The 72,089-nt window shown below is 31.5% G+C and overlaps 1 pseudogene; it reads right to left on the minus strand.

Moving 5' to 3' along the window:
• Window positions 1-21,634: 21,634 nt before the first annotated feature.
• On the minus strand, window positions 21,635-23,784 carry LOC149546694 (clathrin heavy chain 2-like; annotated as a pseudogene).
• Between the last annotated feature and the right edge of the window lie 48,305 nt (window positions 23,785-72,089).

Raw genomic sequence — 72,089 nt, forward strand, 5'->3', positions numbered from 1 at the left:
TGTTTTTGGCCTGTTTTATGTGATTTTTACTTCAAACATGTAGCTGATGACTTTTTTTTTACCCAAATTTGATGAAATGAAAAGGATTTCTTAAGGATGTTCTTATCTTTCCATAAATGTAAGGTTTGTCAAATTATGAGTTTAGTAAGTAATTATTACTTATTTTCTAATGGATTTATTTATAAAGTGTTGACTGACACACTACTCGAGAAACAACTACTTTCAAATGTTACAACATTTTTTAAATCTAAAAGATGCATCACATTCTATGTTTCTTCCAGTATAAGGAAAAAAATGAAAAAATAAATTTTGCAGAGTTTTGAATTACTTAAGGTGGTCAAACACGAGACTTTTTTAATTCCAAAAATACTAAAGTCAAAAATTAATTAATTATGATTTATTTAGAATAAAAATACCCAAAAATATGTGTCACATCTAGGCATGAGTCTATTGCTTATATCTAGAATATTATAAAAAATATTATTATTTGATTTTGATTAAGGTAGTCAGACATACGTCTAGTTCTTATTTTTGTTTTGAAAATTTTGTAATATTGCATTAAAATGAAAAAATTTGACTAATCAAATTTTCTTTTTTTGAGATAAGTCCTAGTAGTTTAGAAACTCGATTCAAATTCCTAGATATTATTTTCTCTCAACTTTTTTGATATAAAGTTAATAACAAGTAGAAAATTGCACATCAAGTTGACATAACCCTAATTTTATGATCTTTTATTGCCACTTAAGAGCATAGTTTGGTTGAACATGATCCTACACATACCTTTACATTCCTTTACATTAGCATTACGAGTAGAATTATGATTAGGTTTAGGATTTAGTGTTAAATGTTGAGTTAGTCAATATAAATAGGGTTAGGGTTTAATATTAGGATTACGGTTTTTGTTATGGTTATAATTATGGTTAGGCTTAGAGTTAGGATTGTGGTTAGGATTAGAGATATATCATTAGAATCATGATCAATGTTAGGGTTAATATAATGTTTAGGGATCTTTAGGATTATGTTTAGGGCTAGTGTATATAGATTAAATATTTTAGTTAGGATTCATAATAGGGTTTTTAAGGGTTAAGAAGTGAGGATCATTGTAAAAATTTATAGTTAGTCTTCACATCAAGGTTAGGTCTAGGGATAACTTTTTAGTTAATGATATAAATTTAGGTTTAGGGTCATACTAAAGCTAGAGAAATAGTTATAATTATGTTTATGGTATATCCTAAATGACTAATTAAGATTAAACATGTAGGATTATGGTTACACTTTAGATTTTATAGTTATGGTTAGAATGAAGGTCAATTCTACAGTTTATGTAATGTTTAAAGAGTTACGATTAGAATTAAATGCACATGAGGGTTACCATTATGTTACATGGCATTTAGGGTTAGGATTGTGGTTATATTTATTTTTTATATTAGGTTGAGGACCAAGGTGATGTTTTTATTAGGGTTCATATCATGACCTAGGGTTGGAACTAATGTTAGGGTGAGTTCATTAAAATCATTATTAGGGGTAAGGTGAAGATTTAAACACACAAAGACACACACACATGTATATATCTATGAACTTAAATTTTAATATACTACAAGTTCACATGTGTATATTAAAATGTTAAATGTATGTGTATATCCATAACATGTATATATGTGTGTGTGTGTGTGTGTGTGTGTGTGTGTGTGTGTGTGTGTGTGTGTGTGTGTATGTATGTGTGTGTGTGTGTGTGTGTGTGTGTGTGTGTGTGTGTGTGTGTGTGTGTGTATGTATGTATGTATGTATGTATGTATGTATGTATGTATGTATATGTGTGTGTGTGTGTGTGTGTGTATCTATATGTGTGTGTGTGTGTGTGTGTGTGTGTGTGTGTGTGTGTGTGTGTGTGTGTGTGTGTGTGTGTGTGTGTGTGCATATGCATATGCATATATATATATATCTGTGTGTGTGTGTGTGTGTGTGTGTGTGTGTGTGTGTGTGTGTGTGTGTGTACATATGTGTTGGAAATATAGGGTAGGCTTGGTCAGTAAGAGGGGAGGGGTGAATAAGGAACCAATAAAACTTAATCTTATTTCACCAATTAATTATTCATATATATTTTGATCTAATTGCATTCATGAAAGACTAAAATTAGTAAAACATTCATAACAGTTTGACATAATATGTGGTGACATAGAAACCTTCCAAATAGAAAGTAAAACTGTAGTGTGCATGATATCCACAAGCTATAGTATTGTAGTATAAAATTAGCCAACTAAGGCTTACAATTTATCACTTCTAATGATCTTCACTATTAGGATCAATAACCACTACTAGGTCAACCTCGTTAAAGGATTTACAACACATACAATGAAGTCAACACTTGGTAAAGAGATTTACTAAAGTCTATTAAGTTTACCTTGTTGAAGGATTTAACAAATACACCTGTTAGGATGAACTAGTGGCTAATCTCTACTCTATAACTTTTAGTTTCTAGTTGAGATTCATTTGAAGTGTAATAACCACCTTGCTATGATAGATAAATCTTTGTTATTCTTTATACTACTTGTAGCCTTTTCACCTCACACTTCTACTCTCTATATTCACATGATATTTCTTTCTTACTCCATCTTGGGTGTGATATAATACATTAGATATATACCAATCAAAATAACAATTCATCAAAGTTGGCTACAACATAGATTTCCTATAAGATTGTGCAAAGTGATGCAAGAGTATCCAATGGTGTAAGGGCAATCTTGTATCACCCAAAAAATATGATTAGTGTTAGCTTTTGTATAATGTGTTTTCATTTCTAGATACTTAATTGGGTCAAATAGAGATTTCATCTTTCATAGTCCCACTATTGGTTTTTTGGGTTAGTATTTTTGAGCACATTGGGATATGTGCCAGTGTAGAAAATAGGTTATTTTGTAATTGAGCCATAATTATGATGAGTCAAAGGGTTCAATTTCATTGCATTATTATACTTTTAATTTAAGGCACTCTAGTAAATATAATTAGGTCAAAAGGCTTTACAATTTGAAAGTTATTGCAGTGTTAAGTTGCCTGGAGACCCCTTAAGAGCACTTCAAAGTCATATTTGAGGCACAAAATGGCCTTGTATGAGCCCAAAATATGGGGGGCTAGATAAACTCCTCTATCATACTATAGAGTGCTTGTAGAGCTTCCCAAATATGTAAATAGTTCATCAATCAGAGCCTTAGATCAAAAGTTATGCCTCCTAGAAGTTGGACTACCATTTCTAGATTCTTCTAATTTTGCACTAACTTTTGATGTGTTTTGTAGAACCTTCTATTTTTGAGGTGGATTCAAAATAAAATATAATAAAATTTATTCCTAACCATAAAACTAATTCAGGTTACTTAAGGCCATTTATTGCATTGCAAATGTAGTTCTTAGCAGAATTTGGGAGAAGGTACTATGAGAAAGGTATTTCTCCAAAACCTTATAACATTAAAAGCCAATAGGGCATGTCATGGAGTCTATTTTTATTTCACTAAATTTAATAGCATATCATGTCTAATAATAATATTCCCCTTTTCTTGTTATGTTCATTTTCTCTTGGCTTGTGTCCTCATCAAGTGGTATTAGAGTAGGTTTTCTCGAGTGTGTAGACAAAACATCAACTGTGAGGTAGTTTACACCATGACTATGTGGTTGTGCCTTTTGATATAGTGATAAGATGCCTCTGCAAATGGAGCATGATGGAAGGGATAGTATTGTTCCTCTTGAGGTTAGAGCCATCTAGAGATAAGTTCAGGCATTGCAAGAGGAGATTCGCAGATGGATGAATATCAGCCTAGGCGATGAAAGTGAGGACGAAAATGAAGGAGAAAATATTGTGTAGGAAGGGGAAGAAGATGGAGAACTCATAAACTAGGTGGAGGAGAATATTTTTAGGGACATTTCCAAGTTGATAAAAAGACCTAAAATTGATGTCAGCATGTTTTCAAGAAATCTAAACCTAGATAGGTTGATCAACTAGATTAATGAGCTAGAGGAATATTATGAGTATGAGGATATCGAGAAACCTAATAGGGTTAAATTTGCGAAGGAAAAAATGAAAGTTCATGCAAAAATTTTGTGGCAAGAGGTTCAATTCAAAATATATAGAAGAGGAAAGGAGAAAATCACAGCATGGAATTGCATGGTGGATAAACTAAAGAAGCAGTTCATTCACGTTGATTACAAGATTGATTTGTTCAAGAAGATGTAATGGTTAAAGCAAGTGGGGAAATCTATCCAGGAATACAAAAAGGAGTTTTAATGAGTCCTTATTAGGGTATGACATGTTGAAGAAAACAAGGAGAAGGTTTTCCATTACCTTAATGGGTTAAGACTAGCATTCAAGAGTAGTTAAGTCTAGTTAGAATGACTAACATTGAACAACCATACCAATTTTCCTTGTGAGTTGAGGAGAAGTTAAATAGAAAGTTTGATGGAAGGAAACGAGGGTGTAGTCAAGGAGGAAGGGGTAGTGGTAGGTCATTTTGAGGGCAAAATGATAACCAAAGGAAAAATGAAGATATGGATACTAGCCAAAACTAGAGGAATGAGGGTTTCAACCACCCCCAAGGTCAAAACTTTAGAGATCAGAGAGGAAGAGGTAGAGGAGATGCACAAGGTTGAGGAAAAGGAGACATTTTTGGTACCTATTTTCATTACAAGAATGAATTTCATCATGCCTATGGATTCCCTTAATGCTAGGGAAGGGAAAATAAGAGAGATAATGGTCAAGCAAAGGTTTCTGATGTGGATGATGATGCATGCTAATTGCATTCAAAGTATGCAAAAAGAGGAAAGGTTCTGGTTAATGAAAGGGTCTTGCTGAGTGGTAAGACTAAACCTAGACAAAGGATGATTTCTTTCATACTAGATGAAAGTGCGATGGAAAATGTTGTGATGTGATTGTTGATGGTGGGAGCACTGACAACTTGGTGTCAGAAGAAGTGGTCTCAAAGATAAAGCTCAAGAGTGTGAAACATCCCCATCCCTATCAGATTGCTTGGGCGCAAGATGATCATAAGGTCCTAGTTAGTGAGCAATGTTTGGTAAAGTTAAAGATTGGGTATTACCATGATGAGGCTTTCTATGACATCATCCCAATGGATGTCTAAGATTTATTGTTGGGAAGGTCATGGTACTGTGATAGACATCCTATACATGATGGTCATGCAAATACATAATCTCTAACAAAGGATGGAGATTCCCACAAATTGAAACCCTTCATAAAGGAAGCTAAAAATGTATGTAGCAGTGCTAGGGTGTGTAATGTTGATGGAAGAAATTTTTTGGATAGCATAAAACATCAAAATATGTGTTATACTTTAATTTCTAGGAAGGATAAGGGAAGTAGTAGTGAGGTTCCACATGAAGTTTTAGGTCTATTTAGTAAGTATGGAGATGTCATCTTTGATAATGTTCTAGAAGGGTTGTTGTCCATAAGGGCAAATCAGTCATCAAATAGATTTAGTCCCTAGAGCTAGTTTGACAAACAACGCTACTCATAGGATGACTCCTACTAAGACTAAGCAGCTAAATAGATAAGTTTAGGAGCTACTAAAGAAATGTTTAATTTGAGAGAGCTTGATTCCATGCGTAGTACCTACAGTGCTAACACCAAAGAAAGATGGAAAGTGAAGAATGTGTATAGACTCTTAGGCTATTAATAAAATAACCATCAAGTATCAGTTTCCTTTGGAAAGGATGGATGATCTTTTGGACTTCTTCAGCAGAGCTTAGTACTTTAGAAAGATAGATCTCAAGAGTGGTTATCACAAGATATGGATAGAAGAGATAGAGGAGTGGAAGACTACATTCAAGACTAAGGAGGGTCAATATGAGTGGTTAATCATGCCCTTTGGATTGACTAATGCACCAAGAACCTTTTCATGTAGCTTATGAATGAGGTATTAAAGAATTTTTTGAGAAAATTTGTTATTGTCTATCTGGATGATATTTTGATCTTCATTAAGTCTCTAGATGAACATTTATTCCACATTCATCATGTCCTTGAAAGGTTGAGGGAAGATAAATTGTTGATTAATTTGAAGAAGTGTAGCCTTGTCAAAAGGGATTTAGTCTATCTAGGGTCTTTTGTATCAATTGAAGGTCTCAAAATGGACCTAGAGAAGGTAAAGTTCATCTTGGAATGGCCTACTCCAAGGTCTTCCAATGAAGTGAGGTCATTCCATGGTTTGGCTAGTTTTTAGAGGAATTTCAGCAGTATATGTGCACTTCTAACTAAAATGATGAACGAGGATAGAAAATATTTCAAGTGGACTACAAGAGCTGCAAGGAATTTTGAATTGTAGAAGAACAAGGTAATAGAGAAACCTATGTTGCAACTTTTGGATTTCAACAAAAGTTTCCAAGTGGATTGTGATGCTAGTGGTAGTGTTATTGGGGTTGTGTTAAGCCAATAAGGTAAACCTATTTTATATTTTAGTGAAAAATTGAATGATGCAAAGAAGTATTTTGTTTATGATCAAGAGTTCTATGCAACAGTTTAGTCCTTAAGGAAATGGAGGCATTATTTGGTTCCAAAAGCATTTGTCTTGTATACTGATCATCAAGAATTGTAGTACCTAAATAGCTAAGGTAAATTGAATCAGACACATTTGAAATGGGTAGAGTTCATGCAAAACTATACATTTTTATTGAAACATAGAAGCAAAAAGTCTAATAGGGTTGCAGATGCATTAAGTAGGAGACAATTTTTGGTGAAAAAAATGCAAGTTGAAGTGGTTGGGTTTGACAAACTCAAGAATCTATACCCTAAGGATCCTGACTTTGTAGAGGCTCAGAAGCCTTGTAAAGAATTTGTTACTCTAGAAAGAACTAGGTGTCTAAATTACATGACTTGGGATGGTATGTTGTTCAAGGGAAATCAATTGTGTATTCCAAGGAACCCTGTGAGGGATAACTTGATCAAGGAGAAACATAGTAGAGGGATGACAGGACTCTTTGGTTGAGATAAGACCATTGCAATTATTAGTGAACATTGTTTTTTGCCTCAATTGTCATAGGATGTGAAGAAGTTTGTGCACAATTGTCATGTATGTCAAACAACCGAAGGATTTACTCAAAATATAGGACTCTATTAGCCATTGCATGCTCCAACAAAGCCTTGGGAAGATATAATTATGGATTTCATTCTTGGATTTCTGAGGAACAAAGGGGTAATGACTCAGTATTTGTGGTGGTTGATAAGTTCTCCAAGATGACATATTTTCATTCCATGCCAAAACACTCATGATGCAATGTATATTGCAGATTTTTTTAGAGAGGTGCTGAGGCTACATGGTCTCCCAAAAAGCATTGTTTCCAACAAAGATACTAAATTTTTTAGGTATTTGTGGAGGACTTTGTGGGAAAAGTTAAAGATAGAATTGAAGTTTAGTTATGCACACCATCTGCAAATTGATAGACAAATAGAAGTAGTGAATAGAAGTCTAGGAAATTTACTAAGGTGCTTAGTAGGAGATAAGCTCAAGGGATAGAATTTGATTCTACCACAAATAGAAGTTTCTTATAATAATTCTATGAATATGATCACCAGCAGATCACCATTCCAAATTGTATATGGGAGTAGTCCAAGGATTGCATTAGAGATGAGGAAGAGGAGCAAGTAGAGCAGACAAATGCTGAGGTAGAAGACTTTGTTGAAGATGTCAAGAACCTACACTAGGAGGTACATGCACATATTGCCACGATGAACTTAGAGTCTAAGGCTAGAGTACATCAAAAGAGAAGACATAAGGAGTTCCAAGTTGGGAATTTTGTTATCACATACTTGAGGAAGGAATGGTTTCTAGTGGGTACCTACAACAAGCTAAAGATAAAGAAATTTGGTCACTAATAAATTCTGAAGAAACATGATTCAAGAAATGCATATGAGGTGGAGTTGCCAGATGAGATTCAAATTTATCTTATCTTTAATATTGCAGATTTGAAATAGAATATCATGATGATGGTGCAAAGGAGGAGTTGATGTTGGAGCCATGTCCAATTCCTACTTCTGATAAGGAAGAGATTGAGAAAATTTTGGATAGTTGTGTGGGTTGGAGTACCATAAATAGGAAATACATAGAATACGTGGTGAAGTGGAAAGGATGACCAATGGAGGATTCAACTTGGATATCCATAGTGGAGGTTTCTCATTTGGGTTTTCCTCAACTAACTACAAAGTGACAGGGACACTTTTCAATTTACCCTAGGTGTTCGATGAAGGAGCATCCAATGGTGTAAGGGAAATCCTATATCACTCAAAAATATGCTTAGTGTTAGTTTCAATTTAATGTGTTTTTATTTGTCAATGCCCATTTAGGTCAAATAAAGATTCAAACTCTCATAGTTCTACTATAGGTCTTTTGGGTTACTATTTTTTAGTACCTTCGGATATGTGCCAATGCAAAAGATAGGTTAATTTTTAATTGAGAAATAATTATAATAGTTAAATGGTGTAAGTCAGAGGGATTATTATACTTGTAATTTAAGGCACTCCACAAAAAAGAATTAGGTCAAAAGGCTTTATTGTTTGGAAGTTATTATAGTTTTAAGTTGCCTGCAGACCACTTAAGAGCACTTTAAAGTTAGATTTGAGGCACCACATGACCTCTTATGGGCCCAAGAAATGGGTATGAGATAAGCTACTCTACAAGGATTTATAATTCTTGGAGAGCTTTCCAAAAATGTAAATGGTTCGTCAATCAGAATCTCAGATCAAAAGTTATGCCTTCCAAAAGTTGGATTGTTCTAATTTTGCACCAACTTCTAACAATTTTTATAAAACTTTCTATTTTTGTATTGGATGCAAAATGGCATATAATAAAATATATTTATAACACTAAACCTAATTTGGATTACTTAAGGTCATTTCTAGCATTGTAAACATAGTTTTTGGTGGGATTTGGGAGAAGGTACTGTGAGAAGGGTTTTTCTCCAAAATCTAATAACATTCTAAGCCCATAGGGCAGTCATGGAGTCTATTTTTGTTTTATTGAATGTAATAGAATATCACTTCTAATAATAATATTACCCTTTTCTTGTTGTGTTCATTTTTTCTTGGGTTGTGCCTTGATCAAGTGGTATCAGAGTAGGTTTTCCTGTGTGTAAATAGAGTGCACACTATGAGGTAGTTTTCACTTTGATTGTGTGGTTGTGGGTTTTGATATAGTGAGAAGATGCCTCCATGAATGGTGCATGGTGGAAGGGTTGGAGTTGTTTCTCCTGAGGTTAAAGCCCTCTAGAGCCAAATTTAGACAGTGCAAGAGGAGATCCATAGAGGGATGAATATTTCCATAGGTGATGAAAGTGATGAGGGAAAAAAATAAGAAGGAAACATTGTACAGGAATGGGAAGAAAATGGAGAATTCCTAAACCAAGTAGAGGAGAAGCTTTTTAGTGCCATTTTCAAGTTGTAAAAAAGACCTAAAATTGACATCAACATGTTTTTCAGGAAATATAAACTTGGATGAGTTGATCAACTAGATCAATGAGCTAGAGGAATATTTTGAGTATAAGGATATAGGGGACCCTAATAGGGTTAAGATTACAAAGGAAAAAATGAAAGGCCATGCCAAAATTTGGGTGCAAATGGTTCAGTTGGAAAGAAATAGAAGAGGAAAGGAGAAAATTATAAGATAGGATTGCATGGTGGACAAACTCAATAAGTAGTTCATTCTTGCTGATTATGAGCTTGATTTTTTCAAGAAGATGCAAGGGTTAAAGCAAGTGGGAAAATATGTCTAGGAATACATAGAGGAGTTTTATAAATTCCTTACTAGGGCAAGACATATGAAAGAAAACAAGGAGAAGGTTGCCCATTAACTTAATGGGTTAAGACCTAACATTCATGAGGAGTTAAGTCTGGTCAGAATGACTAGTATTGAAGATGCATAAAAATTCTCCTTGCAAGCTAAGAAGAAGTTAAACATAAAGTTTGATGGAAGACAAAGAGGGTACAATCAAGTAGGATAGGGTGGTGGCAGGTCATTTGGAGGTGAAAATGAGAACCAAAAGAAAAATGAAGATGTGGGAACTAGCCAAAACTAGAGGAATGAGGGTTTCAACCACTCCTATGATCAAAACATTGGAGATCAGAGAGGAAGAGGTAGAGGATGTGGAAAAGGTTCAAGAAGAGGAGGCTTCTATGGTAGTTATTTTCATTTCAATGAAGAAGGTCATCATGCTTATGAATGCTCTCATCGCCAAGGAATGGAAAATAGGAGAGCTAATGGTCAAGTAAGGTTTTCTCATGTGGATCATGATGCATAGTCATTGCATTTAGAGGATATATAAAGAGGAGAGGTTTTGGTTAATGAAAGGGTCTTGTTGAGCGATGAGACTAAACCTAGACAAAGGATGAGTTTTTTTTGTACTAGGTATAAGTGTGAGGGTAAATGTTGTGATGTTATTATTGATGGTGGGAGAACTAACAACTTGGTGTCCAAAAAAATGCTCTCAAAGCTAAAGCCCAAGAGGGAGAAACATCCCCATCCCTATATGATTGCTTGCGTGTGGGATGATCATAAGGCAATGGTTAGTGAGCAACGTTTGGTAAAGTTCAAGATTGGGAGTTACCATGACAAGGCTCTCTACGACATCATCCCAATGGATGTTTTCCATTTATTATTGGGAAGGTCATGGCAGTTTGAGAGGCATGCTATACGTGATGGTCATGTAAATACATAAATTTTGAAAAATGAAGCATTTCTCCAAAAATTGAAGCCCTTGATAAAGGAGTGTTAAAAGGTATGCAGTAGTGCTAGGGTATGTCTTTTCAATCAAAGAAAATTTCTGGATAGCATGAAACATCAACATATGCTTTTATTGTTTAAATAATAGAAATGATAAAGAAAGTAGTAGTGATGTTTCACGTGAAGTTTTAGGTCTATTAAGTGAGTATGGAGATTTCATCTCTCATAACGTTCCAGAAGGGTTAGTGCCAATAAGGAAAATTAGTCATCAAATAGATTTAGTCCCTAGAGCTATTTTTCCAAATAAGGATGCTCATAGGATGACCCCTACTGAGGTTGAGGATCTAAACAGACAAGTTCAGGAGATGTTGAAGAAAATTTTAATTCAAGAGATTCTATGTCCATGTGTAGTACCTGCAGTGCTAGCACCAAAGAAGCATGTAGAGTGGAGAATATGTACAAATTCTTGGGCTATAAATATAATAACTATTAAGTACCAATTTCCTTAGCCAAGGATGGATGATCTTATGGACTACTTGACTGGAGCTTAGTACTTCACAAAGATAGATCTCAAGAGTGGTTATCACTAGATATGAATATGAGAGGGAGATGAGTAGACTATTACATTCAAGACCATTGATGGTCTATATGAGTGGGCTGATGAATGTGCCAAGCACCTTCATGTAGTTTATGGATGAGGTATTAATGAAATTTTTGAGAAAATTTATTATAGTCTATCTGGATGATATTTTGATTTTCAATAAGTCTTTGGATGAAAATTTATTGCACATTTGTAGTATTCTTGAAAGGTTGAAGGAAGATAAATTATTGAGTAATTTGAAGAACTGTAGCTTTGTCAAAAGGGAGTTAGTCTATCAGATGAACATCTCAAAATGGACCTAGGGAAGGTGAAGATCATCTTGGAGTGGCCTACTCCAAGGTAAACCATTGTGGTGAGGTCATTCCATTGTGTGGCTAGATTTTAGAGGAAGTTTATTAGGAATTTAAGTAGTACATGTTCACCAACAACTAAAACAATGATGGGGATAGAAAAGAGTTGAAGTGGACTACAAAAGTTACAAGGAGTTTTGAATTGTTAAAGAAGAATGTGATAGAGTAAGTTGTGTTTCCACTTCTAGATTTCAACAAAGTGTTCCAAGTGGATTGTGATGCTAGTGGTAATCCTATTGGGCTTGTGTTGATCCAAGAATGTAAACTTATTGCCTATTTTAGTGAAATTTTTGAATGATGCAAAGTATGTTTTTTATGATCAGGGGTTCTATGCAATAGTTTAGACCTTAAAGAAATGGAGGAATTATTTGTTGAAAAACAAATTCATCTTTTATATTGATCATCAAGCATTGTAGTTCCTAAATAGTGAATGAAAATTGAATCATGGACATTTGAAATGGGTAGAGTTCATGCAAAGCTATACATTTGTATTGAAACATACAAGTGAAAGGTCTAATAGGGCTGCAAATACATTAAGTAGGAGACAATTATTGCTGACAGATATGCAGGTTGAAGTGGTTGGATTTGATGAACTCAAGAATCTATACCCTAAGGATCCTAACTTTGCAGAGGTTTGGAAGGATTTTAAAGAACTTGTTGCTCTAGACGGAACCATGCAACTAGATTACATGATTCAAGATGGTATGTTGTTCAAGGGTAGTCAATTGTGTATTCCAAGGAGTTCTTCAAGGAGAACTTGATCAAGGAGAAACACATTAGAGGGATGGTAGGACACATTGGTCAAGATAAGACCATTTCCATTAGTAGTGAACATTATTTTTGGCCTCAATTGTCACTAGATGTGAACAATTTGGTTAAGAGTTGTTGAGTATGTCAAATAGCCAAAGGATTTAGTCAAAATATTGGATTCTATTAGCCATTTCCTATTCCAATGAAGCCTTGGGAGGACATATGTATGAATTTTTTTCTTGGATTACTAAGAACACAAAGGGGTAATAACTCAGTATTTGTGGTCATTGATAGGTTCTTCAAGATGGCATATTTCATTCCATGCGATAATAGTCATGATGAAGTGTATATCATAGATGTTTTTTTTAGAGAGGTGGTGAGGCTACATGGTCTCCCAAAAATTATTGTTTTGATAGTGATGCTAAATATTTTGGGTATTTTTGGAGGACTTTGTGGAAAAAGTTGAAGAATACATTGAAGTTTAGTTTTGCACATCATCTATAGACTAATGGACAAACATAAGTAGTGAATACGAGTCTAGGAAATTAGCTAAGGTTCTTAGTAGGAGATAAGACCAAGGGATGGGATTTGATTCTACCACAAGTAGAATTTTCTTTTAATAATTATATGAATAGGATCACAGGTAGATTACCGCTCCAAATTGTGTATGAGAGTAGTCCAAGGACTGCACCAAGTCTGATGAAGATGGAGTAAGGAGGGAGGACAAGTGTTGAGGTAGAAGACTTTTTTGAACATGTTAAGAACCTACATGAGGAGGTACATGCACATATTGCTAATATAAACCTGCAGTATAAGGCTAGAGAAAATCAAAAGAGGAGACATAAGGAGTTCCAAGTTGGGGATCTAGTCATGGTATACTTGAGGAAGGAATGATTTCTAGTGGGTAACTACAACGAGTTAAAGATGAAAAAATTCCATCCCTTCAAAGCTTTGAACAAGAATGATTCAAGAAATGCATATGAGGGGGAGTTGCTAGATGGGATTCCCATTTCTCCTATTTTCAATATTGTAGACTTAAGAGAATATCATGATGATGGTGCAGAGGAGGAGTTGATGTTGGAGCCATGTGCAATTCTTTCTTCTAAGAAGGAAGAGATTGAAGAAATTTTGGGTAGTCCCATGGGTCAAAGTACTAGAAACAGGCATTATGAAAAATACCTAGTGATGTGGAAAGGATGACTAGTTGAGGATTCAACTTGGATGTCCATAGTGGAGGTTTCCCATTTGGGTTTTCCTCTACCAGCTATAAAGTCACAGGGTCACTTTTCAATTTACCATGTGTGTCTGATGTAGGAGCATCTAATGGTGTAATGGGAATCCTATACCACCAAAAAATATGCTTAGTGTTAGTTTCTATTTAATGTTTTTTTATTTGTGGATACCCATTTGGGTCAAATAGAGATTCCAACTCACATAGTTCCACTATTGGTTTTTTGGGTTAGTGTTTTTGAGCACCTTAGGATATGTGCCAATGCAAAAAATAGGTTATTTTGTAATTGAGCCAAAATTATGATGAGTTGGAGGGTGTAAGTTGGAGTGATTATTATACCTATAATTTAAAGCACTCCACAAAAAGGAATCAAGTCAAAAGGCTTTATGATTTGAAAGTTATTGCAATTTTAAGTTTCTTGGAAACCCCCTAAGAGTGCTTCAAAGTTAGATTTGAGGCACTAAATGGCCTTGTACAAGCTTGAAAAATGGGGGACAAGAAAATATTGTCTAGAGGGCTATAGAGCATTTGGAGATATTTTCAAAAATATAAACAGATCGTCAATTAGATTCCTAGATCAAAATTTGTGCCTCTCAGAAGTTGGACTACAATTTTTGGATTCTTCTAATTTTGCACCAATTTCTAATGTGTTTTCTAGAACTTTCTATTATGGTAGTGCATGCCAATGGCATATACTAAAATATTTTCCTAACCCTAAACCTAATTCAAGTTACTTAAAGTCATTTTTGGCATTGTAAATGTAGTTTTTGTGGAATTTGGGAGAAGGTACTATGTGAAGGGTTTTTCTCCAAAATATAATAACATTGTAAGCCCATAGGTCATGTCATGGAGTCTATTTTTATTTTACTAAATGTAATAGCATATCATTTCTAATAATAGTATTCCCCTTTTCTTGTTGTTTTCATTTTTTCTAGGGTTGTGCCTTTGTCACAAAGTCGGCTCAACTGTTGGTACTTGGGTTCTAAAGAAAAACTCGTTGAGGTTTTGATACCCAGCAACCATTGTTAACACTTTGCATCATTTGGCTCTCAATAGACATAGAATCTTAGTTCATTCCAATCACTTCAATATAGTTTGAACTTGGTTAGTATTGGTGACTTAGTGAACACTGCAAAACATGGCATATAAACTGAATCACTTGGTTGACACTACATGGCTCATTCAACACTAACACTATGATCTTAGTATAAATTTAATCACTTGTTGACCCTCCTTGGCTTTGTCAACGCTAGATTTACATCACTAACACTGTGAGCTCAATAGACACTGGAGACCATGGTTGACACTATATAACTCAGATAATACTGAGAATCTCCATTTGCACTACCACTTACCAACTTGGTAGATATTCATCAGCATGAATTGAAATTTGATTTTTGAATTTGGTAGCAACTATAGAACTTGGCAACAATTTTATTGCTTGGTAGTAACTATAACACTCAGTTAATATTGTAAACTAAAAGATAAGATCAATGATGTCTTAACTAATTGACTAAGTGTGACTCACTAATAAACAAACATTGACCATAATTTCAATAATATCCTCCTTTGGCATTAGTGACAAAAACACTTATCAATTCAAAACTAACTTCTCAAAATTTCAAGTTCATATTCTTTTGTCTCCATCTAGTGTCTTCAACTTGGTAGCATATTCTATATTGAGATTTTTCAAAATTGCTTTTGTAAAAAATGGTTTCTCGTTATCTGTACATGTATTTGTATAATACTATGCTTCTCCCCATACATATATCTCATATTATACTTCTCCCCAATACTCTACATATACATGTACATTCATGTCATATATTTTCCCTCCTTTATATATATATATATATATAATTCTTCTTCATCTATCTTAGATAATTTTTTTGTGAGTCCTTGGGTGAAGATAGATGTATCACATAATTTTCTAAATAATGAAATTACATTACTTGTAGAGGTTTCCAATGAACTAAGAGTAGTAGACAATTCTACTTGATTTATTGAAATATTTTATGCAACTTGATCCAATACTTTTTTTCTCAAACTTCCTTTGTGCTCTTTATAGAAACATTTCTTGTCCATTTAGATCTTCATTGAATTTCTAGACAATTTCTACTAATTGAACCAAAATAGGTTGTGTACTATCAACCATAGTGCTTAGTGCATCTGCAAGTATGTTCTTTATAACTTCATGCACTTGATTTTCACTACTTTTCTCTTATCTAAGCTTTTGTTGCTTAGCTCTCTTTTGTAATAGTTCACTCATTATGTTCATTTGATTAGGATTTAGAATAGAGATATCCCAATTTAGGATAACTATATCTCTAGGTTGGTTTCCTCAATACTCTAAATCTCAATGAGGTTCTCCTTTTTAGCTTCTTGTTCTTGCCCCTCATCATCTAGAATTACATTTTCTTTTTCTATATCTTCTTCATCATTATTTTTTTTATCTTCCTTGTCATTTTCATCATATATGTCACTAACATGAACAACAAAATCAACCAGTTGATTAAGTTTGTAAACAATCTTCCATGTAGTTGTAGCTATCTTCACCACATGTTCAATGTCATTTAATACTAATATCATGGATGTTTTGAAATTTAGAGTGAGATTTTCCTCATTTTTCTTCATGGATTCTTTCACCTCTTTCTTACTAAGACTCAACATAAACTAACTTAGAGTCTATTCAAATATATCTTTTGTAGTTTTATTAGCATTTTCCTATCATTGATTGCTTGCATAAGCTCATTGGGAATTTTCCATACAAGTTGATTAGGGGAGTAATTCTATATACCTAATTTTGACATCATCATGTCTTCAACTTGCTTCTTCTCATCTGCTCTCCTAGTTTCATATCTAAGAGATTTGAAATTTTTCGTTCCAACTCCTCCTTCAATTTCCTTTAATTTTTCTTGAAATATAGGTGGATGCTCCTTGAAAATAACTTCCTTGGCATCTTCCTCACCTAATTTCAATTTACTTCTTGATCTTGATGCTCTTCTTGTGAATACTGTAGTATATGACTTGGTGGGTTGGGTAATTATAACCTTACCCTTCTTCCTTATAGACTATTCTTCTTCAATCTTTATTTCTTCTACTTTATCCTCTACTTCATCTTCTTCCACATCATCTCCTTTCTCTTTAGTCAACAAGAGAGTAGAAATTTCTTGCCTCACTTTTTCTATCCTTTTCTTTCCTTTATTAGCTACTTGAGCAAGCTTAATACCATGTTTTATTCTTTCTTTATCTTCTTCATAAGTACAAAAATATGTGGTCTTTGGATCCATAGGTTAATTCAATAGTGCCTCAATGATATCCTTGGTGTCATCAATGTTAACCTCATAGCTTAGAGGCTTAACCCACACCAATCTAGGTTTGACTTCTTGAATGTACTATTTTTCACAGTCTACCATAAAAAGAACATCATTCTTTTAATATTTTACAAGTTTCTTTAGAATTCTATATATATTAAATGAATCAAAATATTTATCAATGATACTAACAAATTTCTCACCCATCTCTGCTATATATTCATTAATCTTCAAACAAAAAAACCTTTAGAAGGGAATAATTTTTGCACATAGAAGAATACAAAAGTTAAGAGTGAACCAAACTTACATGAATTGTTCTCTAAAGTCCTAATGCTCTCCATGTTCTTGTTTAATTGATTTAGCATTAACTCAACAAGGTCAAAGGATAGGTTGTTCTTCACTACCTTAAGAGCCAGATCAATAGCCTTACACAACATCTTGTTGATATGATTGGAGTCATAAATCTTATGGGAAATCACATGAATTCCAAATTTTAGATCCATGTCAGTCATATTGTTGATCTTCATTCCTCTACCATCCCATTCAGAAAGAGTCTTGTTTTCCAGTTCTACCTAACACAAGGTTTTGGTAGTCTTTTCTTTGTTCAACATTGGGAGCCTTTTGATTCAATGGATCATTTTCTTTGTTATTTGAATAGGCTGCTCCAACTAGAATTTCCTATTTTGTACATGGTTGAGGATAAACCTTATCCATTTTATCTAAAATTCTTGGGGCATATGGGGAATATGTGTTAAACCCTTGGTCTCCAAATGTTGATGCTTGAGTTTCAACACACCATTCACATATAACCTTTCCATAGTCTAATCCATCTCTAGGGTTCTAATTTCTTGTATCAAACAACAAAAATGTAAATAAATATTGTTAATGATTAATCCCTTGGGTAGAATCTTTGATTGAACTCTAGTAGGGTCAAGGGATTCTATAGTTACCAAACTCAACTTGATGTTTGGTGCTTTCCATTCAATTCCATGAACCAACATCTTAGATCTTTTGCTAGTTTTGTTGTTGGAAGACACCATGCTCAGTAGGGCTTAAGAAAACATAAAAATATTCAACAAAAAACACAAAAATCACTTGGAAGCAAAGAAATTTCCCTTTTGAAATAGCTCTAAAAAATTTATGATGAAAAATGAATTTGATTTCCTTTCATTTAACAAATTTTTACTTTTCAATTGCCATAAATGCTTGGTACATTCACTCATTTTGTGATAGACTGTCTTCCACTAAGTTCAACCTTAATGCTCAGTAATTTCATTCATATCTCAATTTCCACACAATGTTTCAATGTATTCTGACCTTGCTCGATAGGGTTTTGCAACCTGACCTAGCTCAATAAGGTCTTGAGTTTCCACAATCACTTAGTGATCCCTTTGCATCTTGAATGTTGATATGGATATTTTGTTCTAGTGGGTTGGAACTAATGTAAGATGTCTACTTTAGAGTCTCAGTTCCTATCATTCCTATGGGAGATCAAGTTGAAATGCTTGACTCACCCAATTCTTGAGTGATATGTGCTTCATGACTTGGACTTGCATTCTCAAAAGATTTGGGAATCGATTGCTGCCTCATCTACTTTATGCTATTGTCAACTTTGGCTTTCTTTTCATCTTTAATTATTCCATTGTTCATATAGTTCTTGCAAAGATTTCCATGTTATGTACAAATAAAATAACTTCTAGTGGTGTCTCTTGTCCTCATGTGATGTTTCACACAATTTTCTCCAATGTGCCAAAATTATCCATATTAGTGGCATCTACAAAATGTGTTGTTGTCTTAACTGAATATAGCTTCAAAATATGTTCTATTAGATTCAATATCTTGGTTTTGCATTCAAAAGATTTTTCTCCATGCTTCTTGTACTTGTGACATTTACCTTCAAATTTAGGTTTGTTTTTCCATTCATTTTCTCTATGACCGTGCTTATTGCAATTGTAACACTTTCCATTGAATTTTTTTTTACCATTAATCCAACATTTTTTTTGATATATGACCTAACTTACCACAATTATTACAAGTAGGCCTTTGATTCTTTTGAGCTCCTTTGTTGGATGATTCACCTTCTTCAATGTATCCTATTTCATATTTTCCTTTCTATATGAATTGACTTTGCTCATTCAACTGATTCATGTCTTCTTGATATTTCATCATCCTCTCATTAGTTTCATTCTTAGTGTTTATATCATTTTGAAATCTTCCATTCTTTGATCTTAGACTCGTGATTTATTCATTTATATTAGTAATCTGATCAACAAAGTTTGTTTGCTAAAGGGATAGATGTTGAATTTCATTGTTCTTTTCTTTTATCTCTTATGTTGCTTTATCAATTTATTCCATGACTTCACATAATCTTACTGATTGAATTTGATGTTTCCTTTTTAGCTTTCTAACTTCTTCTTGAAGATTGGAATTCTTTTCTAATAGATCTTTGATTGCTTCATCAACTTAATCTGAATTTCTTTCTAGATAGATAACTTCAATTCTTTCTTCAATGTAGAGATTATCATTCATTTGTACTACAATATATTTTCTTCTTTTTAATGATTGAGAGAGTTTCTCCTTTGATTTCTATAGTTGTCCAATATCCAATTCCAAATCTAGCTTTCCATTGTCAATAGCCTTATCTAGCCTCTATACCTCCATTTCCTTTGATCCGATTTCAAGTTGTTAAGCATTTTCTCTATGAATCATAACTACACTCATACCAATTGTTGGAAATATAGGATAGGCTAGGTTACTAAGAGGGAAGGAATGAATTAGGAACCAATAAAACTTAATCTTATTTCACCAATTAATCTTTCATATATATTATGATCTAATTGAACGCATGAAAGAATGAAAATAATAAAAAATCATAGCAGTTTGACACAAGATATGGTGATCCATAAACCTTCCAAATAGAAAGTAAAAATGGCATGGGGGTGATATGAACAAGCTTTAGTACTACAGTAAAAACACTAGTACAAAAAGAACAATATATTACTAAATAAACTACTAAAAATTGTAGATATGTGACTAATTTTGATCACGTGACCAATGGTAGTTTATTGCTAGACATTTATCTCCCAACCAAATTTATGACTAAACTATTTTAATCATTGATTAGGTCATTGATTTAGTCATTTATTGTTGTTACTTGGTAGTTTATATGGTAGTTTATTTGGTAATTTTGGTAGTTTATTTGGTAGTTGATAATTTTTTTAGTAGTATATATGGTAGTATATTTGGTAGTATATATGTCGTCTATTTTGTGATATATTTGTTAGTTTCTTTAATCATTAATTTAATCATATTAGGGCACGATAGAATTGAACCACCATCATCCTACTTATAAAGCAGGTGCTCTTCCATTGAGCTAGTACTATTTAAAAATTAATGCAAAAAATTGACAAAATTGTCTTCCCAACATTGGATCGACCATGATCATGGTCATTGTAACATGATATACTCTTCTCAAACAACACAAATTTTAGTTATTATGAAAAACAATAATCTAAATCTTTATCAATAATAGTTCAACAATTTTAAATTCTTCTATTCAAGCATTTTAAAATTATATTTCATGTTAATTGCACTTCTCTAAATTATTGTAGTGATAGACTCTTATAAAATATAATTTGGAGCACTTTGGCCACACACACAAGTATTGTTTCTTGTGCTAGCTTCTCAAAAAAAAAGACACAATTGATGTCAAAAAAATAGACCTTTGCATTAAATAAAAACATCAAACCCCATTAAAAAATTGCATCTATTAAAAACTATGAAACACAATTAGTTGAAATACTCACTTTTTAACATATGGAGGTGCCAAAGGATTAAAGATTTCCTCTTCCTTATGCTCAGGTGGGTGCTAAAAGTGTTAATTATACATGAGGTTGACATTTATTGAACCTTAGTCTACAAACAACATAAAAATAGGAATTTGATAAAAATAAAGCACATGAAAAGAAAGCTTTTATCAATGATCTATAATTAAGTTATTCCTAGTAATAGGGAAAGTGGTGTCAATTCATAAATGTAATAAAGCATTAAATAATATGTTTATGATAAATTGCTTTAAAAGACCTATAAAAAAAGGAAATAATTGACTAGTAAAGTCTGGTAGGAAATGACTATGTTTCACCTATTGATAACCGCAATTTTAGGACAAGCCTCACAACCATACATTGATGGATCCTGAGATGTTTGATCATAACCATAAACTTCATATCCTTGACCATAATGTAATGCCACCTTTTCAGAGATAGATTTGAATGATAATAGAGCTTAAATACAAAGTTAAACAAAAAGTTAAATTAAATATAATCATAATCATAATAATATTCATGTTAATCAAATAAATAATAATACACTATGAAATATTATTATTCAAATTATTATAATAAAGAAAGAAAATATTGTTAATAATATTACATAATATAATTTATTATTACACATATGATTAAGAAGTAACATATAACATAATATTATGAATCATCTATTTTAAGATGATGAATAGAATTAAAATAAATTATTAAATTATGAGTATACTCTTATCCCAAATCAATATTTAATATTACAGATATAATAAAAAATATAACATATCATTATAAATAAATTAATAACAAACATCAAATATGATAAAGCTATATGTACTTAGCAAATATGATTGAGCAATTACATACCTATTCCACAAAATAAACCAATAATTCCTATGCAACCTCATAATCACCCTACTGAGAACTAGTTTCCATTCCATCCTTGTGAAGATTATCCTTTTTAGACAATGCAAAAAACTGCCTCCATCTTCTTGCTTTCTTGTAAATGAAAGCAGCAATATGACAAAATTCAAGAAGTTCATGTTTCTCAACCTAATTGAAAGTGAAGCTCATTAGAATAATATTCAAATGCTAAGTTACATCCTGTTTTGAACTTAAATGAATGAACTAAAAGAGATGTCCCTCTCACCCTCTGAGCAAGTCCTATCTGATCAAAGTTGTCATGCATATCTATAGATTCTCGAAGCCTATCATAATCTTCCTCTTTTACATAAATCCCATTTAAAGCCTCATAACTCTGTACCACAACCATGTACAACTTCACAAGATGAAGATGTCCAACCTGCATAACAAATACAACAGAACAAAAGAAATTCATGTGAAATTACTTCAAATGAAATAGTTGCTAAGGGAGACATCTAGCAAAACTTAATATTTAACTAAAAGGTATCTTAGTAATCCTGAGAAACAAGAATAGTTAAAAAGAGTGGAGAGGCATACCTTATGCATGATGTTAACCACTAATGTGTGGTCTACCCTAAGGGCAAGTACATTTAAGAGGTTATTAATAAGATTCAGGTGTTCTTGCAAATATGAGTGGACAGCCTTGAAGTACAATTAAAGATTGGCCATGTTAACTACAATATCTTTGAATTGCATATGATCTCATGCTTCTGGAGAATGGTTCATGGTAGTAGTAGCAACATTTTCATATTCATCATCTTGAATAACTAAATATGTAAGTTCCTTTAGTGATGTTATTCATCACAACCATAGATAAGCTCAGGTATATTGAGCCATGTTGAAAATAATTTGATATGTTCCATAAGTTTGTCTGGGTGATATTTGGCAAAAAGGATGCCCGTCTCCATAAAGATGCCCATATGTGCATGCTCCAACCCTAGGCCACTTTCCATCAGAGATATGAGTACATCAAAGCAACCCATGTTTTGATAGTAATCACTAGCATCTTCCAAGTCATCCACCTGAATTAAAATAAATGTTGAAACACCAACAACATCAATCTTTCAACTTCATAGTTACAAATAAACACTGCTAATTAACTTTCCCAAATTATGATGAAAAGAAAAAGATGATTTACAATAAAACTATCAATATCCAAAATATTCTCTCTTTATGTCACCATACTTATTTACAACGAATAAACCACATAGAAAAAAGCTTCTGATAACAAACCAATTACCTGTATAATGATATTCAAACCACATATTTGAGCCAATCTAAACTCCTCAACATCAACACAGGCAAAACATACTTCCTTCCATGTCTTTGAATTGTTTGCATTTTGAGAAGCATCAACTGGTCCTTGGAATTGACCAAGTTTGACAAGAGTGTTGTTAAGTTTTGCCTAGATGGAAATGAAAGTGAAAATTATCTTAGCAGCCTCATATAGAGCTTCATCAAATAGACGATCTCCCACATTTTAAAGATTAGTGACATTTGATGTCAAGATAAATTCTTTGATTTCACCAAGTCGATCAATCTTAGCATATGCATAGATAAGCTCACTATCAACTTTTGGTTCTTTAATCGTTTTCCTTACCTTACAACAAATATTTAACTAGGTCATGATACACACTAGCTAGCTCTACTACCTTTATCACATCAAGGAACTCTATAGCATCATTAGTGTGAATGAATGATTGAATAGCATCATTGACCATTCCCTCCCTAAGTTATGCCTTCACAACTTGACTCCAGATTGCATCCTCCTCAACACGTGATGCAAACTCCACAGCCTGCTCAATGCTTTGAATGTTGTCTAAGATAACATTAACAGCTTGTACATTTAAATTAAAATTCTTAAAGATGGCAATGGCCTCCTCATAAAATTCTGCTCCAACAATAATTTCCCCGACTGCAGGACCATCAAAGTTGTCCAGCCTACTAATGTAATCCATTACACAAGACTTATAAGATTTAATGGCTATCAGAATGAGAAGATTTTACAGAATAGGATTTCCACTGAAAGTAGAATTTTGTAGAACAATCTTCTCTAGAAGTTCAATCAACTCATGTGGTGGATTAGCAGTCATGAATAATGATTCTTCATGTTGAAGGATCAATTCCTTTCCATTGACTATGTTTCTCACTTCTGTATTTCACTTCTTGGCAGACATGAGATCTTGCGTTGCAAAGGAGCTAAATCACCTTTTTCTCTTGCACATCACATTAGAAGAAATCCATAATTTAGAAAGAATACAACCGTTCAGATATCAGTTGGATCTATAAGTAGCACATATATTCTATAGCTAATAGCCTAATACAACCACGTGAATAAACACACTTATTTGTTGTCCCTTTAGGATTTACTTAAGAAAAAAATCCTTATTTGCTCAAAATTTAGTTTTTTGAGTGCTGTAATTATTGTAGATGATTGTATACATGAATTCAATGACAAGAACTGAACATCAAGAAATAGAGGAATAACACAAGATAATACTGCAGATAAGTGCAATGGGCTGAAAACTCTTGCACGGAAGACTATACCTTCTCTTGACACTGTCTCCATGTGAAGTTACAAGCTTATGTCTTCCCAGCCATTCACGGACGCCAATCAATAGCAGCAACATAGTAACGCTTATAAAACAACTCTTCAACTTGCGGAGTTAACACTCTTTATTGCACTCAACTCACTGACAGTCCTTGTCATTACCAAACCTGTTAAATATACAAGAAGTACACAAAAGTCAGCAAAGACAACATCCATAAAACTGAAATGCTAAGAACCTTCACCAGCACTGAATTCCAAATGCTTCAGTGCTCTAAAACTCTATGGTGTTTGATGTTTGGCCCTTTACTGGGCTTGTTTGAGCCTGATCAAACTATTTAAGTCTCTTGTTCTATTGAGGTTGTCTTGAACATTGTCAAAGTCTTATAAGTTTACTACTCAACACTAACCAAATTCCTTAGCTACATCCATTCTTATAGCTGGCTTTAAACCCTATGTGCCTACATTACCTCTAAAACATTTTGTATTGGACTTGTACTTGTAAGTTTTGCAACATTATTTTCTTTCTTGAATTTACCTTGTAATGGATACTTGGAGATTTGACAATACTGGCATGCTCTGATGGTGAAGTTGTTGTGTTTTTATTGCCATCAAGGGGTATGAGTTATGGCATTTGTGGTCTCACCCATTAATAGCTCTATGTATGAGTTCCACCATTTGTGGCCACCAAATAAGTTGCTTACCTCTTGCAAGAAATCTGCAACACCCTTCCCCTCAGGGCATCTGAATTCGTTGGACTTAGAAATTGAGAATGGATCCTCGTGGGCCTTGGTAAATGGGAAAGCCTTTAGAAAGTAGAATTACATCATTGAAGAGATCATATGTTTTAGAGGTAGGTTGCAAAAGGAAAATTACCATAGTGGAATTGAAGAAATGTAAATATTGCCACAGAAATTTCGCAATCTGAAATGTTGTAGAGATGTCTAAACCAGTGGAAATCTCATCCATGAAGAGGGCATTTGGAGCTCCAACTATAATTTCCCTTATAACTATCTTCTTTTGATAGCTAGAAACACCTATGCCCATTGTGTCTCCTATCATGATGTGAGCACAAATGTCAAGCCCAAATATTTGTTATATCCATTAAATCATAAAACAAATGTAATTTATATATTTATCCTTCTCTAGACTCTATTTGGATCTGAAACTCAAGATAAAATTTACCTTTAAAACATAATCTGTGATCAAATTGGATTTGTGTTTCTCTATTGCAGTTGCTTGCAACAATATATTCACTAGTTCTCATGAATATCTCACCTAATAAATCTCATGAGGAAAAAGGATTTATGTATTGACAATTAAAATGCTTCACCCACCTTCATGAAGATATCTATATGTTTGGATCTAATTTTATTCCCTCTTCTTTTTCTCTCTGTGAAGGAAAGTTCAGTCAAAACATCTATCATAGAGAAAAATCCATGAGTTGTTCATTTTATACTAAAATGAAAAACAAACAAAGTCAAAAGAGCACAATTTCCATTCTCATTGAAACTATGCAACTCTTTATCACATTTTCCACATGCCTCTCTTACATTTACCTGAGATGGCCAAATCCAAAATGTAAATACTACCACTAGATACACATATTTTTAGGACAAACATATAAAAAACTCTTAAAAGTTTGTACCAATGTGCAATTATACTCACCATCAAAGTTGCATGACTCTGAGAAGATTCAATATTTAATTTAGTATTCTCTATAAACTGATGTTCTTCAGACCGTGTCTGTAGAGATTCTAAAACATTGTTGATCTCTGGTTTTAACAACAGTAGCTCCAGGAAAAGATGCATCGCCTGACTTCGAGTCTTCTACAATGAGAATATTGTTATTGGAAGAATCCAAGACTTCTTGAAGATTTTCCATATAAGGCTATTATTGAAATTAAAAAAACACATAATCAACTTGAATCAACTATTAATAATCCTAGCACAATATTAAACACTCTATCCTAAAGCTGGGCATTCACATTTCCAGCATTAAGGTAAGTATCAAATCTGATAAATTTGTCCACAGAGAATTTTAAAACAAAGCTGTGACACTTTCAATGCAATATCCATAGCATAACTTCCTAAAAACAGAGTCACTTGCTTGTCTAGCAATTATACGATTGGAATAGAACCCACTCCTTTTGAAAAAATCAATCCATAGAAACATCTTTCTTAGCATTCTCTAAACTTTGTATAGCTTGAATGAACTCTGAGCTCTGTAAATCTAACCTACTTCATAGATCTGAGTTAGATACAAAATAATATTTCGAGAGACATATGAGAAACCTATATAATTTAAATCTCTCCACAACAATGAATAAAAGTCCTCTACATTTAAGGATTCAATATTTCTTGTGGATTCGTAGGAAATTGAAGTAGTTGATTCTTTGTAAGGGAGGCATCTAATTATGAGAAAGGACATATCAAAAATTCATATTGTATTAGGATGAACTACTCCAGCATGTTTATAGGGCTCCCACTCCGATTATCAATTAGCTAAAGCTAAATGGAAGAACTAGCAAATTTGAGCTGGTAATTCCTTGATGATAAGAATAATTCACAAATTAAAAACCTCACTGACTCTGCACATGCAGTGTCCCAGAAAAATGATATTTCTAGTTACAAAATTACTTATTAGAGGCCAATCATAATCAAACCAAAATCTTTATGCTAGCCAAACCAAAAACTAGCGTCCACATCTTGCAATTATAAACATTAAACTAATTCTTGAAATTGCTTGCTGGCATAGTGCAGATTTATAGACATCTACTCAGAAAGTCATATCTTTCACCAAAGATTTAATCAGGAAAATTGCTTTGGTAGGAATTTGCATAATTAGGTTCCACCAAACATTTAAAATTTTTGACACATCCAATGGTTGAATCAGAAGATATGTCCCCCACAATAGAAATTATTTTGACTCCCATGTTACAAACCAGAACTATAATATCAAGATCCAATTACTCAAGCTAAATCCCAATTCAATTTTTATTCAAGAAAACTTTCAACTCATACTCTGAATTATATAGCATAAGATGCATATAAATACATGAATTGGTTATATATATAACCGATTGGAACCATTCTAGTTAATTTGACACTTGGGTTATTTTTCCCCTTCCATGAATCGGATTAATGACTCCAAATGTAGCACTTCCAAGTGGGAATTAATATTTGATTGTCTTATTTGAACCAGCTATGTTGCCAATAACAAGTACCATATTCTACGTTATTCAAAACCAATTCTTCTTACTAGTAGGCAGTGCCCATACCATGAATCAATCATCCCACTAAAACACAAGCTAATCCCAATAATGTTGATGGAAACCAATCAATAATTAATGCAAACATGGAAAACATACCTTTGCCCAATCTTTTCTTATCAGGTTCTCAATCCAAGTTTGAAAGAGTTGATTCACATTCTTGAATTAATAATCACTTTTTTCAACTCCACATATAATCTGAAATCAAAACTCAAGTTACCAGTAAAAGACAACCACACAACAAATCTGTTCAATAGTAAACGATACAATACCTTACTAAACTCATAGTAAAATCAGATTTGAAAGTAAAGTCCACACTTTCAAGAAATAGTAGAGAGAATCCAGAAAAATGTGAAATATATATGCTACTCTCAGCTTTTCTTAAATATTAATAAGAAGGAACAATAAGCCCACAAAATACAATAGATCCTAAAACTAATTGAATGAAAAGATTGATAAATGAAAAATTAAGTGTCAACTCTTTTTTTTTTGATGGAGGGTTCAGACCTGCGAGGCAGCTCAGCGAGGCACGAAGCCTACGAGCTACCAATCAGCGAAGGCCACCATCAACTTTTAGGTACCCGATACGTGCCCACACGTGCCTGAATACTGAACACCTCTTCGGCTAAGAGCCAAGGACTGAGGAGCATCCACACTGCCAAATTCGCTCGGGGCACGATCCTGGCCTCATCCCTTATGATGTCTATGGGCCTTGCACTCAGCAAGACTTGATCCCTGGTGGGCTCTTTGTGAGCCATTCAACTTCACCAATAGACCAAGGGCCCATTGACAAGTTTCAACTCTTTGATTAAAATAGCTTTAATTTTTTTTTTAATTACTTTTATAAGAACAACAATTTCTACATTTTGATAGCTTCTAAGTTGTAAAAGACACATATCTATATGCATGAATGGAGACTAACAACATTACATGTGAAGACATATTTTTCTATGCACTGAAGATAACATGAATCAGAGTATAGAAATAGCTAAACATAGAAATTTAAAAATTGCATCAAGCAATCTGATGCAGCCGCAAACATTGAATCTAACATTTCAAATTTATAATCAATCATGTGCAATGAATGTATGAATAAAATTAATTAAAAAATAAAGAACAGTCACTTTAGAAGATTGTTCTCCATGTGAAAATTGAAAATTAGATAAGCCTTCTTTCAACATTTATTTCTATTGAAATAAAATTGGAGAACAACTACATTGAGTGAAACAAAATTACAAAATAGCTACATAAAGAAAACCAATAAAAAGCTAGATCAAGTAATATAAAATAGCTATAGCAGCATCAAATCAGAGTAATGTTCCTTCAACATTCAGTAGCGATCTATAAGGCAAAAACAAAGTTCAAAGAAAACATCAAGAAATTTCGCCCAAAAAATTGTGGAAAGATAGAGAAATTGCAATTTTGGCACTTGCATTAGGTTCACTAATTGATCGAACAAAATGTTGTAAAGTTTAAGCAATTTGGGTGTTCTTTTGATTAGTAATTGGAATCTCCCCTTGTCAGGTTTTTCTGAAAAGTCAATTTTTGCTCATTTCTCATAGCTTGATTTGAATTTTGTAGCACAAAAAAATCAAGATTGAAAAGAAAAATGAAAAAGGATAATAGCCTCTGAAATGCCTTAAAGCTCTCTGTTAAAAACATTATAATCTGATCACTGCAGTATGGTATATTGATCTTATGTCAAAAATACTGGTAAACAAACACAAAATTATGATGATATAGTAAAGAAAAAAGTGCATAACCTCAAAATCAGTTGATGTGTCAATGAAACCTACAATAATATCTCTAAGTCTGATAACCCCTTGCTATTTTCAGCTCCTCTACAATGCAACAGTCGATTGCGCACTTGTCTCTTTGCCAGTTCTCCGAAAACCCTACCTTTGTTCTCTCCAATGTATGTAATTAATTTTTGTTCTAGCTTTTTGAGGCATAATAAATTAATCTCTATCTCTTGATATGCAGTGCATCTTTATCTCATGCTCCATGTCGTATCACAATTTAATTATTATTTTAAGTCTGAAAAAGGCCTGAAAACCCCACTAAATTTTGATTCCTACAATCAAAATTAAGGAATATCCATATCTGCAATCTTTATATGATCATCATTTTAAATGTTTTGTTACAGAGGAAGGGATATGCATGGTGCATGTTTAATATTTATGATGGTTAATACTATTTCTATAAAATAGACTAACAAGCCATATTATTTTATGATATAATGGTAAAAGTAAAAAAAAAAATTTAGAAGGCTTAAGCTAAAAGTCAAAAAATATGTGAATGATAAGGATTACAAACTTTGCAAACCTCCTAACAGATAAAACCATAATTACAAGGAAAAAGTAATGGGAAAATAATATTTGCCACATTAATATCAGTATTCAGAATATTCCTGTAAAGTGCAAAAGTTTCAATACTCATAACAAACAACAATGATCAATAGTTGTATCCCCTCCTCCTATGGAACACTGAAGAATTGGCTAAGTAATTAAAGATGGAATCCCAGTTTTCTTTCATTGAGAAGCATTTCAATCATTTGAACTTCATATACTCAAGTACACAAATACATAGATTTATTTAGTTTGTGCATGTGTGTATAACCAGTCTTTTAAATTATGAGTAAAAACACAAGTTAATATCTGAAATTAATCAAGAAAGTATACCTTCTAGTTGAAAAGGGAGAATAATTTGAGGAGATCTTTGAATGGGTTGAGTTCAAAACAACATTTCTAGGCAGGATGAAGATCTCCCAGGCTAGTTTATTAGATATCTTCTATTTCTTCTGTGCAATGGCGCTTTTGATTTTGTAACTACAAGATTAGAAAATATTAGAAGTATACAAAACACTTTAAAATAGCGGAGTCATAGCTTAGCAAAATCTATGCCTGACTGACATTACATTCCCAGCAAAGAACAGAGAAGACGGAGTTGCAATAGTGACATCACCTCATTTGGCATACATATCTATCAATTATGTGGTTATAAATGTGGCACGATTTCACTGCTTTATATTTATTTGTTGGTGAATCAACAGAAGCCATCACAATAGAGTTGAGCTTAACATTTTTAAGTTTTGTTTGGTGAAAAAGTGTGAGGGCCTCTTTAGTGTGCTTAGTTTATGAATTACAAAGATCCTTGCAGCTCAGGAGAAAATGTCTCTATATCTATAGGTTATTTCATCAAACAATTCGCATGCATCCTCTGTTAGACATTTCATCAAACACTTCTCAGGCATCCTCAATCAAACATCTTACCAAATGCTTCTCATGTATTTTTAACACATCGACATTTAGAATACATATACTTTAGGTAATTCCCTATAAAAATTAGGTGTGCATAAAATAAATCGCTTACCTCTTTCTACATAATAATTACAATTAGGGAAATCAGAACAGATTAGATTATAGGGTTTATGGTTCAGAGGAGAGAAAATGCGCAAGTTTCTGTTGTTTTCCTGCAAAAATATTGTCTGATTTTGCACCACTATTTATGGACAGGAAATGGTAAGATGGAAGCGATGGACAAAACAAAAAGATGACCAAAACATGAGAAAACCTTATACCAGAAAATAAAATTGAATCGGATGGTAGCCTAAACTCAAATTGTCTTGTATATTTATTGATAAATACGGATCGTTGATCTCAAGATTGAGGTCATTTCTATTAAATAGTAGCACCTTCTGCGAAAATGCCGAAGACGTGTGGAAGCTAAATTGGGAGAAATTTGTATATATTTGTTACATATAGTTATATTGGTGGTTTTAATATGAATGTTAAATGTGGAAGTGAGCCAAGGTTTACTCTATCTTTGTCAATTAAAAAGCTTTGAAGCAGTCGGGTTATTTATCAATTGCTGGAGATTTGATGCAGAGAGAATAATAAGTTGGATCAAGTATGCCAGACCCCACTACTCTTGTGGCGGTTAGTGTTGGGATCAAACAGGCCCAATTTATTATGCATGTGGTACTAGGCTACTCTTTCCCTACCTGTCCAACGAAAAGGCAAAATGCCTTCTTTGTCAGATGCCACTTCAACCATATTGAAATCTCCACACATGACCCAAGTAGTTGGAGGCAAATTGTTAGCCAGCCAAGCCCACAACTGGGCTCTTTCAACAGCGTCATTGGAAGCATAAACATTAATGACTCAAAAAGAGTGATTGTTAATGGAAAGTAAAAGCCAAACAATTCTATGCGAAGGGTCAGTACCGTGTGAAATAATAGCAGAATGAAGGCGAGGTGATAGGAGAGTAACTACACCACCTTAGCCAGCATCATGTTGCGAGGAAAACATAACGCCATCTGGTCGAATGACGCGGCATATAACATCAAGCATGAAACCAAAGATCTTTACTTCTTGTAAACACAAAAAATCCAAATTACCAAGTCTATGACGGGTATCCTGGACATAGTACTTTTTGATGAGGTCTATAAGACCTCTGACATTCCATGAAAGGCAGTTCATGAGAACTCTTCCATGTCATCCTCGTCCTCAAGAGAGGAGTAGCTATTTTGCAAGAAGGTAGGAGCCAGGTGAAAGTCAAATAGGAAATCCTCTGAACTTACAGCCTGTCGCTTTATCTCTGGTACCTCTGCATGTCTACGAGGATTGTGAGAATGTCGTGTTGCTGGTGGCACAATGGAAGAGACCGCAAGCGGAGTGTGATCCTCGACCAAGGCAGAAGCCCTGGCAACAGCCTTGATCCCCTACATATCAGCAGGGTTTGAAACCTGTGAACCCCTTGGAAGAGGAACTGTCGAAGCTGCCTGCGTCCCCACGCTAGCTAGTATAGACCTTGCTGTGGGAATAAGAGGAACAACGACAACCACCGTGTAAGATTGTTTGGGCTGCAAAGGGGTCGAGGCAGCCTTGCCCTTGCGTCCAATAGTAACCTAATGTATTTTTTTCCCTTTGGCTTGTTTGGCAAGCGCATCTTTAGGCATGGGGTTTTCCCTAGAGGTAACTAAGGGGCAATCTCGAATCTTGTGTTTTCCCTAGAGGTAACCGGACCATAATGTAGATGAGGTGCAAAGAAGCCTAAATCTCAAGAGAGGGATGAAGATGAAAATCAATATTTTGAGTCTTGCAAAGAGAGTTCTTTAAATAAATTTTAAATTAGATAAAATTCATAATATAAAGATGGGAATTATCAATCTATATTTTGTAGAAAAAAATAGGAAGAGCTAGAGTTGTGGGAAAAAGAGATAATGAGAATTAATTTTTTTAGGTGATATATGGAAAGGAATTAGGATGAGTGTGGGTATATAGAAATGTAGCATAGAAAAAAGCATTCATTTTCTTGAAGGTAAAATTAGGTGAAGCCAGTTTTGTGTGTAAGAATTAGAGTGGCAAAGTAAGATGAAAACAAGATAAAGAAGTGTTGAAAAGTTGTGTGAAACCCCTAATAAGATATAGGTAATACCAAGTGGATATGATGTGGAGATCAAGGATAAAGTTGTGCCAAAAAGTAAAAATTAATTTCTACAGTCAAATTACAAGAGAGGTGAAAATGACCCTATGCTAATAACATGCATGGAATGGGTGAGTAGTGAAGGAGAAGATTGCATAACCAAGAAGAACACAAAATGTTTTTTGAAAGAAATTGACTATAATAGATCTATCGTTATTCACTCTAAATATGTTTAATGATTTATATGTTATCTTTCTTTTGACATTTAAAATTTATTATTTAGTGACTCCTTAAATTTTTTGGTTCTATTGTCATCTTACGAGATTTTGTAGTTTTATCCTACAATATGCAACTCATTAGTGTGGGGCATGCCATCCTTTGTTTTGTGTCTCATACATAGATAAATAGCACCTTAAGTTGGAAAGTTCAAAATTAACAAACTTTTTAAAATTCAAAAAAGAATATATCCATTTTTTTATTAAAATTATGTAAATTCTAAAATGTAATTATATATTATCGATCAAAAAATAAAATTAATTATATATCTAATATAATATTTTTTTTAAATCTTTAAAAATACATAAATAATTCTAAATATATAATAAAACTATTTATGAATTATATTTGTTGTTATTATTTATTTAATAAAAATATTATTATGTACAGATAATATAATTTTGAAAAAAACTACACATTGCATTAATATTGTATTCTATAAAAATATGAATACAAGTGTAAAAGTGGTATAATATCAATAATAATAATAATAATACATAAATTTGTACTATATTACATTATTATTAATATATAATTATTTTTTATATTATAATTTTATTTTTTTATAAAGTACATTTTTATATTACTAACAATAATAAAAAATTTCATCAATAGAATAGATAGACATAGAAACATATTAATTTTCTATCAAAAGTTTCTAGTTATAAAAGCATGTCAAAAGTAATGAAATTAAGATTGCCAAATCTATCATAGAATATCTCCTAATTGTAGAGATGCTAACTTTGTATAGTGGGTATCTAAATCAACATTGTCTATTGTTTGTCAAGCTCTTTCTCTCAACAAACATGGTATTATGGAACTCATGGTATAATTAATCTACAATAATAAAATAAATGAAGATTCAACAATCAATATCTTTATGTAGAAAGCCACACTCTAATTTCTTATTAAATTTTTGGTGTGATAGTTTGTGCTAGCATCCTAGTCAATAATTTATCTTTGTCCTCTAATATATATTGACTTCTTAGGTACTAAAAGCTTATGTGTTTCTTTGGGGTGATTTTGAGTTCATTTATAGTTCAATATCAATTGAGATGACACTCAAGGAAGTTGATAATGATATATTAATAGGACAAAAACTCCATTAGTGAGTAATAAAAGTTATAAAATAAGTTTTAAAATGTATTAATATGATAAAAAAAAATCATTCATCATTCATTGGTCATTTTTTTTGGTGACTAATTATTAATGATCAATTTTTTAGTCATTTAGTTGATCATTTATTTAGCCACTTATCTTTTTCTAACCCTGTACTTTTATCGAATGACCAAATTAGTCATTTATTTAGTAACTTATACTCATAAATTGTAAAATGTTACCAGAATTTGATCAATTTTAGTCACGCGACTAAACATTTTAGTCCTGTGACTAAAATTTTTGGTCACATGGTCATTTATTCGCCAAAATTCTACTAGTGAAAGTTAGATAGTTAAGGCTTATAATTGATCACTTCTGATGATTTTCCCTATTAGGAGCAATAAGGACTGCTAGGTTCATCTTGTTAAAGGATTTACAAAACATACAATGAAGTAGGCACTTGGTACATAATTTTTTTAAAGACTATTTAGTCTACCTTGTTAAAGGATTTAAATGATAAACCTGTTAGGATGAACCAATGGCTGATCTCTAATCTAAAACTCTAGTTTGCTGGTTGAGATTCCTTTGAAGTGTAATGATCACCTTGCTATGATAGAAAAATCTTTGCTACTCCTTATGCTACTTGTAGCCTTTTCACTTTGCACTTCTTCTCTCTATATTCATATCATATTTCTTTCATACTCCCTCTTGGACGTGATATAATACATTACATATATTCCAATCCATATTACAATTCATCAATGTCAACCACAACATAGATTTCCAATAAGATCACAAAGTTGGCTCAACTGACGGCACTTAGGTTCTAAGAACAAACTCAATGAGGTTCTAATACTTGAAAACCATTTTCAACACTCTGCATCATCATGCTTTTGGTAGATGTAGAAGCTCAGTTCATACTAATGACTTCAAAGTAGCCTAAGCTCAGTCAACAGTAGCGACTTGGTGAACACTACAAAAATCATCATATAAACTAAACCACTTGGTTCACAGTGCATGGCTCAATCAACACTAACATTACGAGCTTAGTATAAACTAAATCACTTGGGTGACCCTCCTTGGCTTAGTCAACAGTAGATTCACATCACTGACACTGTGAGCTCAATAGACATTGGAGACCACGGTTGACACTGTGCAACTCAGTCAATACTATGAAGCTTAATTTGCATTGTCACTTATCAACTTGGTAAATGTTGCTTGGCGTGAACTAAATACTGATTCTAGAATTTGATAGCAACTCTAGAACTCGGTAACAACTATACTTCTTGGTAGTAACTATAGCACTCAGTTAATACTGCGAACTGAAAGATAAGTTTGGTAACATCTTAACCAATTGACTAAGTGTGAGTAACTAATAAACAAACTTTGACCATAATATCAACACATATATGTATGTATATATGTATATATGTGTATGTGTATATATATACATGCTGAAGGGATAGATGTTGAATTTCATTGTTCTTTTCTTCTATCTCTTCTTTGGCTTTGTCATTTTCTTCCATGACTTCACATAATCTTACTGATTGAATTTTTTGTTCTCTTTTTAGCCTTCTAACTTCTTGTTGAAGATTGGAATTATTTTCTAATGGATCTTTGATTGACTCATCAACTTAATTTGAATTTCTTTCTAGATAGATATCTTCAATTCTTTCTTAAGTATAGAGATTTTCATTCATTTGTACTAGAAAATCTTTTCTTCTTTTCAATGATTGAGAGAGCTTCTCCTTTTCTTTCTTTAGATGTCCAATATCCAATCCCAATTCTAGCTTTTCATTGTCAATAGCCTTATCTAGCCTATATACCTCCATTGTCTTTGATCTTTTCTCAAGTTGTTAAACTTCTTCTCTATGAACCATAACTACACTAATACCAATTGTTGGAAATATAGGATAGGCTAGGTTACTAAGAGGGAAGGGGTGAATCAAGAACCAATAAAACTTAATCTCATTTCACCAATTAATCCTTCATATATATTCTAATCTAATTGAATGCGTGAAAGACTAAAAACAATAAAACATTCATAATAGTTTGAAATAAGATATGGTGACCCAAAAACCTTCCAAATAGAAAGTAGAAATGGTGTGGGGATGATACGAACAAGTTTTAGTACTGCAGTATAAAGTTGGATGGTTAAGGCTTATAATTGATCAATTCTGATGATCTGCCCTATTAGGAGTAATAAGGACTACTAGATCCACCTTGTTAAAAGATTTAAAAAACATACAATGAAGAATGCACTTGGTACAAAGACTTTTTAAAGATTGTCCAGTATACCTTGTTAAAGGATTTAACTAATGCACATGCTAGGATGAACCAGTGACTGATCTCTAATCTAAAACTCTTATTTACTGGTTGAGATTCCTTTAAAGTGTAATGATCACCTTGCTATGATGGAAAAATCTTTGCTACTCCTTATACTACTTTTTATCATTTTCACTTTGCATTTCTTCTCTCTATATTTGCATCATATTTATTTCTTACTCCCTCTTGGATGTGATTTATTACATTACATATCTACCAATCCAAATTACAATTCATCAATGTTGACTTGAACATAGATTTTAAATAAGATCACAAAGTTGGATCAACTGCTGGCACTCAAGTTCTGAGGACAAACCTAGTGAGGTTCTAATACTCGACAACCATTTTCAACACTCAGCATCATCATGCTCTTGGTATGTAGAAGCTTAGTTCATACTAATGACTTCAAAGTAGTCTGAACTTGTTCAACACTAGTGACTTGGTGAACACTACAAAACTTAGAATACAAACTAAATCACTTGGTTGATAGTTCATGGCTCAGTCAACACTAGATTCACATCATTGACACTATGAGCTCAATAAACACTACAAACCATGGTTGACACTGTGCATCTCGGTCAATACTATGAAGCTTAGTTTTTATTGTCACTTATCAACTTGGTAAATATTGCTCAGCGTGAACTAAATACTAATTCTAGAATTAGGTATCAACTCTAGAATTCGATAACAACTATACTGCTTGGTAGTAACTATAGCATTTAGTTAATACTACAAACTGAAAGATAAGCTTGGTAGCATCTTAACCATTTGACTAAGCGTGAGGAAATAATAATAAAACTTTGACCATAATATCAACACACACATGTGTGTGTGTGTGTGCGCGCACGTGTGTCTATACATATGTATGTATGTACACAGACACACACACATATGCACATATGTGTATAACATAAATATATATGTCTGTGTATGTGTGTGTATATACATATACACATGTGCATATACATATACATATCCATATATGCATATACACATGGTATATATATGCATACATACAAACAAAAATATGTTATATGAAACTAAAAACATATAAAATGAAACTAAAATCATTTAAAATGGATATAAAAAGCATAAAATCATGCCTTTCTCAAATTCTGATAGTTTTGGATGCCTGTCTCTGCACTTCTAATCAAAACTTTAGCCTCATAAAATGACATGTGGGGTCAAAGCGATAATATTTGACCTTTCCATTTCTTTAATAGTTTCAATAAAATATTGAGTAACTACTTTTGATTGAAACTAGCAAGCCCAAGACTGCAATTAACAAATGTCATTTGCTCTTGGTAGTTTTGATAGAAACTAAATAGATAGTTTCAATTGAAACTACGTGGTACAAAAAAATTCTATCAAAAATTGAAGAATTGTTTGTTTTGATAGGAACTAAATAGTTTATATTGAAACTTTAATAATAATTTATATCAAAACTAAGAAAAGGAAAATTCGTTGTTGTGTGATTTTGAAGGAATTTCATCCTCTAAAAAAGTGTAACACACTATTGTGGGTTTTCTTAGAGAAAATTGATTATGATGCAAACTACAATTCCTTACAAACACAATTGTCTATGAATGCGTTGTCATTTTGGGGCTTTAAATATTTATGATTTTAAGGTTTTTTTGTTCAAAGATGATTTATTGTATAGATTTTATAGTTTCTTTCTTATTTAGCAAATACAACATTATCATGATTTCATATTATGTTGATTGTGTCTATCAAATCATTTAGTTTCTAGTGGAGCTTTTATTTTTTTTAAAGTTTGTCTCTTCATGTTATTGAATTTGGTTATGGTAGATATTTTTTATGTAACTTATTTATCTAGTTTCAATTTGTATATAAACTACTTTTACACTCTTATTTTTCTTAATCTTTAACTTATGTCTTCAACTTCAACCTAATTTCTATAGAAAATGATTTAAAAAAATTAAAGTTAAATAAACATCTTATACAATTCAAATTAAAAGCTATAGAAACCCACAAATTAATAAATATAATAGTTAGTTACAAAATCATATGAACTACTATAGCACCATTATCATAGTGCTTGACTCTTTTACATTTATAGGATTTCATAATTTTTACTAATTATATGAAAAAGAAAGAAAGAATATATAACATATAATTTGATTTTGGTGGGATTATGAACATACCATTTGGACAATGTATTAGCAATCTATTAGATATACTGTGGTCTTTTGGTGAAGTTAAACTAGAACATTGAATGAAAATGTATACTTTCCAACATTGACATTAATATAGCTAAAAAAAATAATTTTAAAACTTTCAAAAATTCCTTTTCAAAATATATAATATATATTAAATATGTTTTCGCCACTATTGAAATTGATTCTTAATGTAATGAGCATCAAATATTTAACATTGGCATATGATGTAAACTCTTGTGGTGGAGCAGTTATGAGTTTGTTAAGAATTCCTTCATTGACCTCTTATAATTATTTAAATATGTCCATTTTAACTGGCCTAATTTAATAAAACAATATATTTTAATGTTTGATTTCATAATTTTTTTTTTAAAAAGGCACCTAATTTTCATTATCATCCAACATGGAGCTTTTAAATTAGTTCTCCTTACCCATTCCTTTGAAATAATTGCACCTTATCTCGATGAGCGTGTGACAATGAAAGGAAAAATAATACCCCATTTGTCTTCAAAAAATGACAAGATCATTATTTAGGAATGAAAGGATGAAAATAAAGCTTGTGAAATATAATAGTTATCTTTTATTAATTAATAACAACCGATGTGTCAATGGAAGTGTATTTTACATTATAAAATAAATATATACTTTAAATCAAAGTACCAAAACATGTAGCAAGTTTGAGGAGGAGTATTGATTGTATGAAAAATAAAATTATATATATATATATATATATATATATATATATATATATGTATATGTATATGTATATGTATATGTATATGTATATGTATATGTATATGTATATGTATATGTATATGTATATGTATATGTATGTATGTATGTGTATGTGTATGTGTATTTGTATGTGCATGTGCATGTGTATGTGCATGTGTATGTGTATATGACATATACATATACATATACATATACATATACATATATATATATATACACTATCTAAATTATACAACTTAAAAAACATTTAACTCTATAAATTCATGACTTCTAAACCATAAACTATCTTAAATAATAAATGTATTTAAAATAAGAATATAAAATATTTAACTCTATATTTGATTAAAATATCTATATATGAATATAATTTTACAAATTACAAAAACAAACATCAATGTAAAACTAATAATAAATATATTTAAAATAAGAATATAAAACATTTAACTCTATAAATTCATATACTTCTTGTTCATAAACTATCTTAAATAATAAATGTATCTAAAATCAGAAATATAAAACATTTAAGTCTATATTTGGTTAAAATATCTATATTTGAATAAAATTTTAAAAATTACAAAAATTAAACATCAATGTAAAATTAATAATAAATATATTTAAAATAAGAAATATAAAACATTTAATTCTATATTTGAACTTGGTAAGGAAAATAGATAGGGATAATTAATATTGATTAAGCATTCATTTGTGAGATGGAAGATCAAAATGGTTTTTTAAAAAAAGTTAATCCACTTGTTACAAATGTGGAAAAGATAAAGTTGTAATTAATGCATTCATTAATAGAATTGTTAGAAAATATTTGTATTTTTGTTGAAGAAAATTGAATTTTTTCATTGCTTTTGTTAATCATGGTCCAATACAATTTTCAAAAAATTGTATTTTTCAATTTCAAAAAATATGCAAATTAATATAGCTTTTGTACACATTAATATATCTTTAAACTTTTAGATATGTGTAACTAATATGAAATCACATGATTCCATTGGTTTCTTACCAAAGGCGGAACTAATAAAATGAATTCATTTAAATAATAAAATGATAAGAATAGATTGAATTATTATTAGTATTAATTTGAATTAAGCCTTATCTCAACTAGCAGTAGTGTGTGATAGTGAAGGAAAAATAGTATCCTAATCGTCTTTAGAATATGATAGGATCATTAATTAGAAACAAAAGGATGAAAATGAATTCATTTAAATAATAAAACAATAAGAATAGCCTGAATTATTATTATTAATAATTTGAATTTTGCAATGAAGAGCATTAGCAAAGCATCTAATGCCAGTGTCTTAAGAGTCGGAGATTATTAAACCCACAAAAGGAAAATAACGAGACACATGGTTAACAATTAAGCATCCAATACGAACAAAGAGATTCTCTAGTATAGGAAAAAATATTTATTTTGGCTGTCATTAAACACGTTTATTCTTTGGCTGCTCAAGATCAGTAATTAGTGACAAGATCATTATTATTTAGCAGTGAGAGGATGAAAATAAAGCCCGTGACATATAATAGTTAGCTTTGATTAATAATTAATCTCCTTTCTCTTTAGTCAACAAGAGAGTAGAACTTTCTTGCCTCACTTTTTCTATCCTTTTCTTTCCTTTATTAAATGATTGAGGAAGCTTAATATCAAGTTCTATTCACTATTTAGCTTCTTCATAGGTACAAAAATATGTGGTCTTTGGATCCATAGGTTCATTAAACAATGCCTCAATGATATCCTTGGTGTCATCAATGTTAACCTCATATCTTAGAGGCTTAACCCACACCACTCTAGGTTTGACTTCTTGAATGTACTGTTTCTCACAGTCTACCATAAAAAAAAACATCATCCTTGTAATATTTTACAAGTTTCTTTAGAATTTTATATCTATTAAATGAATCAAAATAATTATCCATGATAATAACAAAGTTCTCACCCATCTCTGCTATATATTCATTAATCAATATAACATTGGTAAATCTTTTCTCCATACAATAGAAGCTTTAGAAGGGAATTTTTTTGCACATAGAAGAATACAAAAGTTAAGAGTGAACCAAACTTACATGAATTGTTCTCTGAAGTCTTGACGCTCTCCATGTTCTTTTTTAATTAATTTAGCATTAACTCAGAAAGGTCAAAGGATAGGTTGTTCCTCACTACCTTGAGAGCTAGATCAACTACCTCACATGACATCTTGTTGAGAAGACTAGGGATGTATATCTTGTGGGAAATCACATGAATTACAAATTCCATATCCATGTCAGTCATATTGTTGATCTTCATTCCTCTTCCATCCCATTCAAAAAGAGTTTTGTTTTCCAATTCTATCTGACTTAGGGTTTTGGTACTCTTTTCTTTGTTCAACATTGGGAGCCTTGTGATTCAATGGATCATTTTCTTTTTTATTTGAATAGGTTGCTCCAACTAAAATTGCCCATTGTGTACATGGCTAAGGATAAACCTTATCCATTTTATCTAAAAGTCTTGGGGCATATAGGGAATGTGTGTTAAACCCTTGGTCTCCAAATGTTGATGCTCGAGTTTCAACACACTATTCAAACAACTTTTCCATAGTCTCATCCATCTCTAGGGTTCTAATTTCTTGTATCAAACAAAAAAAAAGTGAATGAATATCATTAATGATTAATACCTTATGAACAGTCTTCAATTGAGCTCTAGTAAGGTCAAGGGATTCTACAATTTCCAAACTCAACTTGAAGTTTTGTGCTTTCCATTCAATTCCATGAACCAACATCTCGAATCTTTTCCTAGTTTTGCTATTGGAAGACACCATGCTTGGTATGGTTTAAGAAAACATGAAAATATTCAACAAAAAACACAAAGATCACTTGGAAGGAAAGAAATTTCTCTTTGCAAATAGCTCTCAAAATTTTATGATGAAAAATGAATTTGATTCCGTTCATTTAATGAAATTTCACTTTTCAATTGCCATAAATGCTTGGTACATTCACTCATTTCGTGATAGACTGTCTTCCACTCTGTTCAACCTTAATGCTTGGTAATGTCATGCATATCTCAATTTCCACACAATTTTTTAGTGTATCTCGACCTTTCTTGGTAGGTATTTGAAACCTAACCTAGCTTAGTAAGGTCTTGATTTTATGCAATCACTCGATGATCTCTTTGCATCTTGAATGTTGATATGGATCTTTTGTTCTATCTGGTTGGAACTGATGTAAGATGTCTACTTTAGAACCTTAGTTCTTGTCATTCATATGGGAGATCAATTTGAAATGCTTGAGTCAACCAATTGTTGAGTGGCATGTGCTTCATGACTTGGACTTGCACTCTCAAAAGATTTCATATTGATTTTTTCCTCATCTACTTTCTAATATTTTCAACTTTGGCTTTCTTTTCATCTTTAATTCTTCTAGTGTTCATATAGTTCTTGGAAATATTTCCATGTTATGTACAAATAAAACATTGTCTAGTGGTATGTCTTTTCCTCATGTGATGTTTCATGCAATTCACTCCAATGTGCCCAAATTCTACACAGTAGTGGCATCTACAACATGTGTTATTATCCTAACCAAATATAGCTTTCACAATATCTTTTGTTACATTCAATAACAGAAGATTTGTGTCCATGATTCTTGTATGTGTGACATTTACCTTCAAATTTAGATTTCTCTTTCTATTCAGTTGCTTTATGACCATTCTTATTGCAATTTAAACACTTTCTAGTGAATTTTTCTTTATCATTAATCCAACAATTTTTTTGATGTATGACCTAACTTACCACAATGATTAGAAGTGCACCTTTGATTCTTTTGATCTCCTTGCTTAGATGATTCACCTTCTTCTATGTATCTTATTCCATCTTTGCCTTTCTGTATGTACTAACTTTTCTCATTCAACAGATTCATGTCTTCTTTATACTTCATCATCCTCTCATTGGTTTTCTTCTTAATGTTTATATCATTTTTCAATTTTCCATTCTCTGATCTTAGATTCATTATTTCTTCATTTATATTAGTAATATGATCAACAAAGTTTGTTTTCTGAAGTGATAGATGCTGAATTTCATTGATCTTTTCTTTCATCTCTTCTTTGGCTCTGTCATTTTTTTCCATGACTTCACATCATCTTACTAATTGAATTTGTTGTCCTCTTTTTAGCCTTCTAACTTCTTCTTGTAGATTGAAATTCTTTTCTTATAGATCTCTTATTGCCTCATCAACTTGATCTGAATTTCTTTATAGATAGATATCTTCAATTATTTCTTCAGTATAGAGATTTTCATTCATTTGTACTAGAATATCTTTTCTTCTTTTCAATGATTGAGAGAGCTTCTTCTTTTCTTTCTTTAGATGTCCAGTATCCAATCCCAATTCTAGCTTTTCATTGTCAATAACCTTATCTAGCCTATATACCTCCATTGCCTTTGATCTTTGCTCAAGTTGTTAAACTTCTTCTCTATGAGCCATAACTGCACTAATACCAATTGTTGGAAATATAGGATAGGCTAGGTTACTAAGAGGGAAGGGGTGAATCAATAATCAATAAAACTTAATCTCATTTCACCAATTAATTCTTCATATATATTCTGATCTAATTGAATGCATGAAAGACTAAAAATAATAAAACATTCATAGTAATTTGAAATAAGATATGGTGACCCAGAAACCTTCCAAATAGAAAGTAAAAATGGTGTGGGGATGATACCAACAAGTTTTAGTATTGTAGTATAAATTTGGATGGTTAAGGCTTATAATTGATCAATTATGATGATCTACCCTATTAGGAGCAATAAGGATTGCTAGATCCACCTTGTTAAAAGGTTTACAAAACATACAATGAAGAATGCACTTGGTACAGGCATTTTTTAAAGATTGTCCAGTCTACCTTGTTAAATTATTTAACTAATATACATGTTAGGATGAACCAGTGGCTGATCTCTAATCTAAAACTCTCATTTTCTTGTTGAGATTCCTTTGAAGTGTAATGATCACCTTGCTATGATATACAAATCTTTGCCACTCTTTATACTACTTTTACCCTTTTCACTTTGCACTTCTTCTCTCTATATTGGCATCATATTTCTTTCTTACTCCCTCTTGGATGTGATATAATACATTACATATATACCAATCCAAATTTCAATTCATCAATGTTGACTAGAGCATAGATTTCCAATAAGATCACAAAGTTGGATCAACTGCTGGCACTCAAGTTCTGAGAACAAAATCAATGAGGTTTTGATACTCGAAAACCATTGTCCACACTCAATATCATCATGCTCTTGGTATGTAGAAGCTTAGTTCATAGTAATGACTTTAAATTAGTCTCAACTTGTTCAACACTAGTGACTTGGTGAACACTACAAAATTTAGCATACAAACTAAATCACTTGGTTGACAGTGCATGGCTCAGTCAACACTAACATTGCAAGCTCGATATAAATTGAATCACTTGGTTGACCCTCCTTGTCTTGGTCAACACTAGATTCACATCATTCACACTATGAGCTCAGTAGACACTAGAGACCATGGTTGACACTGTGCAACTTGGTCAATACTATGAAGCCTAGTTTCCACTATCACTTATCAACTTGGTAAATATTTCTCAGCGTGAGCTTAATACTAATTCTGGAATTAGGTATCAACTCTAGAACTCGATAACAACTATACTACTTGGTAGTAACTATAGCATTCAGTTAATACTGCAACCTGAAAGATAAGTTGGGTAGCATCTTAACAAATTAACTAAGTGTGAGTAACTAATAAACAAACTTTGACCATAATATCAGCACATATATGTATGTATGCATTTATGTGCGTATGTGTATACACACACACATATGTGCACATATGTGTATAAACATGTACATTAGATGTGTATAAAAAAAATATGTCTGTGCATGTGCATGTATATACATATGCACATGGTATATACATATACATATGGTATATGTAATGCCCCGCCAAGGGATCCAAAGAATTTCACTAATTTTATCAAATAATTTTTTTTTAAACATTAAAGTAAAACCATTCACAACACTTGCGGAAGCAATAGAAACAATTCGAATAAAAGTACACATAACATAACATAACATATTACATTATTTAAAGATCCCTTAATGTTGAATCACATCTAAATTAACTATTCATCTAACATCACATCCTTATGAAATAACAATGATACATCCAATGTTCCTAAACAATATACAAGTGTTCTTTGAAAATTTACATTTTAGTTTAGCTCAACCATCCACTATGCATGTTACAAGGTATGAAAAGCTTGAAAGAATAAACATTCATGTAAATACAGTACATCATCATACTAACACTAATCCATATTGAAATAACATCAATGAAACCACATGTCATACATGATACATCATCATCATAAAGATATAAACATCCATCATAAAAGATAACCATATATCACAAACATGATTAACTAAGTGCACGGTTCCTCCCAACCGTAAATAGCATCATTAGACCATCATGGATCCTAGCCATCCCTCCGTGTGTAACATTCCAAAGCATCGAAGAGATCATCGGTTATTAACATAGTAGGAATGTCACTCCTAAAAAAATCCTACTAACATGCAAAGTAAAGCATAATAAATCATCAACTAACATATGCAAATCATCAATGTAAGAAACATACCAATAAATACATCCATCATAATGAATATCATCTATCATAATGATCCAAGAGCATAATGAAGATAAATACCAACCAAGAATATTCTAGCCACGGTGTCTCAAACGGATCTCAAATGATAAGAGTAGAAAAACACTACCACCTAACCGTGTGGAACCTAAGTGGTCCACTCCCACCATGCTGAGGAGATAATCTCAAGTCCCAAACAGACTATCAATCCACAAAGTATAAATACTCTCTAAGTCTAGGAATCCTAAAAGTATACTAACTCAAAGGTTTCATCACACAAAATTGACATCTAATTCTCAGAGGCACACAATAACATGTAGAAAACCTACTCTGTAAGCAGGAAAGTGTCATCGCATTTATCACGTACAAGTTATCTTGGAAGTTAGCTAAACTCCATGGGTCCATATTGATCTCATGCGGCCACTAGTATCCTCTCATACTGACGAGGCATACTGCGGAATGAAAGGTCGCAGCCCTTCGTTCTCACTACTCCCATCCTAGTCTATACAAGCACTCAAGGCATGGGTGAGAACATTACAACAATTATCTTTTTAGGTTCATTTAATCTCCATTTAGTGTGTAAATGTTATCACTTATTAACCAAACTTATAATGAGTTACCCTGGCAGCCACTTAGGGCCCCGGTCCCCATTGCAAGCCACTTCTCGACACTACAAGTAGATTACCTACCCTAAGCTCATGGAATCATAAAATCACCACAGTCCTGTACAAGCGACTATAAAGAAAATTCAAAAGATAATCCAATAAAAAAAATCATCAAATATCCGCAATAAGAATCATCAAATCACCAAGATAAGAATCATCAAATCTCCATGAGCATCTGAAAAAGAATCCATAGAAAATCATGACCACAACAGTTCTCTATTGGTAACTAAAGGTATCACTGATAATCATAATAATCATTGGCTCTCAATTACCAAAATATATCTCAAGATAAATCACAATATCCATTGGTTCTCAACAAGCAACCAAGAATATCTCAAAATCATACTGATCGAAGACTCCAAAATAGTTGAGTCAAACATGTCACAACATGACATCATCAAGAAATAAATCCACATTTCAGTCCCATCATGGCGACTAGAAAATAATTCAAGGATAACTGATCGATGACTCAAATATGATTAGCTCAAGTGTCTCATACACATACATCTCATCTTCACACATGAAGACTGATAAACAATAATACAAACATTTCATAGATCATACGATCATATTACCATGCTTGGACTTATAAAGATCGAGACTAAATAAAATTAACATGCCATCATATCTCATAAGCCCCGAGCCTCTGGTAACAACCTAGGACTGGTCAACACTAGTCAACCCAAAACCCAAAACAAAAAGCATATAGAATACATGATGCAAACACATGTTTTGGTTTACTAAATTCACATAGTTGAATCAAGTGTAGAGTTTCATTTTCCATTTTCAAGTGTAGGGGTTTCAGTTTCCATTTTCAAGTATACTTCAAGTGTATAAAGTTATCATTATTTGACCTACAAGTCAACCCAATTGTTCTCCGATAGCATTATTCTTTCCATCAATAAAATAATATTCTAAGAATAGCTTAAGAGTAAATACTTTACTCATTAAACTGATCATCGTTGACCTTTAATTAACTTTCTCTCTTTATTTAACTAAGATCCATATTCTAATTGATTAACTCTTCTTTAATGTTACTTCAACTTTCAACATAAATCAAGGATCATTATTCGTTTAAATTATAAGAGAGCCAATTACTAGTCTTCGAATAAAAAGATTATAACTTTATTAAAATGATCAATTTAATCAATCAATTAACATAGGTACACCATCCATGACCTATTAACATTCTAATACTTCTCAATTAAATATTACTAAGTCTCGCTATTAAAATATCTAAGGTCATTATTCAAGTCATGAGAGTACGACTTGTCAACTTTGATATACATACCTCACGACTTTGCTAGAAGAATCGATATTAACATATCAATTAAAACTTTATTACATAACTTAATTATTAATTAAAGCTAATTAACTCTAATTAATTTAATTAATAATTAAATATCCATGGCAACTTTCAATTAATATCTATCGACTAATAACTAAAAGTCAGCCATCCACAAATATTCATGTTCATAGTTCAATAATAATAACTTGTTAATATTTAATAACAAGCTATATTGGAAATCTTATTAATAAATCTATAATGACTACATTCGTCACTCTCCAACAATGTTCCCATTTATATTTTAATAATAACCAAATATTATTATCTCAAATAAGTTTTCCCTATGTACGTTAATTCAGTTAATTGATACTCTTCCAAATTATTAACCAAATCATTTTGATTAATATCTTTTATAGTACTTCAATCATTAACTAATCTCCTCTAGATTAACTCTGATCATATTAATTGATAACTATTTATACTATTATTTATTAATAGTTTGTTAGACCAAACAAACATTAATAAATAATAAGCTCATCAAAACTATTATTAATCGGTCTAGAGAACTTTACATAAGCTTCATTAGCTAACTCTTAATACCATTAAGGTATATCAATAATCTAGTTAATAATATATAACGTATTAATAATACAAATATTAACGTATTAATAATACCATAGTAATTCAAATTATAATAATGTTATAATAGTGACTCCATGTCAATTAAATCTTAATCCATTATCACTAAAGTCTCCTCATTTAAAAATATAATATAAAATTAACATCTATAAATTATTTAATATATATTAAATAGTATTTAATATACATTATAAAAAGTCGACTATATAAACTATATTAAAAATCTATTTTCTTTTAATTTTCTCTCATTTAAAAATTCATTTACTTAGATTGACTAATAATTAATTACACTTCTTCTACTATTAACTAATCTTAATTAAATTTGATTTAATTAGATTAGATAATAAACAATATAAAACTAATGCATATTAATAAGATTCTAATAAGGGAAGATTGCAATAATATCTTTAATTCATTCCATGCTTTGATATATTATTTTTGTGAAGTCTAAGCATAAAGAACTCTTGGTTATGGGAAATGGAGAAATATATGTCCTTGAATAAAACAGTCCCAGTGCGAGGGTCATATCTCCCTAATGAATTGTTGGATTGGGCTGAAATTGAAATATGTTGGAGAGGGCCAAGTTGCACCAATTCTGACTAGAGCGATCAAATAAATTTGATCACAATAAAAAGTTATGAATGACTGATTTTGAGTCTATCCAAGGGGCAGCGACAGGGCAATTTGTGATGAATTAAGAATTTCCTCTTAAAATAATTGTTCTCTAAATTTAATCATAAAAGGGCTTATTCATACGCATCTAAAAATATAATTTGATAGAAAGATTACAACTAACCATTCAAATTTTTAACTTAGAATTTCTATTTTAATTTTAAATCTTGTCTATCTAATTTCACAATATAAATTCGAACCCAAACCCGATTAAGATATAGTTTCTTTCTCATTTGAAACTAAGGTTTTTCTATTGTTTTCTTCTCAACCAAATAAAATATCTAGATTCTAATTTCAAATTGTAGATTCAATCATTGAGAGTATTTAGACACATATAACAAAGACGATGAAGACATGAAGAGAAATAGTGCAAAGAGAGTATGCGAATATCATGAGTGCACTTGGACACTGATGCTAAATTTATCATGCCTCAAAAGTCCATAGAAAATCCCTTCCTTCTCCATCATTCACAATTTTTTCAAGATCAAAGTCAACCAAATCCTTCAAGTGATTAAAAGTGCTAGAAGAAGAATAGAAGCATGTAGAAACTATATGAGCATATGAGCTCCTCTAATGGATGTAAGCTTTGAAGCTTTCATTTTAGCTTGAAACTTGTAGCTTGTAGCTTCTATTAAGCTTGTAGCTTGTAGCTTGTAGCTTGTAGATTGTCCAAACACACTAGGAGAGCCTCTATTTAAAGGCCTCTAAGATGTATCTAGAGTGTCTCCAGAAACAATTAGAAGATAAGCATGACAACCCAGCATGGGTCTTCTCCAACCTTCTAGATGAGTTTTAAGGTTGTAGACACCATGTGCTCAAAATAATATGCTAACTCCTAAGTGTAGACAACTAATGCATTCTTAGAGTGCAAACTCCAGTCTTGTCTAGATGACAACTCTCGAGAATTTGCCAACTCCTATGTGAGCAAATATTAAAATAATGCACATCATTTAATTTAATATTTACTTTTACTCTTTCCAATTTAATTTATTTATTTATTAAATCTCATGCACTTACTTTAATAATTCCACTTTTCAATCTTAATATATTTATATTTTAATCACATGAGATTTAAAATCTTTTAATAATTTTAATTATATGTTTCACTTTTAAATTTCATTTTCTAAAACTTAATTGCTAAAATATTTATTAGCTTTAATAATAATATTATTTAGTCATTTATTTAAAAATGAACTCCAAATATATTATTATTAAAATAAATATTGTCACATTCCAAATTTAAACTTATAACTTTTATCTTCACATTTAATTATTTTATTTAATTAATTTTTTAATTAATTAAATAAAATAAATATTAAAATACCATATTAATTTTTCATTTAATTAAATCATTAATTAAATCTTTTAATTAGGCTTAATTAATAGAAAATACTCCAAAGACTCACAAAGGTAAAAATATGAAAAAGCCATCATAGCCAAAATACATACAAAATCAAACCAAAGGTTAATATCACGAATTACGTCATCCAATGTATTCGGAGGGTACTCAACTCAGATACTTGTCCTAATTTTTCAATTAGAACAAATGACTTAAAAGGTTGGGATTTGGAATTGAGAATTTATCTCCCCTCTCTTATCATTGAGACAATGTGATAGGGTACGCTCATCCTGGCAATTTAGAGAAGTCGATACCTGGTACTTGCAACCTACATAAAAACTATGCATGTACAAGCACAATAAATACTAAACTAAATAGGAATTGGTAGGAAGTGGTGCATCGTGTAGATCCCGACTAGCAAGTGACTACTACTCCCTTCGTTAACCACATCAGTCATGCCATACAAAAGCAAACACGCAAAACAAACACGCACAACATACACATGCAAGTATGGGGTAAGTATCCATAAGAAAACACATATGATAATAAATCATCTTACTAATCATAACTAAAAGCAATGTAATAATCATCATCAATAATTGTGAACACTAAAAATAATCATCATACATACATGAAATGTAGAGTCTAAGTAATCTCATCACATAATAAACTGAATCCATAGCACAATATCTGATAATTTCAAGAGAATGTTGCTAACCAACAACATAAAACTAGCTCTAAAAGAGTTTAGCGATGATAAAAAAATGCAAAACAGGGGCAGGCACTACATCCACCCCCCTTGGGATTAGGCTTACTCCTGGAAGTCTACAAGAATGAAAAACTAAGATACTAAGTTTGTAGGTCCCATTGATCCCTTTTCCTCCCTACAGGGGAATATGATTCCACTGAGAATATTACAACACACTTAGAGCAATATGATTCTGGTTTAATGGTAAATTGAAAATCATATCGATCCAACATCATTCCTTTAACAACTACTGAAATAGATCCCCTCATACATGCTAAACAAGAGCAATCTAATGCTCACAAAGATAATCAAAGGCATACTACCTTACAACATAGATAAAAGATACATGTTTTGCAACTAGAATGAGTTTCAATTTTCAGTTTTGTCTTCATTTAGGTTTTCAGTAGAATTTTTAGTTTTGAAAGCTAGGTGTTGAAGTATGAAAAATATGCAAGTAACAGTTTTAAGTTCTATTTCAGTTCACCTAGTTTCAAGTTTCCAGTTTGAAAGAGATACACATGATAGTTCAAAGTTTCATTTTGTTCAACTAGTTAATAACTAGTAGCATTCCAATATACCCAAAGCTCCCAATGTTGAAAACCTGGCTCTGATACCAAATGTAATGCCCCGCCAAGGGATCCAAATAATTTGACTAAGTTTACCAAATAATTTTTTTTTTAAACATGAAAGTAAAACCATTAACAACACTTGCGGAAGCAATAGAAACAATTCAAATAAAAGTACACATAACATAACATAACAGATTACATTCTTTAAGGATCCCTTAACGTTGAATCACATCTAAATTAACTATTCATCTAACATCACATCCTTATGAAATAACAATGATACATCTGATGTTCCTAAACAATATACAAGTGTCCTTTTAGAATTTACATTTTAGTTTAGCTCAATCATCCACTATGCATGTTACAAGGTATGAAAAGCTTGAAAGAATAAACATCCATGTAAATACAGTACATCATCCTACTAACAGTAATCCATAATGCAATAACATCAATTCAACAACATGTCATATATGATACATCATCATCATAAAGATATAAACATCCATCATAAAAGATAATCATATATCACAAACATGATTAACTAAGTGCACAGTTCCTCCCAACCGTAAATAGCATCATTAGACCATCATGGATCCTAGCCATCCCTCCATGCATAACATTCTAAAGCACCGAAGAGATCATCGGCTATTAACATAGTAGGAATGTCACTCCTAAAAAAGTCCTACTAACATGTAAAATAAAGCATAATAAATCATCAACTAACATATGAAAATCATCAATGTAAGAAACATACCAATAAATACATCCATCATAAGATATATCATCTATCATAATGATCCAAGAGCATAATGAAGATAAATAATAACCAAGAATATTCCAGCCATGGTGTCTCAGACGGATCTCAAATGATAAGAGTGGAAAAACATTACCACCCAACTGCGTGGAACGTAAGTGGTCCACTCCCACCGTGCTGAGGAGATAATTTCAAGTCCCAAATAGGCTATCAATCCACAAAGCATAAATACTCTCTAAGTCCAAGAATCCTAAAAGTATACTAGCTCAAAGGATCCATCACACAAAATCGACATCTAATTCCCAGAGGCACACAATGACATGTAGGAAACCTACTCTGCAAGCGGGAAAGTGTCATTGCATTTATCACGTACAAGTTACCCTAGCAGTTAGCTAAACTCCATGGGTCCATACTGATCTCATGCAGCCACTACTATCCTCTCATACTGACGAGGCATACTATGGAATGCAAGGTCATAACCCTGCGTTCTCACTACTCCCATCCTAGCCTGTACAAGCACTCAAGGCATGGGCGAGAACATCAAAATAATTATCTTCTTAGGTTCATTTAATCCCCATTTAGTGTGTAAATGTTATCACTTATTAACCAAACTTACAATGAGTTACCTTGCTAGCCACTTAGGGCCCTGACCCCCATTGCAAGCCACTTTCTGACACTACAAGTAGATTACCTACCCCAAGCTCATGGAATCATAAAATCACCACAGTCCTGTACAAGCGACTGTAAAGAAAATCCAAAAGATAATCTAATAAAAGGAATCATCAAATATCCACAATATAAGCATCAAATATCCACAATAAGAATCATCCAATCACCAAGATAAGAATCATCAAATCTACATTAGCATCTGAAAAAGCATCCATAGAAAATCGTGACCACAATAATTCTCTATTGGCAACTGAAGGCATCATTGATAATCATAATAATCATTGGTTCTCAATAACCAAAATATATCTCAAGATAAATCACAATATCCATTGGTTCTCAACAAGCAACCAAGAATATCTCAAAATCATACTGATCGAAGACTCCAAAATGGTTGAGTCAAACATGTCACAACATGACATCATCAAGAAATAAATTCACATTTCAGTCCCATCATAGCGACTAGAAAATAATTCAAGGATAATTGATTGATGACTCAAAAATGATTAGCTCAAGTGTCTCATACACATACATCTCATCTTCACACATGAAGACTGATGAACAATAATACAAACATTTCATAGAGCATACGATCATATTACCATGGTTGGGCTTATAAAGATCGAGACCAAATAAAATCAACATGCCATCATATCTCATAACCTTCGAGCCTCTGGTAACAACCTAGGACTGGTCAACACTAGTCAACCCAAAACCTAAAACAAGAAGCATATAGAATACACGATGCAAACACATGTTTTGGTTTACTAAATTGACATAGTTGAATCAAGTGTAGAGTTTCATTTTCCATTTTCAAGTGTAGGGGTTTTAGTTTCCGTTTTCAAGTATACTTCAAGTGTATAAAGATATCATTATTTGACCTACAAGTCAAGCCAATTGTTCTCCGATAGCATTATTCTTTCCATCATTAAAATAATATTCTAAGAATAGCTTAAGAGTAAATACTTTACTCATTAAACTGATCATCATTGACCTTTAATTAACTTTCTCTCTTTATTTAACTAAGATCCATATTCTAATTGATTAACTCTTCTTTAATGTTACTTCAACTTTCAACATAAATAAAGGATCATTATTTGTCTAAATTATAAGAGAGCCAATTACTAGTCTTCGAATAAAAAGATTATAACTTTATTAAAATGATCAATTTAATCAATCAATTAACATAGGTACACCATCCATGACCTATTAACATTCTAATAGTTCTCAATTAAATATTACTAAGTCTCACTATTAAAATGTCTAAGGTCATTATTCAAGTCATGAGAGTACGACTTGTCAACTTTGATATACATACTTCACAACTTTGCTAGAGGAATCAATATTAACATATCAGTTAAAACTTTATTACATAACTTAATTATTAATTAAATCTAATTAACTCTAATTAATTTAATTAATAATTAGATATCCATGGCAACGTTCCAATTAATATTAGTCGACTAATAACTAAAAGTCAGCCATACACAAATATTCATGTTCATAGTTCAATAATAATAACTTGTTAATATTTAATAACAAGCTATATTGGGAATCTTATTAATAAATCTATAATGACTACATTCGTCAATCTGCAACAATGTTCCCATTTATATTTTAATAATAACCAAATATTATTATCTCAAATAAGTTTCCTCTATGTACATTGATTCAGTTAATTGATACTCTTCCAAATTATTAACCAATTCAATTTGATTAATATCTTTTACAATACTTCAATCATTAACTAATCTCCTCTGGATTAACTCTGATTGTATTAATTGATAACTATTTATACTATTATTTATTAATAGTTTGTTAGACCCAACAAACATTAATAAATAATAAGCTCATCAAAACTATTATTAATTGATCTAGAGAACTTTACATAAGCTTCATTAGCTAACTCTCAATACCATTAAGTTATATCAATAATTTAGTTAATAATATATAGCATATTAATAATACCATAGTAATTCAAATTATAACAATGTTATAATAGTGACTATATGTCAAATAAATCTTAATCCATTATCATTAAAGTCTCCTCATTTAAAAATGTAATATAAAATTAGCATCTCTAAATTATTTAATATATATTAAATAGTATTTAATATACATTATAAAAAGTCCACTATATAAACTATATTAAAAATCTCTTTTCTTTTAATTTTTTTTTCATTTAAAAATTTATTTACTTAGATTGACTAATAATTAATCACACTTCTTCTACTATTAACTAAACTTAATTAAATTTGATTTAATTAGATTAGATAATAAACCATATAAAATTAATGCATATTAATAAGATTCTAATAAGGGAAGATTGCAATAATATCTTTAATTCATTCTATGCTTTGATATATTATTTTTATGAAGTCTAAGCATAAAGAACTCTTAGTTATGAGAAATGGAGAAATATCTGTCAGTGAATAAAACAGTCCCAATGTGAGGGCCATATCTCCCTAATGAACCATTGGATGGCGCTGAAATTGAAATATGTTGAAGAGTGCCAAGTTGCGCCAATTCTGACCGAAGTGATCGAATAAATTTGATCACAATAAAAAGTTATGAATGAATGAGTTTGGGTCTATCCAAGGGGCAGCGACATTGCAATTTGTGATGAATTAATAATTTCCTCTTAAAATAATTGTTCTCTAAATTTAACCATAAAAGGGTTTATTCATACACATCTAAAAATATAATTTGATAGAAAAATTATATCTAACCATTCAAATTTTTAACTTAGAATTTTTATTTTTATTTCAAATCTTGTCTATCTAATTTCACAATATAATTTCGAGCCCAAACTCGATTAAGATCTAGTTTCTTTCTCATTTGGAACTAGGGTTTCTCTATTGTTTTCTTCTCAACCAAATAAAATATCTAATTCCAATTTCAAATTGTAGATTCAATCATAGAGAGTATTTAGACACATATAACAAACACAATGAAGACAGGAAGAGAAATAGTGCAAAGAGAGTATGTGAATATCACGAGTGCACCTGGACACTGATGCTAAATTTGCCATGCCTCAGAAGTCCATAGAAAATCTCTTCCTTCTCCATCATTTGCAATTTTTCTAAGATCCAAGCCAACCGAATCCTCCAAGTGATTAAAAGTGCTAGAAGAAGCATAGAAGCATGTAAAAAAATATGAGCATATGAGCTTCTCTAATGGATGTAAGCTTTGAAGCTTCCATTTTAGCTTGAAGCTTGTAGCTTGTAGCTTCCATTAAGCTTGTAGCTTGTAGCTTGTAGCTTGTACAAACACACTAGGAGAGCCTCTATTTAAAAGCCTCTAGGATTTATCTAGAGTGTCTCTAGAAACAACTAGAAGATAAGCATGACAACCCAGCATGGGTCTTCTCCAACTTTTTAGATGAGTCTTAAGGTTGTAGACACCATATGCTCAAAATAATATGCTAATTCCTAAGTGTATACAACTAGTGCATTCTTAGAGTGCAAACTCCAGTGTTGTCTACATGACAACTCTTGAGAATTTGCTAACTCCTATGTGAGAAAATATTAAAATAATGCACATTATTTAATTTAATATTTACTTTTACTCTTTCCGATTTAATTTATTTATTTATTAAATCTCATGCACTTACTTTAATAATTCCACTTTTCAATCTTAATATATTTATATTTTAATCACATGAGATTTAGAATCTTTTAATAATTTTAAATATATTTTCCACTTCTAAATTTCATTTTTCAAAACTTAATTGCTAAAATATTTATTAGCTTTAATAATAATATTATTTAGTCATTTATTTAAAAAAGAACTCCAAATATATTATTATTAAAATAAATATTCTCACATTCCCAATTTAAACTTATAACTTTTATCTTCACATTTAATTATTTTATTTAATTAGTTTTTTAATTAATTAAATAAAATAAATATTAAAATACCATATTAATTTTTTATTTAATTAAACCATTAATTAAATCTTTTAATTAGGCTTAACTAATAGAAAATACTCCAAAGACTCACAAAGGTAAAAATATGAAAAACTCATTATAGCCAAAATACATACAAAATCAAACCAAGGGCTAATATCATGAATTATATCATCCAACATATTCAGAGGGTACTCAACTCAGATACTTGTCCTAATTTTTCAATTAGAACAAATGGCTTGAAAGGTTGGGATTTGGACTTGAGAATTTATCTCCCCTCTCTTATCATTGAGATAATGTGATAGGGTACGCTCATCTTGGCAATTCAGGGAAGTCGATACCCAGTACCTGCAACCTGCATAAAAACTATGCATGTACAAGCACAATATATACTAAACTAAATAGGCAATGACAGAAAGTGGTGCATTGTGTAGATCCCAACTAGCAGGTGACTACGACTCCCTTCCTTAACCACAACAGACACGCCATACAAAAGCAAACACGCAAAACAAACATGCACACCATAGACATGCAAGTATGGGGTAAGTATCCATAAGAAAACACATATGATAATAAATCATCTTACTAATCATAACGAAAAGCAATGTAGTAATCATCATCGATGATTGCGAACAGTAAAAATAATCATCATACATACATGGAATGTAGAGTCTAAGTAATCTCATCACATAATAAACTGAATCCATAGCACAATATCTGATAATCTCAAAAGAATGCTACTAACCAACAACATAAAAATAGCTCTAAAAGATTTCAGCAACGATAACAAAATGCAAACCAGGGGCAGGCACTACAGTATATATATGCATATATACAAAAAAAAATGTTATATGAAACTAAAAACATATAAAATGAAACTAAAATCATTTAAAATGGATATAAAAAGTAGAAAATCAGGCCTTTCTCAAAGTCTGATAGTTTTGGATGCCTCTCTCTACGCTTGCAATCAAAACTTTAGCCTCATAAAATAACATGTGGGGTCAGAGTGACAATATATGAACTTTCCATTTTTTTAATAGTTTCAATAAAATATTTAGTAACTACTTTTGGTTGAAACTAGCAAGCCCGAGACCGTATTTAACAAATGCCATTTGTGCTTGTTAGTTTTGATAGAAACTACATAGATAGTTTCAATTGAAACTATGTGGCACAAAAAAATTCTATCAAAACTTGAAGAATTGTTTCTTTCGATAGAAACTAAATAGTTTCTATTGAAACTTTAATAATAATTTCTACGAAACTAAGAAAAAGAAAATTAGTTTTTTTGTGATTTTGAAGGAATTTTGTCCTCTGAAGAAGTGTAACCCACTATTGTGGATTTCCCTAGAGAAAATTTATTATGATGCAAACTACAATTCCTTACAAACACAATTGTCTATGAATGCATTGTCACTTTGGGGCTTTAAATATTTAGAATTTTAAGGTTTTTTTGTTCAAAGTTGATTTATTGTATAGTTTTTATAGTTTCTTTCTTATTTAGCAAATACAACATTATCATGGTTTCATATTATGTTGATTGTGTCTATCAAATCATTTAGTTTCTAGTGGAGCTTTTATTTTTTTTATGTTTGTTTCTTCCTACTATCGAATTTGGTTATGATAGATTTTTTTTTATCTAACTTATTTATCTAGTTTCAATTTGTATATAAACTACTTTTACACTCCTATTTTTCTCAATCTTTAATTTTATCTCTTCAACTTTAACCTAATTTCTATAGAAAATGATTTTAAAAAATTAAAGTTAAATAAACATCTTATACTATTCATAATAAAAGCTAGAGAAACCAAAAAATTAATAAAATAGTTAATTACAAATTCATATGAACTACTATAGCACCATTATCATAGTGTTTGACTCTTTTACATTTATAGGACTTCATAATTTTTACTAATTATATGAAAAAGAAAGAAAGAATATATAACATATAATTTGATTGTGGTGGGATTATGAACATACCATTTGAAAAATGAATTAGCAATCTATTAGATATACCTTGGTCTTTTGGTGAAGTTAAACTAGAACATTGAATGAAAATGTATACTTTCCAACATTGATATTATTATAGCTAAAAGAATTAATTTTAAAACTTTCAAAAATTCCTTTCCAAAATATATAATATATATTAAATATGTTTTCGCCATTATTGAAATTGGTTCTTAATGTAATGAGCATCAAATATTTAACATTGGCATATGATGTAAACTCTTGTGGTGGAGCAGTTATGAGTTTGTTAAGAATTCCTTCATTGACCTCTTATAATTATTTAAATATGTCCATTTCAACTGGCCTAATTTAATAAAATAGTATATTTTAATGTTTGATTTCATAAATTTTTTTTTAAAAAAGGTACCTAATTTTCATTATCATCCAACGTGGAGCTTTTAAATTAGTTCTACTTACCCATTCCTTTGAAACAACTACACCTTATCTCGACAAGCATGTGACAATGAAAGGAAAAATAATACCCCATTTGTCTTTAGAAAATGACAAGATCATTATTTAGCAACGAAAGGATGAAAATAAAGCCCGTAAAATATAATAGTTAGCTTTTATTAATTAATAACAAATGATGTGTCAAAGGAGGTGTATTTTGCATTATAAAATAAATATATACTTTAAATCAAAGTACCAAAACATGTAGCAAGTTTGAGGGGTAGTTTTCATCGTATAAAAACAAAATTATATATATATATATATATATATATATATATATATATATATATATATGTATATATATATACATATATATATATGTATATATATATACATATATATATATGTATATATATATACATATATATATATGTATATATATATACATATATATATATACATATATATATACATATATATATATATATGTATATATATACATATATATATACATATATATATATACATATATATATATACATATATATATATATACATATATATATATGTATATATATATACATATATATATACATATATATATGTATATATATATAGTAATAATAAATATATTTAAAAATAAAAATAAAAAATTATTTAATTCTATATTTGATTAAAATATCTAAATTATACAACTTAAAAGACATTTAACTCTATAAATTCATATGACTTCTAAACCATAAACTATCTTAAATAATAAATGTATTTAAAATAAGAATATAAAACATTTAACTCTATATTTGACTAAAATATCTATATTTGAATAACATTTTACAAATTACAAAAACAAACATCAATGTAAAACTAATAATAAATATATTTAAAATAAGAATATAAAACATTTAACTCTATAAATTCATATACTTCTTGTTCATAAACTATCTTAAATAATAAATCCATTTAAAATAAGAAATATAAAACATTTAAGTCTATATTTGGTTAAAATATCTATATTTGAATAACATTTTATAATTTATAAAAATTAAACATCAATGTAAAATTAATAATAAATATATTTAAAATAAGAAATATAAAACATTTAATTCTATATTTGAACTTGGTAAGGAAAATAGATAAGGATAATTAATATTGATTAAACATTCATTTGTGAGATCAAAGATATAAATGGTTTTTTTTTTAAGTTAATCCACTTCTCACAAATGTGGAAAAGATAAAGTTGTAATTAATGCATTCATTAATAGAATTGTTAGAAAATATTTGTATTTTTGTGAAAGAAAATTGAATTTTTCGTTGCTTTTTTTAATCATGGGCCAATACAATTTTCAAAAATTGTATTTTTCAATTTCAAAAAAACATGCAAATTAATATAGCTTTTGCACACATTAATATATCTTTAAACTTTTAGATATGTGTAACCAATATGAAATCACATGATTCCATTGGTTTCTTACCAAAGGCGGAACTAATAAATTGAATTCATTTAAATAATAAAACAATAAGAATATCTTGAATTATTATTACTATTAATTTGAATTAAGCCTTATCTCAACTAGCAGTAGCATTCGATAATGAAGGAAAAATAGTATCCTAATTGTCTTAAGAAAATGATAGGATCATTAATTAGCAATGAAAGGATGAAAATGAATTCATTTAAGTAATAAAACGATAAGAATAGCCTAAATTATTAAGCCGAGGGGCTTCTATAATGGGAGCAGATTTCATTGTAAACAATTTAGCATTTTAAAAAAAATTGACGGGTAATGAACAATTATACATCCTTCACAATTAGTCATGCAAACGTTTTGAATTTCTTTCTCTTTATGCCAAGTCGGAGCTAAAATGGTAGAGCTGGGGCATGCATACGATACACATGGCAACAGGCCTCTGTTGATGTGCTCTTGCATTGGAACATGGAGTAGCATTATTTTAATTTATCCACTCTCTCTTGTTCAGAAAATGCAAATCTTCCAGCTGAAATTCCAATTAAGTTGAAACAACTAAAGAACTTAATATACTATTATTATTTATTATTGGTTATGTTAATGGAAGACAATTGAAATGTTAGATCTTTTTCGTTTTCTTACAATTATTTGGCTTTTCATTTTCAAGCCTTTGAAGCTAAACCATCAGCCATGGGCATTATATATATGGCAAGAGCTCATTTTTTTTCTATTGAACATTGTATTGAGCAACAACATTGATTAATATTGTAAAAAGGTATGTATGCTTATGTATTTTAATTTATTCCATTTTGAAAACTTTTATTATGTGGTTTTTTCTTATTTTGAGATCTGCATAATTTCCTTAAAATTTGTTAGAAACTTTGTTAGAATAAAAATTCTACTCAAGTAGAAACATTGCAGATTTCTTTCTATTTTTCTAAATTGATGTCTGCCCAAATTATCTTATCTGTAATTTTATCAGGCGACAATTAGTCCAAAATCTTTATGTAAGTCACCTATCATTGCTGAATTGAATTTTATATAGTGTGACCACACTTCTAAATCTTTTTGCATTTCTAAGGCATGACCATTTTAACATGTATTTATATGTTGCAAATGTTTTTATATGTGTATGTTTTGTTCTATTGCTGATTTTGCAAGATCGTAAGCATTTTGATTTATTTTGTTCATTTTTCTTTTCCTTGGCATGCATGTTCCCCTATCCAGCGAATGGATATCTGAACATTTGGGTTTCCCAATTTCTGACTTTTCTATTAATTTTTGGTTGGGGTGAAGGATTTTCATGTAGTAGTTATTGGCAGCCAGGGTGTGTTTGATCATCTACCATTGGTATTGATCACCTATTCATTTGTAGTTTCTGGCAGAGAATTGATTTTTTTCCTTCATGAGACTTGATGTTATTACAAAAGCAGAAATAGATGGTTTTCTTCAAGTTTTATTTATAATGTTAATTTTACCCTGGCGTTCTTTTCTTTTTACTTGCTAATATGGCCACGCTGGGACTAGGAGGGCATTTAGCAAGTCCAAAATTTTCTACGTAGCAAAAGTTTGATAAATATATAACAAAATCTTATAACTTATAGAAGTTAGAGAAGTCTATATGTCTATTAAAGCTTATTTTAAGTAGTAGTCAATATTCAATATTTTAAGGAGCATTTTGTAGAGAGTATCTTGAATAATAGTTATTCTATTTATATTTTTAAAAATAAATTCAAAGTTAATTTTATTTTAGTTGTAATTGTGACCCATTGAGTAACAATTTTTGTACTTCTCTTTTTTTGGAGGTCTTCTACCAAATTCCAGGTTACAACATTGGCTTCATTCCTTTTTAATGTCCCACTCATTCAACTAGAATTGATTTCTCAGAAACTCTTTAAGAACATTTCATCTTTCTATTTTTTAACAATTAGCTTTAAATTATTCTTTTTTATTTATAATTTTATTTAATTACTAAATATACGAATTCCAAATGTTCTAAAGTAGCCCAATAGTTTGACATATTTGCATAGTATATACATTATTGTTTTATGACAAAATATATAATGAGTAAATTCTTCTCAATAAAATTGTGATGATTGCTTATTGAAAGCAAGGGACATGATCCTTTGCATTTACAAGTTCAAAGTCCTCAAAGCTTTCCATGTTCTGGCTAAATACTGGAATGCAATTTCAGCCAGTTGCAATGTTTGTTTGGTTCTTATTATGCCCTTCAATTTTCAGCCCTTAATTAGATTATCATCATCAACAGGAGACTAGGAAATGCTAACATACTTGAGTGCTTCACATTTTAAAGTTGATTTTGTTTCCTAAAACATGCATCATACTTAGTAATACTGTGTAATTAGTTGTGGCATTATTAGTGAGGATAACCATTGTGGAATTCACATAAGTTGTGTAATAGTAATGAAAATGGTAATAAGATACATGCTTTTCTGTAATAAAGTATAATTTTATATTTGTAATTACAAATGGTTTAACTTTTACATTTAAAAAAAAAATCATTAGAAAATATAATCAACATAGTTTTTTATGAAATTTCAAATATGATTTAAATTTTATATTTAAAGTTGTCTTATGAGTGTTCACTTTTATATAATTTAAAAAAATAAAAATATTTAATAAGATTTATAAATTTTATTTACCTATTCTATTTATTATATATGATGTATAATTTAAAATTTCCAAAAAAAATGTTTGATATGAATGATTACATAAATTAGAAACATCTAGATAAAATATATTTATATAGGAAAGAAAAGAAAGAATTTTTTTTGTTATGTTAAATATATTAGTATATTCTAATTATATCTAGATGTGTCTAATTTTTTGTAATCATTCAAATTAAACACTTTCTTTTTTTATTAGGAGGATTAAATTACACATGATATATAATAAACATAAGATATTTATTAATCTTATAGATGTTTCTATTTTTTTAATAAAAAAAAGTATATAGAGTTTACTTGCATCGACAGGAGTTGTAGCATTCAATATAGGAGCTTCTACAGTTCATTCAAAATTGAGGATACCAATAAGAGATTTTTCTTAACTAGGAGGAGCAAGGCTGACAAGTTTTCCAGAAGAAATGTCACATATAAAATATATTTTGATTGATGAAATGAGCTTCATTGGTCAAAATATGTTGGAAAATATAGATTCACGACTGCGCCAAGCATTCCCACAATCTACACATATAAGCTTTGGAGGTAAAGATTCTATTTTTGTATCATGAATAGCTAACACATGTGTGAAATATATTGTATTTCAATCAAATACATGAATAAATACATAGTTTTAAAAATAATTATATTCGTCAATTATATTTCAGGTGTATCTATAATATTGGTGGGAGATTTTGGCCAGTTGCCTCCTATCAATGATAAAGTAGCATATGATAGTAATAAGCGCACAAAGTTGCTATGGCAAGAATTCAAGATTGTTGTCACATTAGATAAGATATTCAGAGAAGATGGGGAAGATATTGAGCAACAAAGATTTCAACAACTTTTGACGAATCTAAGAGATGCAAACCCACAAATTGATGATTGGAGGTTGCTAATGTCAAGGACCTCTATCAACATAGATGTTGCAACAAATTTTGAATTTGATAATGATGTTCATTTGTTCTCAACAAATGAAAATGTTTATGCTCATAATAAAAAAAATGCTACATTCATTAAAGCATCATGTTGCACATTGTGTTGCATCAAAAGCAAGTACTATGAATACAATAGATGACTGTTCAAATGACGTACTTGATTTGGAGTTGTTAATCTATAAGGATTCAAGGGTCATGCTAACTTCAAATCTATGGATAGAGGCTGGTCTTGTAAATGGGGCTCTTGGATACATTCAAAAAATTGTCTACAAGCAAGGCAGTGCTCCACCTGAGCCTCCAACATATGTGATGGTTGAGTTTTATGGTTATTCAAGACTACCATTCGAAGATCATAATCCAAAGATAATTCCAATACCACCAATACATAAGGGTAGAACACTTCAAGTGCCATTCAGGTTGGCATGGGCATTGACTATTCACAAATTCCAGGGATTGACTCTTCCCAAAGCAACAATTGACATATGACCAAGAGAAAGAGCAGCATTGACATTTGTGGCTATTTCATGTGTAAAATCTCTCCAGTATTTGAGAATAATGCCTCCTTTCACATATGATCATTATGAGAAAATGAAAAAGGGTAGACAAATTTCCAAGCACAAGGATGAAGAAAATAGACTTAAGCACCTTGAAGATAGTTGATGTGATATCTTATTCTTAAATGTTATGTCTGTAGAAGTCTTTTCGGACATATTAGTATTTTTTTTGTAACACTTCCTACTATATTCCATGTTTTAAAAATGTCTCCATTTTACAATGATAAATGATAAAGAAAACTTTCTTCATTTTAATTTATTCTATTTTCCGAAACCCTATCTTTTTTTATGATATTTTATTTGTATAGATGTTAATTAATTGTACTGATCTATTAAGTATAATTATATCTTAACTAATTGTACTGATGTTTTAAGTAATAATTGTACTGATTCATTCAGTAATATCAGTTTATGCTTACAAATTATATTTACTTTTGCCTCAATGTCTCTTAATATTTGATGACAATATTATGGATAACTGTTCTTTATTTAAACTATTAAATTTAAAGATTCATTATATAATTTCAAACAAAAAATAAATGAATATAATTTACTTATTCTAATTATCCTCAAATATTAATTTTATTTTGACTCATACTTTTAAAATTAGTGAACTTAACTTTATTTCTATTCACTTTATTTGGTCTATATTTAAGTATAAGTGCTAAATTTATTTATTTTTGTTCTATATTTGATCATATATTATAATGGTTTTATATATTTTTATATTGATATTTGCTTAAAATTTTACAACATATTATTTAAGCAATGGATTCCTCTATTAGAGAGTCAAATATCATTGTTACAAGTCCTACTGCTTCCGTCACCTCAAACAATTTCTTTGAGATTGATTTAGATAAATGTAAATGAATAATCTGAGAATCATGCTCACATATAATCAAAGCTTTGGAGAACACTGCATTGTCAAGTCATAATGTTGATGAACTAGAAATCATGGAAATGGAAGATGTTGCCAAAGTTATGTGTGACATATCTACAAAAATAGATGCATTTCTATAAATGATGAAAGAAGTCTACTATGATCATTTCTCTAATAAAGGTCGCAACACCATCCTTATCACTGAGGAATATGTGATGCAACTACATCATTATGGAGAAATGTTCTTTTTTTAGTTTCTTCTCATATTTCCTATACTTCATTTGAATACTCTACTTGGGCTTATATTTCCTATTTCATCTATGTAAGTTTTATGCACAACATGAATAAGTTATTTTCACTATTTGACTCATGGACACATATTTGTTTTCATCCATGTGAGTTTTATGAACAACAAAATAAATAAATAAATTCCACTCTTCAAATAATGTTTAAATGTACACTTACGATATATGATCTTACATTTTATATGCATAATCATCAACACTAATAATATTTATAAAATTGATGCTAATATTGATATGTATATTATGTATAAAATTTATGCTCTTGTTGATATGTTAGATGCCATATTATCTATGCACAATCATCAAAACTAATAATAAAATGTATAAAAATATAAAATTCATACTGACCCTTTAAAAATTTGGCATTTTTATTAAGTTGTTCAAAATTAATTATTCAAATGGATTGTGCCAAATTTTATTTTAATATTTATTAAGAATTAAAATTATTTATTCTAATAATTAAATAAAATTAATAAATGATAATAATATTTTAAAAAATAATAATAATAAAATAAACAAATATAATATACTTAAACAAATAACATTATTAATTGTGTACTATGTAATTAATGCATTCATTAATAGAATTGTTAGAAAATATTTGTATTTTTGATGAAGAAAATTGAATTTTTTCATTGCTTTTGTTAATCATGGGCCAATACAATTTTCAAAAAAATGTATTTTTCAATTTCAAAAAAAGATGCAAATTAATATAGCTTTTGCACACATTAATATATCTTTAAACTTTTAGATATGTGTAACTAATATGAAATCACATGATTCCATTTGTTTCTTACCAAAGGCGGAACTAATAATATGAATTCATTTAAATAATAAAATAATAAGAATAGGTTGAATTATTATTAGTATTAATTTGAATTAAGCCTTATCTCAACTAGTAGTAGCATGTGATAATGAAGGAAAAATAGTATCCTAATCATCTTTAGAAAATGATAGGATCATTAATTAGCAACGAAAGGATGAAAATGAATTCATTTAAATAATAAAACAATAAGAATAGCTTGAATTATTATTATTAATAATTTGAATTTTGCAATGAAGAGAATTAGTAAAGCATCTAATGTTAGTGTCTTAAGAGTCAGAGATTATTAAAACCACAAAAGGAAAATAATGAGACACATGGTTAACTATTAAGCATCCAATATGAGCAAAGAGATTCGCTAGTATAGGAAAAAAAAATTATTTTAGCTGTCATTAAACACGTTTATTCTTTGGCCGCTCGAGATTAGTAATTAGTGACAAGATCATTATTATTTAGCAACGAGAGGATGAAAATAAAGCCAATGACTTATAATAGTTAGCTTTTTAGATGAATAGTCCTATTCTATTAAAAAAATACTTAGAATACAATTCACTAAAAAAGGGGCTGAGGGATACAAGATCACCCCGCGAGAGAGTTCAAGTGGTCAAAGTCGAAACTAAACACATGGCATCAGCCAAAAAAAACAACTATTCATAAAAAAAAAACATATATAACAACCTTAGGCTGCCAAAGCAGTGGCACCCGAGGGGGGAGAATCATCTTTTTCATTAAAAACCCAATCATTTCTAAGATTGGGGGGTAGGCTAGGCACATGCCAATCGTCATCAGGAGCAACAGCAGTATGGGGATCAATGGTAGTCTCCACATCTTTGACCTAGCGCCAGGCAGGGCCATTTGCTAGCATTATCTCGACGAGTGGCAGAAGGAGGAGGCGAGGACCAGCAAGAGCCACCACGGGGTGGGGAGGCAGAGTGGCACCTCCAACTACCAGCCCCACTACTGGGAGAGTGGTGATGAGAGACCTGCAAGCATGGAGTGTGCGAGTGGCTGCTTGAGGAGTGGTGCCACTACTGGCGGCCATGAGGCATCGAGGTGTCTACTAAGGCATCTGGAGGTACTCGAGCCACAATTGAAGGGGCATTGCCCTAGTGGTTGAGCAGCTCCTGCAGGTGAGCAACTTCTAGGGAAACTTTGTTAGCTTGCACCTATATATGCATAATAACATTGTTACAAATACGTTGCAATGTTAACATCCAAAAAGCTGTGTGTGAATAAAACAACATTTCTATCTTTCCACAGAGTAAACAAATGTATGCCAGATCTGGGAGTACTTTCTGGGAATTCTAGGGGAATCACCCAGCAAGATTATGTGCCATGAAAATGGTTAAAAATGGTTCGGGCCTAAAGAGCTTGAAAAAATCATGAATCCAATGCTAGTAATTCTACACACATTTGCAAAACTAGAAAATATGCAGAAAGGACTTAGGCTGACCAAAAAAGGGGCATCTAGGATCAGGAATCCCTATGTGCTTGAGCCAAGGCCCCAAGGGAAGACCTTGGAAGGCAAGGCACCAAGAAAAGTGGGCAATCTTGGGCTCAGTAATAGTGCACCAGATGGTATCGAATCATTTTTTCCATTGAGAAAGTGGAGATTTCAAATGCCATCTCTTATTGAGCATATCTACCATCGAAAGATGGGGCGAAAGCCATCGGTATCCCTTATTAGGCTTGTAGTTGGAAAAAGGAGTGTCAGGATACCACTTTTAGTTATGCCACCAAGGACAACTAGACTGAATTCCCACCTTGTGCACCAAATGTACAGGGATGGAGGAAAGCAACAGGTCAAACTGCATGGCCAAGGCGGTACTGAACATGCATGTCTTCCTAGGTCCTGAAACTCATAGTGACTCTAGAAAAGAGATCTTTTACAGTTCTACAAGGGGGTTACCTTGAATGGAAAATAGGGGAGACCACAAAATATTCTGTTGATTCAAGGAGAGACCATAACGAAAGTCATCCCCAACCAAATGAAGCCAGGGCTTGATAGCCAAGTTGCTCTTGATAACAAAAGAGCCCTGATGACAACAAGATCACACATGATGAGAAGGGTTTGAAAACCAATCCGCTTCCACGTAGGTCTGTTGACAAGGAAGCCAGAGGAAATGCAATGGCAAACCAGAATCTTCCAAGCTTCATCTCTAGTAATAGCTCGAATGATCCACTTGGCACAAAGTGCAAGGCCTTGTTTGTGAGTGGAAAGTAGACCAAGGCCACCAGATTATTTAGGGAGGCAACAAAATTCCCAAGTGACTCTGTGAAATCCATGATGATCGAAACCAAATGGCCAGAGGAAATCTCTGAGCAGGCATTCCAGCTTAAGATAGGAAGCTTTGGAAGGAGCCCAATAGGAAGAATAATAAACATGGGTGGCTGCTAGAATCTTAGAACAAAACTAGAATTTACCACCAAGAGGGAGTGGCTTGGTGATCTAGTAATCAAGCTTTTTCATAATTTTAGCAAGGACAACATTCCAAAGCTCTAGGGGGGAAGCCTGAAAGGCAAAAGGGATGCCAAGAAAATGTAAAACTTCATCGTGAGTGACCCATTTCCACTCAAACTGGCTGAGCCAGTATGGAGTTGGCGAAAAAGACTGTTAGTAGCAGAGCGTTTTATGCCATTGAGTGGCAGAGCCAGAGGTTTGACAAAAAGCCTTCAGACAAGATAGCACATTGTTGATGCTTTCCTCCTCTTCAAGAAGAGTATGGAAGGAATCATCAGAAAAATGCCCATTGACAAGCTGGGAAGTAGAATCAGGCAAGGTAATGCCACGAACCAATCCTGAGGAAATAGAATGAGCAAGTAGGTACCCAAACCCTTCAACAATAAGAATGTAAAGTGCTAGAGCTAAATGGAAACCTTTTCTGATGGAATTAAAGAGTCCAAAGGCCTTAGACTGTGAATTAGTAATGGTAATGCAAGCATTAGCATCACCAAAAAAGAATCTCCACAGATTGAATAAAGGGACCAAATCCCAGGGCCTAGAGCATAGCTAGGATGAAGGGCCATTCAATGCAGTCATATGCTTTGGCAAAATCTATCTTAAGAAAGATAGCCTTTTGTTTGGACTTGCGAGCCCATTCCATCCCCTCCCAGATAGCAATAATGTTATCAAGAATGTATCTAGATTTGACGAAGCTAGTTTGCTCAGGCCACACAATTAGAGGTAGCATGTGCCTGATTTTGAGAGAGAGCACCTTGGCAATTATCTTATAAGCCACATTCAGAAGGGTGATGGGCCTCCAATTGCATATGTCCTTTGGATCACCAGCCTTAGGTATGAATTTAATATTTCCTTTATTTATAATGGCTCCTAAGCTTTTAGAATGATATGCTTCAAGATAGACTTTGTGCAGATCAGGGCCAATTTTCTCCTAGAGGTGCTTGTAAAACTCACAGGGAAATCCATCACAGCCAGGGGACTTGTCATCTGCCATAGAAAAGGAACCCTCTTTAACATCACTAAGGGAAAGAAGTTTCTCACAAAAAGCATGCTACTCCCCTACAAGGCAGTTGGGAGTAATAGAGATGCATTTTTGGAGAACATCTTCTTGGGCAACTGAATTTTCCTACGAAGCAAAGACATTCTCATAATGATGAACGAATTCTTGTAGGATGTCGGGGAGACTAGATAGAACAGTCATTCCCTATTTGAGTTTATGAATCCCAACTTTGGGATGATGGGCTTGGAGAGGATGAAAAAATTCCTTTGAGGCTTTGTCTCCAACCTTCAACCAGTGGAGATGAGCCTTGAGTTGAGCTCCATGGGTAGCATAGTTCTGAGCAACTTGCTTGTTATGTCAAATCTTGGCAAGATGAACATGCAAATCCATATGAAAGGGGTTAAGAGTGAGAGCCTTAGAAGCTTTTTTGAGGGCAAGGTTGTTAGCTGCATAAGCCCTTTTTTCTAAAAATGGTGACTTGACACCCATAGATGCACAAGAATCGCCCAGTTTTGGCAATGGCATCATTCCAACATTGAATCCATCCCCTTTGAGAGCGTGGACGTGGCTCCAAATTCCAAACACGTAGTATATGTGAGATGGTGGAAGAATGCTTCAACATAGACGTGTTGAGGTAAAACTGAGACTTAGTCACCTTGGGGACAGATGTTTTCCAAGTAATGCCAAAATAGGATAGTGGTAAGATAAAGTGATATCTGACAGGGCAATGACAGGAAAATCTTGATCCTCAGAAAAGGAGAAAAAAGATTGCATAGAGATCATGGCATGATCAAGACATTTTAATATATGATATGGGCTAGCTCAAAAGTTGGACCAAGTGTGTCGATCCCACAACTCTTCTGGTAGTTAGTGTTGGGATCAAACAATTTATTATGCATGTGGTACCAAGCTACTCTTTCCCAACAAAAAGGCAGAATACCTTCTTTTTCAGATGCCACTTCAACCATATTGAAGTCCCCACACATGACTGGAGGCAAATTCTCAGCCAGCCAGGCCCACAACTGGGCTCTTTCAACAACGTCATTGGAAGCATAAACATTAATGAAGATTGTTAATGGAAAGTAAACAATTCTGTGCGCAAGGTCAGTACCATGTGAAATAATAGCAAAATGAAGGCGAGGTGAT

Source organism: Cupressus sempervirens, chromosome 7 (assembly GCF_028749045.1).
Source record: "Cupressus sempervirens isolate cs-2001-9-10 chromosome 7, ASM2874904v1, whole genome shotgun sequence".
Lineage (NCBI taxonomy): Eukaryota > Viridiplantae > Streptophyta > Pinopsida > Cupressales > Cupressaceae > Cupressus > Cupressus sempervirens.